Below are 69,924 nucleotides of genomic sequence, written 5' to 3'. Positions count from 1 at the left end.
AAAAAGGAGAGAAAGGAAGAAGCAATCAATTTCACTTTCCATCTTTAATCATTGTAAATGTCTCAGACAAGGCTCCCTCCAACTAGTCATCATTTCTGGCTAAAGAGTCCCGGCAATCTCTCATCATCTGTAAATTCAATGACACTTGTGTCTTCACTGACCTTCTCTGGACCTTTCAATATCTTCTACATTTTTCTTCACCTGACAAACAATGATTTCTGACCTCTCATCGGCTTGATCCTTTCTGTTGTCCTCTGTAAGGAGCCTGTTGCATTATTCAGCCAGTCCCTGACTATTGCTTGCTTTCTGCTTATTTGAAAGCAGGTACTGGAGTCCCTGTTTTCAAAGCAAAGTCCTTCATTTTAGGCAGATTGTCAGTGAAAGAACAAGTTGATAAAATCTTTACACAAACCTCAGAAGAAAGCTTTCAAAGTGAGTTATCCCCTCATTTCTACTCCTAACATACACACATAGCTGAATATTGCTGTTGACAAGCCTGGAGAGAACAACAGAATCAGTTTTTATTGCTATGGCATTGACTGGCTTTGGAAGCTGCTCATAGTTTAGCTCTTTGGGGCTTTTTTGCCCCTAAAATAAGCTGTAGTTTTGGAGTAGGGCTCAAGATGGGTCTTGGAAAACAGAGTGTCTGGTGCTAGCAGAAATTGTGAGTGCATTGGTCTGTGTGCTCTCATGCCTCTTTGTCCCTCTCTATAAAACAGTCAGTGATGCTGGGGACCTGCTTTGCAAGAACATTGATAGCTGCTAATGAAGAGCTCTAGAAAGAGCTGGCTGTTATTCTACATCAGCAATTTCCCTTGGTTTTGGACTGGCCTGTACAAAGGGCCCCTCCTCCAAAACATTCCATCTCCCCATCCTCACAGGACAGGAAAGCAAGGACATGTTCTCCCCCAGCCCTACCCACTGCTGTCTTACAGCCCAAAACTTTGCCCAGGCCACTGGCTTGCCTGAGGAGAGCGCATGAACCTCTGTGAGCCCAGCTTTCTCCTTCTTCTCCCCAGGCTTCTTTGGGCAGCAACAAAACATTCCCTGCTGAAGACCCTGCAAGTGTCAGTGATGGCTGTGAGGAAACAAACCAAAACAAACCAGTGCCATTCATATACCACAGCTGCTCCTGCAGCTCTCTGCAAACTTCTTCAGTGCTGCAACACTAGGCCAGTTCTTGCATTCCAAATTTGCTGCAGAGCCCTGGCAGCCGGGCACTTATTTTTTTTCCATGAAACCTAAGATGCTGAAAAGCAGCTAGTGGCTTCTGCCAATCCTTCCCTTTCATCTCCTTGCTAAGGCTTCCTGCTGCTCACAATACTATTGCACTCATGCTCAAACTACCCCAGCTTAACTGTTTTCTGCTGCCAGCTCTCCAGTGGACAGGATAGTGCAGGGATGGGATGAGAAGAAAAAGTTTATTTTTTATGCTGGGTTTCTTTCCTATGCTTGGTTTCTTTGCTGCTTGGAGAAGTGGCTGAAGTGATGATTATCAGGTGTGTGCTAGCAAAGGCTAGAAATCCTGTGCCATATCCTTTTCATGCTGTGAATCACTGACCTTGAGTAGAAAATAATCTGCTACTGAGCCACATTACAATGGAGTACATACAATGTGGGCAGCTCTGCTGATGTTTGTCAGTCTTTGTTTTACTATTTATATCTGTAATTGTCCTGAAGAGAGAAATTAATTATAGCCTGTCTCCTTATCCAGAGATTTTGTTCATATTACAAACCCCTGAAAGCACAACTCAAGTAGTTTCTGATTACCAGTGAAAGCCTCAAACTGGAATACAAGCTTCTTAATTAATCTCTCCCTCTTTCCCTCTTTTCAAGTAATGACTTCATGATGTTTATGGGGGAAAAAAAAAGGAGAAGAAGAAAGCATGAGTTAGAGATTGAGAGCAGAGAAACCATTTTCTTCCATAGAGAAAATAATTGCAGGGGAGAAGCTGGAGGTAGATTCTGGCTGAAGATTTCAGGCATCATATGTGGCATTTCTCCCTCTCCAGAAAAGTGATGGAAGTTGGACAATAAAAACTGAGCATCCCATTTGCACAGTCCTTCACATCCCTAAGGCTCTCATGGTCTTCCACTTGCTGAAAAATCAGATATTTTCTATAGAAATGGGATTCAAACAATTATGCTTTATGGAGATGAGCTTATGCACATGTGTCTGTCTGTTCAGTTGTCTCCTTTCTTTTCCTCACTCCCCTGAGCTCACTGGGCAATTTCAGCTGATTTTAACTGGAATAACAGGCATAAATTAAAGGTTTCTTAGAAAAAAAGAGGATGTCTGTGTAGAGGACATAGTCTCCATGTCCTAAATAATGGAAAGAGTGCTGGCTGAACTCACAGCTCATTAGACTCAGGACAGTCCATATGGATAGGAAGCCTTTTAAATGCCCCAACCACAGAAAAAGTTTCAGTTGGAGTGGCTTGACCCAGGTCTCATTAGTTCCCCTCATCATCAACTATTCACTCCTTTCCTCCTTTCCTCCCCTGCCTCTTACAGGCTCCCTTACAGCAGGTTTTCAGTACCTTTTGGGCCACCAGCTGTCTCCTCTCCAGGCACTGAATCCCCTCCCTCTTTTTGATTCTTAACGGTGAATAGGGATGGGGAAGGACAGAATTTCCACTTCTGCTCCTCCAACATCCATTTGTCCCTCTGGATGCTTAGGCAGAACAGAGGCTGTTTTCCCTGTTTCTCTTGCAATGATATAAAAGGAAGAAACTATCTTTTGTTCTCACATTCCTCTAAACTGCCCTTGAGTGAGAGGATAAGTATTTTGTTTTATGACTGTTACTTCCCAGGTGATTTCCCTCTTCCTATGTTACTACTAATCTGCTAATCTACAGCCACTCCCAGGGATGAGACCCTGTCAGGGCCCAAGGACAACAGTGGAGGTCATCAAGGGCCATTTATGGATTGCACAGCCAGCAGGGGGCTGGGGAGCACCACTACCAAAACTCAAGCACATGCAGCTGGGGATGCTGGCAAAGGCAGCACTCCTCCAGCCCCACCTGGCCTTCAAGCCTGTGGGTGTGAGGCAGCACAGCAAGGTCAGGGACTCCCTGCGTCAGAGCAGTGCCAACAGCCTGGGGAACCTGGTTAAGGCTGCTGGGGCTGCTAAGCAGGGTAGTTTAAGCTGTATCACTGTCTCTTGCTGGGGAGCTCACCATCTGACTGCTTGCTTTGGAAAGGAAGCCTGTGATGGAATGCCTCCTAAGGGGCTCCTGTACAAAGCCCTGCTCAGCTCTCAGATAAGCAGCTTGTATCTGAAGGCAAGTGTTTATGTCTGAGTTAATTCCTCTCCCTTAGAGATTATGGAGGGATTTGAGCAGTTTATTCTCAGAAAAAGCGAGGGAGAGTCTCTCCCCATGGTGATACCTGTGGGAACCCTGAAAGAAGCTGGGTGCTTCCTGTCATGCACCTGTCTGATCTCCAAGTCAGAGAAAGCTGCACAGCTACAGGTAAGGAAAATTCATCCTCTGATTCTAGAAAGGAAAGTCAAGCTCACTGTTAATTAAAGCAAGAAGTGTAATTGTTTCTGTTAAAATAGTGTAGATAGGACCCCACATGAGATCTTGTCCTTGCTGTAGAGTGGATTAGGAAGAAAACAAACAAGTGTGTTGGGAAAAGCCGAGATTGCTCATTATCAGCATTTCCTAGAAGATTGTCAGAGCAGATCATGAGACCCACAGGCATGTCAGAAGAAACCAGATGTATAAGTATTATAAGTCATCTTAGATGGTGGGAAACTCACTGGATGTGTACTTGTTACCTTGCTTTCCCACAGAAACAAAGTTAATTTAAAAAAAAATCTAATAAAACTATCAGGTTCCAGTCCTTCTCCCTTCCCATGAGTGGCTTCTGAAGAGGCTGATTGTGAGTCCAGCCAGGCTGGACAAAGAGAGCCAGAGACTTTTACATCCCAATAAGTCAATGGACAAAAGCTGTCTAAGTGGTAAATACTTGAATAGCACAGCTGAAAAAAAAATCGTTCAAGAATGAGCTCAACATTCACAGAGATTAGAGGATCCATAAGGAAGACACACCTGAGTACACCCCAACCAAAAGACCTCAAGGTGGAACTTATCACCCCAAAAAGCACAAAAAGGACACTGTGCTGTGTTGGAGCTCACAGCTCACAGCACCTTTCCTCCTGCCTGGTCCCTTCTTCCCCCTGCCTCCTGGAAAGCCCTCTCTTGACAACGTCTCAGCATGTGTCCATCTGTGCCTGCCTGCTGAAACAAGAAGAAAACCTCCACAAAAGGAGGGGAAAGAAAGGAGGAGAGGTAGGAGTCAGGTATCTAGAAGAGCTAAATAAGACCCAGAAGTCAGAAACTACTGGAAAGGAATGAGCATTGCACAGCAGTGAAACTGTGCTCAGCTTTTCTGACAGATGTTTCTGACAGATGTGTTCAATACCCCACGTCTCACTTCATTTGGCTTCCCTCTCATCTGTTAGCCAGGGATGTTGATTCATGCACACACAAGCAGATGTGCATCCTTTGGGGTCTGATGGTGCTTTTTATCCATCCCCAGGAGTCTAAGGCTGGACAGACATTTGAGAACAGACACCAAAAGAAGGAGGCCACACCACAGCTGACCTGTGATCTGCCTTACCTTGAAATGCAACTCAGCCTAAATGATGCTGGGCAGAGAAGGTAAAGCTGGCTTCTGTAAAAAGCAAATACCATGGTGAATGCTCCAGCAGCAGTGCTATCAGATGAGAAAACAAGGGCTGCCCAAATATGGTGGAAAACATGAGATGAAGTCTTTAATGTATCAGTTATCCTCTTTGAGTTGACATGGAAGGACAATCTACCTTTCTTCTCTGAACTCATCTTGAGCTGAGAAACAGAAGGAAAAAGACATATTCCTTGAATAGAAGGAAGGATCCTTCCATTACAATGTGCACTTGCAGGCCAAGAAAGCCAACCCTATCTTGGGCCACATCCAGAGCAGTGTGGCAGCAAGGCAAGGGAGGCGGTTCTGCCCCTCTGTTCTGCAATGGTGAGATCCCACCTGGAGTGTTGCATCCAGCTCTGGGGGCACCCAATGTGAGAAGGAACATGTACCTGTTGGAGCAAGTCCAGAGAAGGCCAAAGGTGATCAGAGGGATGGAGCACTGGTCCTATGAAGACAGGCTGAGAGAGCTGGGGTTGTTCAATCTGGAGAAGAAAAGGCTCTGGGAAGACTTTATCACACTTGTAAGTACTTAGAGGGTGCTACAAGAGAGCTGAAGAGGGACTTTTTACAGGGTCATGTAGAGGTAGGACAAGGGCTAATGTCTTTAAATTGAAGGGGTACAAATAGATTAGATAGTAGGAATAAATTACTGTGAGGGTGGTGAGGCAGTGGAATAGGCTGTTCAGAGAAACAGTGGATGGTCCATCCCTGACCATTCAAGGCCAGGTTGGATAGGGCTTTAAACAACCTGGTCTAGTCGAAGGTGTCCCTGCCCTTGGCAGGGAGGTTGGAATGAGATGAGCTTTAAGGTCTCTTCTAACATAAACCACTATGATTCTATGATCTTCTTTTAACCACTATGATCTGACAAGGATTAGAACAATTGAATAAACACAGAGCCACAAAATTAGCTTTTTAGAGCCTGCTTCTCAGAGCAGTATGGCACACCTCACCTTGCAGAAGGCAAACCTCATGGAGTTCTGCAGACCTGAGAGTGCAGCTATTTGAATGCAATGTGTGATATTTATAATCTGCAGAGTGGCTGAGTAGTGTGGTATGTGTTGCGTTTGGATGCATTGCACTGCTAACCGACTCTTAACTTCTTTCTGATGTGTGGTCAGAAAATGATTTGTAAATGTTTACTATCAAAAATGCTGTCATGAGCTATGCTGTATGTTAAGTAAGTTGGGCTGAAGTGAGCACAAATCATCCCTATGATCAAAGCTTTTAAAGTTCAAATCTTTAATTAACTAGGAAGCTCTTGCTTTCACATTGATAATAAACTGTTATGCTGAGACCTTCAAGGAGCAGCAATCAGGCTTGAAATCATAGGCAATGTTTCTTTTTGTGTTGGTACATCCTGTACAGTGAGAAGATTTCAACTTGACATGTGTGTGGCTTTGCACTTCAACGCTCACTACTTCAGTGTCACTCCTCACCCTCTGTCTAGTTCCCTGTTCCAACAACCAGCCTGGCATCCTGCTTCATATGGCACCATGTCTTAGACCTGTCACCTTTTTCCACACATTGTGACATTTCCCTTCCTTCCCACAATGCTCTTGCACATGCCAGTGTTGTCTGCTTGACTGTATGAATCTGGAGAGACTGTAACAGGTGCTGACGTACGCCAAACTTCAGAAAATTTGTCTGTGCTCTTTTAACCCCATTAGGAGGTTTTCAATGATGTGCAAGATGGCAGATCCTCAAAGTTATTAATCTTCTGACACCTACTGTGGTATTTAAGCAGCTAAAAACCAATAAGGACTAGAAGCATTATCCTTTTGCACTCTTATAAATCTTTTTGTATGCTTACTCATGATATGGGCTTCCAGACTGTCCTAGACTCTCACCTTTTATAAATCAATTCCCTGCTGGTTTGCAGAACTAAAGACCTGAGTCAATGAATCAACAGCTTGTTTTTCTTAACCTAAAATTTCAGTTAGAATGAGGAGTCTACACAGACCCCTGCCTGAGTATTTTGTAAAGCTTTGAAACATTAAATCAAAAGCCATTCTAAATTCAGCACTTCCCTTGGCTCCTCTTTTCCCTTTGAGTGGAGCAGGGACGTATAATAGAGCATAGTCCTGCAGCAGGAAGAGTTTGTGGCTAGCAGCTGGATAAGCCTCCACTAGCCACAAATTAAGGGGTCCAGTGCCTGAAGCAGAGAGAACTATTTTGACTTTTGAACCTAGTCCCGCTTTGTTTTGTCAACAATTATTTGGACAAAGCTCACAACTGAAGCAGCACAGGCATCAACCAAGTAGTTCAACCACTGGTTTGATCCTGAGGCACTGACACAGGAAAAGCAGGAGGTCCCAGCCTGAGAGCTTGGCCTCTCAGAGGGGGCTCCCCTGGGTGCTCTGTGTATGCCAGATGAGTTGCCATGCTGGAGGGAGTCCATGCAAAGGCTGTTTGTGAGGGGACTCTGCCAGTCGTCTCTCAGGCTGATCCTGCACAGCAACACAAACCCCAAAAATTTCCACAGCTGTGGGAGGTGAGGATGTGGTGACAACCTGCAGCTGCTCAGAGGAAAGCACACTGGAGGCCTCCAGATTATGAAAGACATGGAAGGAGGTAGGCTGAGAAACACAAGCTATCATTGAAGTCCTTGCAGTTCTGAAGTGACATCCACATGAGGGCGAACACAACTGTTAATCCTGGAAATGCTGGGGATGCTACTGGGAATGCCACTGAGACAGTAGGATCACTGTGGTGCCAAATGTGATAGGGGCTTCTTTTTTGCTCATGACAATGTCCTGAGATGTGAGATTCTTCTGGACCAGCACTCTCTGGAGACAGAAAGCTGACATTGTGCAAATTCCACATGCCTCTCTCCACCGAGGTCCTTATCAGATGTGCCAGACCTGGCTGTTTCTGTGTTACACTTCTCCTTTTGTGGCTTGGTCCACGCAACTCAGTTCTCAGCCACCTCATCCCCTGTTTTAGTCAAACCTGGTAGTATCTGCACAGCAGTGACAGTACTACTAATTTTGCTCCCATATATTTTAATTCTGAGTACAGATTGCCACAAACTATTGCCAGTCCTATCCTCCCTTTCCTTTTCCCTGCAAAACCAGGTTATGCTGCAACAGAAAAGCATTCTGCCTCAGTTTGAAGATCAACTTCTTGTCATAAAGGGAGTAACTGTGGTGGCAAGGCACCTCCCAAGGCCCCAGTTCAGCAGTTTGTCTCTGATCAGCAAAACATTTAAGCACATGTTTACCTGCAGGCTGATGATTATATCCCTTAGACTTGCCAGAGCCATGCTTTTCTGTCTCTGGTTTATGCACCCCTAGAGACTCATGAACTACTTCTAAGGGGGCCTGAAAGGTACCTAAGAAGAGCAAGCTTCTCACCAAGAGGCTTGTTTGCTACAGAGAAGGCCCAGACTCCTGCTCAGGGAATGAAGAGACCAAGGACCACTGCTTGAGAGCAGGACAGGTCTGAGAGGGTCAGGCCACAAGCTTTAACAAAGGCCTGAAATCCCACCACCTCTAGGTATATCTTCATGGGATCTTGCAAACCAATGTCAGCTTGCTCTGGAGCCAATCTGACAGGATGCCATCAGCTCCAGACCCAACATGGAGCAGTGGTGGTGAGCACAGGGCTAAGTCTGAGCTGAGACACTGAGATGAGGCACAGGCATTAACAAAAGCTTCCAGTCTGGAGCTTGTGTCAGCTTGTTTGGAGCAAAATCAGGGCATACGTGGGTCTGCCTGAAAAATATCTTATAGATACTTCCTTAGATTGAAAGCTGTGGAAAGCTTCTAATCCTCTCCACCATCTGGACAGAAATTACATGAACTGCCCATTTTTTTCTGGGACAAGGCTGTGTCAGATTCTTTTCTCACAAAACTGATCATGAATAGGCACCTGATTTCAGCCCTGGGGGCATTGTGCCCATTCCTGCTCTTGCTTCATCCCCCCATGCAGCCACAGCAAAATAAAGAAGCCTGCAAGTGGTGAATAACCTGGGCCCATCCAATCTTACAAAGTAAATGTCCCATGTCTGCCCTTTATCAATCCATCTGCAAATGTGCATATGAAAGTAGGGAATTCGTGCTGAGATTTACTAAAAATATATCTAACTCACCTTGTGTTTCAACCAGCCATTCAAATTACTTTCAGAAATCTATTATGTGCATTATCATTTTTATTTTCAGCACAAAGGGGATTTTTTTTCCCAGCCAGTCAAGTTACTGTCTACTTTTATACAATAAATTGCTATAAATTAAGTTAGCAGCAGTATAAACAGAAGTAATAGATCCCTGTCTCTGTAGTGGCAGCTGACAGCATTATGGAAATGTAGAATGTCTATTTCTGAGTTTATTCTAATGCTGATGAGTTTGCACTGATGTTCGTCTCTCTCATTTCTCATTTTATCACCTCTAATGCAGTGATTTCCCCCCTGCAAGCTTCTCTTTCCTGAGGCTTGATTTAGTCAAGTAAATCCTAAAGGCTAATTTAAAAATGAGCTGTAGAAAAATGCTTAGAGTTGGCATAGTAGGTACCACTTAGGCTTTTGTTTAAATAACAAAACTTTGCTTCAAAATAATAAAAGTTGCTGCAATTGAATGCATTCAGTCCAATAAAAATACAATCCATTTTTCCCTTGAAATATGCTCATAATAAAACAGAGCAAGTATTTTTGTTTTAAATCCATTTCAAAACTCCAACCCCTGCTGAAGGACAGCATGGAGCAAGTGAAGTAGGAGGGAGAATGAGAAAGTGAAAATTTGTAGCCCAAAATGTGTATTTGGGTGTGCAAACACATAAAATTGTCTCCTTTTCTTTTCTACTTACCTTTCCACAGCTCTGGCTGTGTAAAGACAGCCTCAAAATGCATGGATTAGCACCAGTTTGGAGGATTCTTTCCACCAGCAAATTGTAATAGGAACTTGTGGGAATAAGAATTAAGCCCTTAACCTTGTGAGAGTTTCCAGATGCTGCAACCCCCAGTATCAATTTAAAAAAAATAACTCAGTACTTTCATAAATTATAGAGGAGGTGATCTTGGAAGAATCTCTATCCAGAATTATGTTTGATGACCCTCACTTTTGAAACTCCCATCTGCCTTTTTGCAGAGCACAGCAGCACTTTTTTTATTTTGTGAGAATTTGGCCAAGGTGATCTTAAAATCTGTGACAAGAGCCAAGAGCCATGTCCTCCCCAGTACATTTGCACACAGTTGCCTTGGTCCATTTCCAGACCTAAAACTCCATTGAAAAGAGCTTTTTTTTTTTATGAGGAATAAAAGTGTGGGTTGGTTTTTGGTTGGGGGAGGGGAGTGTGGGGGAGGATCTGTTAAAAAAAAGCAAGCCAGAAGAATCACAATAACCTTTCCTTCTTGCCCCTGCCCCAGAGTTCAGCTTGTCATTGAAGCAGACAGGGAAGGAGCTATTGAACCCACAAAAACCAGATTGTGACCACCGGAGGAAACTTTCTCCTGGTTTTGACACTGACATCTGAAGGGATCCTGGAGACTGCTTAAATTTGGTGAGATTTATTTGAAAAGCAAGCAAAACAACACTGACACCACCAGCCAGGCTGTGCACCCATTCATCACACTGCTGTGGAGCCTCAGGGTCTAATGGTTGTAGCTGGGGAACTCACTGGAATTATTCCTTTTCCCAGGAAATTCCTGAATTGAGAAACTTGAGGATTGTTCAAGACCAAAATGATTCTGATTTTTAATTCTCCAGTGTATTTCTCTCCTCTTAGCACTTTGCTTTTAGCATTTTGTTGAGCAAAGCCAACTGCAACAGCGCAACAACAACAAACAATGCCATTAACAAATTCCTTTTATCCAGTTTCATACCTGAGCCATGGAGTGAACCTCTGCTGGTTCCAGGGATATTCTCTGCTCTCAGCCAAAGCTTAGTTAGTTACCCTGCACTACCTTGGAAGCATATAACATATCATAACAACACAGCCATTAGCACGGGTATATACCAGTGTCTGCAAGCTACAAACTGGGGCCATTTCAGGGAAAAACAAGGAATCTAAAGAAAAAATAGGGAACCACCCATAAAAACCCAGCCTTTGTGAAGGCACCAAATGGAGAACACAAATCTCTTGCTGAGGAAGAGGCAAGTATTTTCTCGGTAAGCATGGCTGCCCTTGCATCCCCTGCAAAGCTGGGAACTGGCTGCAAGGAGCACCCCAGAGCACAAGCTGAGACCAGGAGTTCAGGGCAACAGGAGCCCAGAAATGGCACTGCTGCCATCTAGTGATTTTTATAACTGTTTGAGCTTAAGGGGAGATGCTGTAAATCTTGGCAGGCAGCACTAGCTTAGCAGTGCAGAATAATACAGACATAATCTGTGAATTTACCTGTGGTAAAGAGAGGAACACGGTGAAAAATACAGTGCTGGATGTCTTCAGCACATAATGAACATAAGGTTGTGTAGATCCACGTTCAGCCAAAAAGATAGTGCTGAGACATGACTGCTAGCAATGACCAGAGCAGGAACATTTAAGAAATGATGCATTTGACATTTATGTGATCATTTGTCTCCCATAAGCATTTCTTGACAGGTTCTCAGAATTCAAATTTACCTTCTGTTCTGGAATATGACAGGGCTCTGCTTTCCAGAATGGAAGAGTTTAAATAAAAAGTGTATTTTCAATTACAGTAATTACACTAGAATTAACACAGAAATTTCCAGCCTTATTTAAAATTGTGCTCCTGTACTCCAAGAAACCTGAAAGCAGTGATTTCCACTGCCTCCTTTTGTCATAGCACAAAGCTTCATTTTACCAGTCATTTCCCTCTCCACTAAGCTCTCCTTTCTCCTTGTTTCACAAAAAATGCTCAGTGATTAGTGGTCACATTTTCTGCACTCTACCTTACATGGTGTACATTTTTCATCCCTTCTCCATCTTTTCACTGGTGTTCCAATCTTTGTTTATATGGGAGTTTTTTCATGCATAGTCTCATCCCAGTGGTCTGACTAAAACACATTCTTCTCCTCCTTTAGAGTAGATCTAAATTGAACTGAAAACTCCTGCTAAAGACATAGCACCAATTTGCATAATAGCACTGCAATATCCCACACACCAGACTTGGTGCATTTTGCTTCTCTTTAGCCACTAATTTTGTCCAAGCACATAACTATTCATTTGTCAAATGTGCTGAAAATATGCAAATGCACTTAATAGAAATGGAAGAATGTCTGTTACTTTTCTCCTTGTTAGATCTTAGACACTGTCCTCATCCTCCCACCTATCAGAGCTTGTAATTTACCAGTGCTGTTTCCAGGACAAATGTGTCTAAAGAGTCCTAAATTTTAGCTCAGTAATAGGATTGCTAAATCCAAATATAGAAAATCCGAATAAATATATAGAGGTTTTGGCCCAGCCTCACTTATTTTACTAGAACACTGCTGTGGGGGTGTTTTGAGCTCCTCTAATTTGCAAATTTCTTGGTAATAATCATCTTTTCTTCAGATTCCTTCAACTGGAAACTAATGCATTTCAAGGAGGAAAATGTGAAGAAAACAGCAACAACTGAAATAGACTCAGTGGGGAGGGTTTTCAGATTTGGTTTTTATTTGGTCATTTATTTCTTCAGAAAAAGCAAGCAGGTCAACTAAATAAAAAAAGAAAACTCCTTGCTTATGAAATCTAGCAGACCATAGAATGCTCTTGAGTGATGTGGTAAACGCTTCCATTACCCGAGACATTTAACCGTGAATTGAATCCAGGACTGTCAAACATCCCATTCTTTCCATGCTCCAAGTGCAGCACCAACAGTCAATAGCCTTCCCTGGCTGATACTGTTGAGAAAAGAAATGAGTTATGACTGGGATATACACTGATATAATCTCTCTACTTCTCTCTGTATAAGTACACTGTTACATCCTGTATAGGAACAAACAGGTTTTGTGGGGGTATTTTGTTTTTTTTTTTACATTCCCCCATTCTGAAATCATGATTGAAACCCACCAAACTCTTCCCTAGGTCTCTCACCAAATAAATGAGGGGCACACAGACCCATGTGCCTTATTTAGGACCAGTACTTCTTGGGAGGACAATTTATCCCCCTTGTGTACAAGTGATCAGTACACAGCCCAGGCACCTGACAACGATTTGAGAACCACTGGGAGCCTGATCAAAACTGCTTCTCAGACTGTCACAGCTTCAGCATCCCCAGATAATATGGAAGATCCTCAACTTCCATCTGGAGAGCAATTGATGAAAAAAAAGAAGAAATTTCAAAATGTTGTTGCATGTTGCAGTGAGCAACGAGCTGAAGGAGCTTCCACTCTGATTCATCTTGAAGCACCTTAACTTCTTTTGAAGGTTTCTGATGTGCATTACAAAGACAATGTTCTCATTTCAAGTTTATCCCATGTTTGTACTTACACTTCAGACCAATACTGTCTTCACACCAAAATTTTAAGCTCAGCTTTATGACTCTTCTGTCTGGTTGGTACAAAGCACAGCTAAAATTCCTTTTATAGAGGCCTTTCATTTCTCCATGTTTCCCAGCATGAGCTCAGCCACAGCCTAGACTGCAGAATTGCCCATCAGATAGTTCTCTTGTACCAGGGTGCCATGCCACAGGTCATTATTTTTAGGTTCTCCTGTAACCCAGAAAAGTGAGCTTGACTTAATTTTATTTCAGATTGTGGCACAGTGAGAGGTGAGGCCTCTTTAAGCAAGTTTGCAAACAAAAAATAGTGCAATCACAAAAAACAGTCACAGTATCCCTGACCAGCTATCTTTAACTCCATACCAAGGGCTAACTGCTTTTACATATTTGGGGAAAGAGGGGTTGATGTTTCCATACAGTACAGTTTTTCTTTTCTTTGAGTGACATATTCTATTTGCAAAATGAGAATGAGTGCAGGTACGACAGCTCTCTATAAATACTTCAGAGTAATAATTATATTAGCTAAAATAAGATGTTGGCACAAGAACAAATGAATGCAAACTAACCAGGTATACATTTAAGCCGGTAATCAGGAGATGGTTCCTAACCATCAGACAAGAGACTGTCTCCCAATGAGCATTGCGGAGGAATGAGACTTGATTACTTTAAGGATAAAGATTGATCAGCTTACAATAAGGGATTGAATGACAGTGGGCCTACAATAGCAGAGAACAGCACTTGATGACCCAGATCATGTTGTCTTATCCAGTGACCCTGAAATCATTGAAAATTACCTGTTATGTAAAACTCATAAAATGTCCTGCAACACCCCCAGCTTCTCCCAACACATAGGACTCTGCAATTCATAACTTTTTGTTATTCCTCAGCTCTCATCACACCAGTACATTTCCTTGCCTTTACTGTGACTCCAGCCTCGGTGAGTCTGGAGCCCTTTCCATATGTTGTCTCTTGCCCATATTATTGCAGCAGCTCCACAGACCGTAGCACACTACAGTCACAAGCTTGGCATTACCTCAGCTGGCATCTCAAGAATTTTGCAGGCAACACTGTCCTGTTGCCACCCTCTGCAAACTCCACTGCCACTTTCAAGCTGTTCAGGTAACAGTAAATCTCCTGCTTTTTCCAAAAGTTCTGACCTCCAGCAATGGCTTCTGTAGCCAGAAGCAGAGGCAATATGCAGGCTTGGTCCACAGAAATAGGCATGAGCCATCTACAATTTCTGGAGAGAAATATTAGTAATATGGTAATTTCTGCTACCCAGTACAGGACAGATGTCAACACTCTGGATCTGTCACAAACAGAAAGCTACAGGAAGGAAACACCCCAGAATTGCAGGCTTTTTTTCCTAAAGGTGAAGGATCATGCTACAATGTCTAAAAAGAGAAGAGCAGGTCAGTCTGACCTGTACAGAAGATGACTATAATGAATCAAGGTACGAGAGGAGGAATTTAAATACATTAACAGATTCAAGGGGAAAAAAAAAAAAAAGGCAAACCAAGAATACACATAGAGCTGAATGCCTGCTGTTTTATGGGACCAGGGCTGTGAGCAGACACCAGCAAGGTGTCCAGGGTTCAGGCATGGAGGATAACCAGAGTGCTGAAAGCAATGCAATAGGCCTTGCATGGCTCCATGAAACTCAGATTAAACCAATTCTACCTCCCTGGCAGCTGGTGAGAAGGGAGACAGCAAAGTCAGTGAAAAGAGGCAAATTCAATGCTGACAGATTGCCTGTCTTTAGCCTTTCCTTTCTGTGTATCAGCCCAGTATAGTCCTTTCCCCTTTGCTTAACCACTTCCAGGAACAGGCTCTTCCTCTCCAGACCCCACAAATCCTACTGTAGTTTACCATACTATTTCCCTTCCAGATGGACACTGACCTCCCATCTCACCTTAGCCCTCTCAGCATGAATACAGAGCGTGCAGCACAAGGAGCAGGGGAAGAAGGTGTGTCCCCACTGTGACAGATGCAGTGGCTCCAGGGAACATTCAGGCTGCTGTATTGACATTACAAATGAATGCACACACCTTTGTGGTTTCATTAATGACTGTACTGAAAGATGAAGAGACATGAAAATGAATGCATCCTGCAAAAAAAGCAAAGACAAATAGAAAGTAATTTAAATAAAGCCCCAACACCAAAACAATGCACATAACAAATCTTTTGAAGTTTTGATTCTCTAAGGAAGCAAGTCCTTGTATCCAAAGAGGAGCCACCAGCATTGCTTATACATAAGACTAAGGAAATTATATGGGTGAGGCAATTGGCGAGCAGGCAAACAAGGTTCACTACACCTAAAGTCACTGTGACCTCGTGGTCACTTCCTCCACTTTTCCTGTTTAAGGGCAGCTTGGTAGCTGGTAACAGCCACAACACACAAGTGCTGTAATGTGCACAGAGAAGAGCAACACTGCCCCTGCAAAACAAGCAATAGGACTAACGAGGGCTACAAAAGTAGCACTGCCTGTATGCTGCTTCTCTTCCACAGGTGGAGAGCAGAGGTTTTAAACCAGGTCCCATCCAGTTAATGCCAAATCATCTCAGAATCTAGGGAAAAAATATGAGAAACTGAAAGGAGTGAAGAGAGATTTATGAGTAGCAAAACTATGACAGGTAAAATTGATAATTGTTCACACAGATAAGTGCTGAATTTAATTCAGTACATAACTTGGTTGTAAGCTCATGCTCATTACTCATTCCTCTTACACTCACTGCACTTGACAAACCACAAAACTAAGTACTAAAACCCAATGAAACAAAAGAGATCCAATGAAAAAACTAAATCTAGCAGCTTGGACTGTTTTTCAGTCAGGAGAAAATAAGCAGACAAGGATGCATGGTGGAAATGAAGTGGGGAAAGCAAGGCCAGATTGGGTGGCTTCATGGGCAGTAAGTCCTTAGTACATAGCTAATCTTGCATTAAGCATAGGGAACTATACAAACATCCTAAAATATTCTGCACTGTCAAGAGCATTTTATACAGTAGTTAACTCACAGCCAAGAGGACACCTGAGGGAACATACCATGTACCCTTTTGCTGTTTCTTTCCCAGGGATGTAGGCAAAAGAATGCAAGATGCTCTGAGCAAAAGGAATAAGCAATATTTTTACAACAGTCAGACTTCAGTCTGAGACTGACTGAAGTTGCACTTCAGGTTTTAAAAGCTATAGGGATTGTTTGATTTTCTGATTCCCTTGCTACGAGCTCTTATATTCCAGAGTACAAAGAAACGGTTCTGTCAAGTGTTAAGAATTTGAAGGGGTTGTGACTCTCTTAAATTTGCTATCAGCATTCTGACATTTTCCCCACCTGACCTGTTTAATCTAGGTATGTGCTCTAAAGAAATTGCTGGATTTTCTAGAAAAGCAAAAGGCTAAGCTGTCTGAAAGCACCCAATAAATGCCAATGTTTTGTGCTGGCTGGTTCCCTTTATGAACTCTGAAGAATTGAATGATTGAAATTAATTTTTCTGAGCATTTCTTTGCTGATGAAAAGTGCAGTAGAAGGGACTGTATGTTATTGTTGTTACCATTACAATTCCTATTATTATTACTATTATGTTTGTTCTGTGGGAGGAAAGAAACTTGGATGGATCTCAGCAAGGGAAGTCTGAATGATTGGTACTTCAGTAGCTTTATGTGCAAGTATCCTGCTAGATGTTCATTTTTGCAAATTCACCTGCAAATTCATTCTCTCTCATATACACACAGTCCTGACACAATCTAATACATATGAACCATCCAGCACTAAAAACATTAAACTGCAGGGGAGCTCAAATGCTTTCTCTTTCTAGGGTGCAGAATATTAAGCATACCATCCCCACCCATTTACTAGCTATCATTACCAAATGCTTGCTATCATCAAATACAAGGATAATTTAAGCTCTCAATTTTCAAAGCAATCTGAATCCCTGTTTCTTTGGGCTGCATGTAGCCTCTCCCAATCATGCTCACAGCTTCTTCTGGCTTGCTCCCATTCTGCCTCCACCTGACCCATAGGCCAGGAGCTCCCAGGAGCTGACTGATGATTCTGTTATGTCCATAGATGTTTTTGTACAGCCTGTAGCACAAGCAAGAAAGCTGCAGATTATAAAAACATGGGAACTGTGATTTTGTTGTGCTGTGCACTGTCAAATAGGGTATGAACCCATCACTGGGACCCCTAGAAACATCACCAATAAGCAAAGTAAAGGAGTAGGTCATGTCAGGTTCAGCTCTGGCAAGATCCTGGTCATAAATGTGCAGAGGCACTTGTCCGCCGTGGTGATTCCTCCTTCAGTTATGGTCTGGAGGGCAAGGAGTGATTTTGGTTTTGCCAATAGCACACGTGTACATGCCTGAGAACATCAGCACGGGCTTTCTGCTCAGCCTGGGAGCTGGCCCTGTTGTGTTGCAGCTGCTGCACTTGCAGACACTGAGCTGTGTGTACAGGCTGTACCCCTGACTTTGGATCAAACTACACTTTCACACAGCATAACAGGCATAGGCCTCTCTTCTCTTCAAATTCCTCTAGGCCTTACTGGACTGCAAATAATTACAGTCATCATTCTGTACTGGTTAGGACACAGAAGCATCAGCAGGAGCAGAAGGCGGGTCTGTAGGGGCGGGGAATGGCCTGTCTGCGGTGGGTCAGGGCTGACCCCGGCACTGGGAGCAGCAGTCTGCAGACAGACAGCATGTGACTGTGAGCAGCCTCTGCCAGAGTCACGGGGTGTCTGCCGGCACCTCAATAAAAAGGTACCTCTTGCATCAGTGGAGATGATGAGATTTAAGGTGACGGTGAAATGAGGTTTGTTGAACCTCCCATCAGGTCAGAGTGAAGAAGGGCTAACCGAGTGGGGAAAAGGATTCTTTCCTGACCTGGCTGTTTTCTGAGCTTTTTTTAACCTCTGTCTTGAAGCCTTTGCAATAATGAATGAGCCCTTTAGAAGATGCTGGGGGCAATTTGCCTTTCTCTTGGCTGCCGCCTTTAGGCAATCGATAAGAACGGGTGCAAGGGGTGGGCGATGCCTTCGCGGGCAGTAGTCCCGAGTGGGCTGTGCAGTCGCGCTTATCGCTGCCCCAGCTGTGCACTGCAGCTCCTCGGGGGATCAGTCTGAAGAGAGATGGGCCCGTTCATGTGTGTGTGCGACTAATCTCACGAAGGTGCAGGCTTTTTAATGTTTAATAACAGGATTTCACCCTTTCCCACTGACCCACCGCGGCAGCAACAAGCGGCCAACAGCCAGCCCGGGCTGCGAGCCCAGCCAGCTCAGCCTCCTACGGGCACGGACACGCGAGGGGAAGCTGTGCCGGGACAGCGCAGCGCCCGCACACACCAAGAGGAGGCTGTGCCAAGCTAGGGCGAACGTGGGCACCCCTGCACAGGTGGTGGTGGGGTCGGAGCCGGGCACAGATATCCCCCGTGTGTGTCCCCGTGTGCCCCCCGTGTGTCGCTCGGCCAAGTGGGGACGCGCTGCTCATCGATGAGCTCGGCAAGCCGGCGCCCCGCCCCGCGGGTGCCGCGTTGGAGGCGCTCGGCGCTCGGCTGGCCGGCGCTGGCGCGGGTCCCTTGTCTCCCTGTCCAAGATGGCGGCCGCGGGCGGCGGCGCGGCGGGAAGCGGCGGGGCCGAGTGAGGCGGCCGCGGTTCGTCCCCACCCTGCGGCCGCGGCTTGGCGCCGGCGGGCCTTGTCGCCGCTGGGCGGCCCCGCAGTCGGGGCACGCCCGGGCCTGCTGCAGGGGCGGAGCCGCGGGCTGGCGTGAGGCTGGAGCCCGCTCGGGTGAGGGGACGCGCGGGCGGGAGCGGGGCGGACGAGCCCGCTTTGAACGGAGGCGGCGGTGACGGGGCCCGGGCTCCGGGGGGTGTCGGGGCGCATGCGCAGGACGGGCCGGGCACCGGTCCGTGCCCGCGGAGGGGCCGGTGCCGGGGTTGGCGCCCTCGGCTGCGCGCGGAGCTGCCGGCGGTGCCGCCTGCCCTGACGGCCCCGGCCCGGGGCGCTGGCGGCACAGGGGTGAGGGAGCCGCCTCCACAGCCAGCCGGCACCGGGACCGAGGACCGGGGCTCCGTGCGGAGCCCCGGGGCTGCAGAAGAGCCAGGCTAGGCCTTGAACCCGCAGGCATGTGCGCTAAGGAGCGGGAGACGTGCAGGGAGAGCTTCCCCGCTGAGCCTGTGCCATCGCTGCTGAAACCCGGGAATTTGAAGCAGGGGAACCTAAGTGAGGTTTACAAGATGAGAGTGCTTAAGGGTATGTTTTGTATTTGCCGGATTGGAGGTCTGGGCTGTGAGCACCTTTGGGCAGTATCTACCAAGCTTTGTCCTTGCCAAGCAGATAAGATCTAAAAAGAGACTAAAAGGTATGCATGTAGGCACAAAGAAATCTTAGGCTCTCCATGTCATCCATTCATGAATGAATGTCTTCAGCTTTGTTTTGCAGAGCAGTATCTATATTAGACCCTTTCTGTCTTGAGCACAATACTCTGGTGTTGTGTGTCCTCTCAGTGAAGTCTGTCTGACAAAACAGCACAAAATGTTGAAAACGTCTGGTTTAAGATCACTAGCCCACAAGTGGCAAGATGCTCTTTTTTATTGCTGAGTGCAGTGTTCTCTGCATGTACATAGGCAGTGCTCTTGTGTTTAGGTGGAATCCTTGTGTTTGCTACCAGAAATATATAATGGTCAGAACACTGTCTTGACATTCAGCAGTGGGTATTTTCTCAAAACCCGAAGAAATAGCATGTATTCCTATGAATTTAAACAGAAGCATCTCGTATGTACCCACAAGCCTGATTTAGTTGAGACTTTGTTGCATCAGTTAAGTAACCACTGTAGGATGAATGAGTTGTACATTGTCAGCCTCAGCCAGTTGTTTATAAAATCGAGTTGCATGGGGGATGTACAAGCACCAGTTCCCTGCTCCCAGAGTATTCCCGTGTAGCTTCAGTGTGGCAAGATTACCATGGCAGCTGGGATGAACAGGCTGCACAGTGTTTGTGCCTGGGTGTTTACACATGTGCACGTACACACAAACACACAAAGGCAGCTGGCAGCCATTGGATTAATCCCATAGGAGCAGAATGTCGATCTTGCTAAGCTGGTCAGTGGCTGAGGAACAAAAGCTGTTTGCTCTGGGAGAACCAGAGTGTGGCCATTCCACAGTAGCACTGTCCTGCTGCATGCCCCTAGCTGGCACAGTGGCTCCCTTAGAGGAGGCCTGAAACCTGGGGGGTAGAGGTTGGGTTGCTGCAGGCCTAGCTAAAAGGAGTGCTCATCCCCTCTCCCAGGCTGGCATTCAGAATGGCTGCAGTGGTAGCATTGGGAAGCACATCAGGAGGATACACACCTCTAATACAAAATGTGTGATCCTCTAGTAAAAAAAAAAAACAAAACAAACAAAAAAAAAAAAAAAAAAAACCAAACAAAAAAAAAAAAAAAAAAAAAAAAAAAACCAAAACCAAAAAAACCCACCCACAACAAAAAAAACCCAATAATTATTTTGTAATTTAATTCCTTCTGCCTGGTCCCTTCTTTTCCTTCACTTCATCTGAGACTCAAGGGTTTGAAATCTCTTTAAACATCCCACTCTTTGGCTCCTGACAAAAAATGGCTTTGACACAGGGTGCAGTTTTGTGTATCATGAAAATCAAACTCAGTTGTCTTCTCACCCTCTTTCTATTTTTGTAAATAAATAAGTTCAGTGATTCAGATATTTTATAAGAAAGGGTGGCATTTTCTATATTTAGAATAATACAATATCCATTTTGATTAATACACCCAAATCTATCAAGCCTGAAGAGTGACCACTCATTTCCTTTCCCACTGTCTCCCAGAGAATCCTTATTTGGTTCAGAGAAAGTTTCCCCATTTACATAGTGCTTCTTCTTTGTGGGAGGGTTATTTTCATTCTCTGTTTCTCAGACCTTTTCCTATAGATGGGAACGGGGGAAGGAGCCCAGACGTGGCAGCTCATTCACAGGCTCCTGCAGGACCACCATGGCTTATGATGGCGCCAAGAAGAAAGAAGGTATGACTGCTTCATAATCTCAGAGGGATTTGCAAAAAGAATCAACAAATAATTTTTTTTGAAGGGTGCCCTTTGCAGCCCTTGCCAGGCCATGCAGTCAGAGTGGGAAAGAAGTTAGGTTGCTGTGGAGCCCTTAAATTTAACCTGGCCAAGTTACCGGACAATCCCAAGCCCTTGACTTTCAGGTGTAAAGTACTGGGATTAGAACTTGAGAGAGAAATGGGTGGTATTTCCTACTGCAGACACCCTGATTGGGAACTCTGCCACTGCAGCCTTTCTTCTCCCTGACAAGTCAATGGGACAGGGGATAATGATACATTTAGTCATGGCAACATTTCTAGATCCACTTGTCTTTAGGAAGGAACATACAGGCATTAGAGATTGGATCTGGAATGATTGTGTTAGAGCACCAAGCCCCATCCCTCTGGTCAGACAGTACAGACTGTTTGTTACCTTTCAGGCCTGTGTGCTTTTTGGGTTTTGTGCATCACTCTGTGCCAGTATCCACTGTTAGCTTATTTTATGACTGGTCCACTTGTCTGTCGTTCCTTAATGTGGTATTTCATTTCTTCCTTTTTTCCCATTTCCCATAAATCAGAGTCCCTAGAGAGTCACCGAAGTGTTGACGACGGGCTGGCACCTGGCAGGATACAGCGAGAGAAAAAGCGCTCGTACAAGGATCTTCTGCAAGAGGAGGACGAGACAGCAACTCAGGTAGAAACCCTCAGAGAAAAGGTTCAGGGTGTATGGATATGCATAAAGGTAGTGATGGGATGGGATGGGTCTCTTTCCCTTTTTTTTGATTTGTTTTTTATTTAGAAATGCATGTAGAAGACAACAAGAGCAGCTAATCATGTCCTGTATTGTTCAGTAACTTTCCTGGAGAAAAGGAGGGAATCAATCCCTGATTCCAATTTTTTTGGCCTCAGAAAATGAGGTAGTAGGAGTGTTGTCCCTGTGTTGATGGGACATACCTTGCAAGTAAGAAAATGCTCTTAATAACTTCTTACACCCATTTTTAAAAATATGGTTGTGGAAATAGCCAGCAAAGGATGGACAGAATATTAACTGATGCACTGTTGTCTTCCTGATTCTGCAGACAGCCTGAAACGATAGCTCTTGAGAAGAATGAACTTGCCCTATTTACCTCTTTGGGCCCTTAACTCTTGAAATCACATAGTGGCAACTTAGGTTTCTTCAAAAACTTCTTTCCTCTTTGAGCTACAATTTCTGCTGTTAGCTCAGAGGTGGCTATCTAGTGATTTGGGGTTTTTTTTTTCATCTCAAAAGCAAATTTTTGTTTAAAATTAAAATCTTCTACCTTGTGGTTGGAATTCTTTAGAGGAGCTTCAATTTCTATTTCATAAATTGATCAAACCACAGATAATAATTAGGTGACATGGCATATTAAGGACAAATTTTTGTCCCATCATTCTAGTTGGTCACCTCTTTGTACCTCCTGTTACTTCTTTTTCAGCATAGTAAGCATGAACTGCTCTCCTTTGTTTTCAAGGCTTGATAGTCTATGTATCTGAAGTTATTTCTTAGCTTTATTAAAGGGTAGATGTCAGTCTTTTATCAATTTATCAGCTGATCTTCAAGTGATGGCTTGCATTGCCCATCTCTCAACACTTTGCAAATTTGCTTTTTCTTTTATGTTGCTCCTCTCTCTTGGGGGTCTCCCTGCAGAGGTCTGTCTTTCAGTGTCCTTGGAGCCCTGTTGTGCTGCCGTGCCTACAGAAAGCTCTACGTCAATTAGGTGACCATTGTGCTGAAACCAATCCTGACTAATGATATTTTTGTATTCTCCCACCTATCTGTAACATGTGTTTCATCTTACTTTAAATCTACACTGTGTGCTCTGGGGGACAGAGTAGGTTTTCTTTTAGCATCTAGAAAGATGATACTGGTTCATACCTACAGATCCTTGATGTTACAGCAGTACAAATAACCCTTGATACCTCCTATAAATTTTTATCTGCTAATAGTCCATGTGACTCTGATATTATTTCCCTCCTTTTTGACAGCAATTTTTTTCTTCTTATTCCAGGACAGTGAGTTTTTTCCAGGGACAGAAGCTCACAAAAAGAAGAGAAAGCATTCCTCCGATGAGTTCTGCTACAGAGGTAAGGAAGTAATCAAGCAGGAGAAGGGGCTAACAGATCATGACTTTAAGGAAAGGAAGCTCTTAAATCAGTGTCATCAAGCTTTGTGGTTAGTATTTTATAGAAGGAGAATACATCAACCTGCATTAGAACAGCTAATCAGAAACCTGACACTGATCAGCACCAGACAGCAGAAGATTAGGGAATTACATTTTCAGAGTCTGGCTTAACAAATTGCCATGGTAGGGGGTAGAGATCTTCCATCCCTTTTTCATTGATAAGTTGTAGTTTGCTAACTCATGCCTTCACATTTGACACCAATTGTATTGAAAACTAATTATACTTACAGGTAATATAACTTCCTCTGGATTTAAAAAAATAGAATGTCTGAGATTGAAAAAGAAATGCTTCTCGGTTCAGGTACTCTCACAATAATAAGTTGGCCGGAAAATGACAATTCAGCTCATAGAAGCTTAACACATTTAGGATTTATTATTGGTCCAGTAGAAGGAGAAAGCCAAACTGAAATTTCATCTTTCATCAAAATCTGTCTCCAGAATGAAAAAGCTCATATTTTCAACTCATTGGTTTCACCTTGGCTAAAAATGCCCCAAAAACCGTGCACTTGAGGTGTAATTTCAGTTAGGTGTATTTTCATCAAAATATTTTATTTCATAAGTCACAAATGGAGTTTCACAAAACTTCAAGAACTTCCCTGCAGTCTCTCCCTTCCTTAAATTATTTGACCAGCTCAGATGTCACAGCCTCTGAATTGTGTCAGTAAGGCTGTGCTGAGATGGCTGTGGTTCTTTTTAAGCCAGGATGTAAATCTGTCACCTGTAATTGGAAGGCCCACAGGATTCTCACTTCCCTTCCTTTCCATCTTTAAGGGAATCATCTCAATGTACATTTCTTTTGATCTTTTTCAGGTGTCTCGCCTTTGGATCTACCATCAAAAAAGAAGAAAAAAGCAGCTTCTAGCCCATCCTCAGCTGATACAACCATGGATTTACTTAAGACTATCAACTCACCTTTGGCCACAAGCTCAAAGTCTTCAAAGAGGACCTCTGAAAAATCATCTCATTCTTCCTCTGGCCATTCTGAAAGCAGAAAGGAGCATCCCAAGAAGAAGCTGAGTGGGAGCAGTGGGGAGCACTCAGTGGATGACAGCAGCTCCCACAAATCTAAAAAAATGAAACCTCTTTACGTGAACACGGAGACACTTACACTTCGTGAACCTGACGGCTTGAAGATGAAGCTCATCCTTTCACCAAAAGAAAAAAGTAGTGCAGCAGATGATGATTCTTTATCCTACTCTTCAGCATCAGCAGCTGCAAAGAAATCTTCAAAGAAATCAGCTCGAGATGAGCAAGGCTCATTCCTGCTGGGGCACGACCTGCAGAGCTTCCTGAAGTCATCCCGGAAAAAGCACAAACCACCTCCAGACTCACATCCGCCTTCTGAGAGTTTTGGTGCTGACACCTCCCTTCATTCAGAGGGCCATGGAAGTGAGTACGAGGTTTCAGGTATGGAGGCACCACCAGAATCTGGTTCTTCCTCTGGTGGAGAGTTGGAGGCTGGAGAGCTGGTGATAGATGACTCCTACCGGGAAATCAAGAAGAAGAAGAAGTCCAAAAAAAGTAAGAAAAAAAAGGATAAGGAGAAACACAGAGAGAAGAAGCACTCCAAGTCTAAAAAGAGTTCTGGGCACTCTCCTGTGGCGGTAGCAGAAGTAAGAGTGTCACCACCACCTGCCAGTACCCCCTATGGTGTCCCTCCACCTCCTCCTGCTGTTTTTCACTCAGATGGTCAAGGCGAGAAGAGGAGAAAAAAGGAAGACAGGGAGAAGGACAAGTCTGAGAAATGGGAAAAGGAAAAGGAAAGAGAAAAGGAAAGAGAGAAGGAGAAGGAAAGAGAAAAAGAAAAGGAAAGAGAGAAGGAGAAGGAAAGAGAAAAAGAAAAGGAAAGAGAGAAGGAGAAGGAAAGAGAAAAAGAAAAGGAAAAAGAAAAGGAACGAGAAAAGGAAAAAGAAAGAGAAAAAGAAAAGGAGAGAGAAAAGGAAAGAGAAAGAGACAAAGTAAGGAAAATTTGAATTTCTTTTCAGAAAATAGAAATTGGGTGGTGGGTAATGTTGAATTAGGCACTCCATTACAAAGGCATGTTAAATTGAAACAAAGGATAACTGATACCAATTATCAATGGTTTAAGTGAAGCATATTTGGAAAAATGTGTCAGCCACTGTGATTTCTGTGTGTAGCAGAAGGAATATATGTTCTTCTGGCTTTGTGGTACAGACAGTCTTTAGCCAGTAGAGGTTCTCTGGGAAAGTTATACTTAATTTTGCTTGGTGTGGGTCATGTACCAAGCACATCTGCATCTTTTTCTAATGTGACTGGCTCTAGCTATTCCCAGGCAGACTTTTGGACTAGTGATCAAAGTTCCTGTAAAAAGGAATCAAGCTGTTACTTGAAAATTGAAGATATTTACCCATTTACTCCTGTATTCAAATGAAATTCTAATTCTAATAGACTACCATGTTCCCAGTTTTGTCCTTTCCTAGACATTCAGTTTTCCATGGTTACTGCATAAAGATATGAGTAGCAGAAGTGGTAGCTAGCATGTGAACGAGTTTACAAATGAGATAACTGTAGCTGTGTAAGTAAATGGGGAAAAAGAGTTTGTGCATGTTCAGCTAGAGAAATAATGCTTTGTATGAGGAAATGGACAGACAGAGCCCAAATCTCTTCAGCCATTATCCTATTCTGTTTTGGAATTTTTCCCTGATCATAGCTCAGCAATTGCAATACCTTGCTGTCAGTGTACTGCACAGTCTCTTTGTCTGCCAAATGGAAGTACTTTGTAAGGATGCAAGGAATGGTACAAAACAATATCATGAGAACTTAATCCTTTTGACAGATCTATATAGGTACTGTAGAATAGAATAACAGATACTGGGTTTTATTATAGGTTTTAAAACTGAAATACATTACCAAAGTTGTATGTTGATCCTGAATTTAGAACAGTAGCTTGTTGAGTTTTGCAAGATAAGCCTTGTACTAAGACTGTTTCTGGCTGATTCCTGTGCTTTCATAAAGACTAAATTCAGCCAGGAGATGTAAAGGACTGCTTTTTAAGTTTTCTGACCTAAGTATCATATCTTTCTTTAAGTCTTTAATAAATGCCAAATTCCTACTAAATTGGAGAAGGTCTCATCATAATTAAAAATCTTTGTTTCCTTTCTTCTTCTGACTAGCCAAAGAAGAAAAACATGTCTGCTTATCAAGTGTTCTGTAAGGAATATCGTACAAATATTGTGTCTGAGCATCCTGGAATAGGTAAGGGAATAATCCAGCCTTCTCTTCTCTTGATTTTACACCAGTCAGATTAATTAGCAGAACATATTGTCTCCATTTCAGACCAACTTCTTAATTTTGACATAATGCAAAGAATCTGCCAATGTTATTTAGAATAAGAGATGGCAAAGGGGCTAGGAGTGGATTTCGTGGTTGTATTATAATTTTATTTTAACCAAGTTGTGAATCTAGGTAAAGAACTTGCTAACTTTTTATTTACTTAAAGAATTACCTTCATTGTTGTCACTTTCCCCTGAATACACTGTGACTTCATCTTCCTGCTATCAGCTTTTTTTTTTTTTATTTTAAAGAGTAACAGGAATGCACATTTTTAGTACAGTGTGGAGAGTTGCAGTTGTAGAATGGCTTGCTTCCTAAATGTGTGTGGAGGGGCCGGTAAATTTCCTATGTTCTCTCCAGGATTTTATGATCAAATTTGTTTTAAACATTTTTCTTTTCTTTTCTTTTCTTTTCTTTTCTTTTCTTTTCTTTTCTTTTCTTTTCTTTTCTTTTCTTTTCTTTTCTTTTCTTTTCTTTTCTTTTCTTTTCTTTTCTTTTCTTTTCTTTTCTTTTCTTTTCTTTTCTTTTCTTTTTGTTTCTTTTCGTTTCTTTCTGCCAGATTTTGGAGAGCTAAGTAAAAAACTGGCAGAAGTGTGGAAGCAGCTACCTGAGAAGGATAAGTTGGTGAGTGTTTCTGTCAGATGTTTTTGGAAAATTATTTCTGTGAACTAGGTGCTTAGATGAAGAATGTGGTGGCAGCATTGCCACAATGCCTTGAAATATGTTACCTATATCCTTAAAGCATGTAAAGGTGGAAAGTATGGAAATCTTGCCCTTGCAAACATAAAAGCATTCATTTTGTTCTCATGGGATTGCTTCACCTCCTAACTATGTAACATCATTCTGCCTCCAGGTCCTGGCATCAGGTAACAAAATTACCTAATGTTATGAATCTTTCTTTTCTTACCATGGTAACTACAGACCTGGAAACAGAAAGCTCAGTATCTCCAACACAAGCAGAATAAAGCAGAGGCCACCACCGTGAAGAGAAAGGCATCATCTTCAGATGGTGCTCCAAAAATGAAAGGTAATTGTTGCACTTTATTTGTCTCATCTCTTTTCTTGGACGAGACAAATTTTTTAAGACAAATTCTTTACCTTGGGGAAGGTAGTGTTGCCTGTAGAATAAAAAACAAAGGTCCTTACTTGCTTCACCTCCTTACCTGCTTTCTCACATGACATTTAAATCATGTTTAAAGCATGACATTTAAATCACTAGTCAAATCAATTTTTCTGTGAAAGTGAGAGTGATGCCAGCATTTTTCATAAAGATTTCCTTGTCTGATTCATAGAATGGTATTGGTTTTGGCAGTTTAAGGATTGAAATGTAAAAGAAGAAGAGGCAGAAATGAGGTTCTAGTGGGATTAGTTTGCTGCTAGATAGAAGATGGGTTGTTCTTGGTTTAGCATCTCTGATGCCAAATCTCCCCAGCTGCATTCAGCTGAGGTAGACAGGTTCTGTACATGTTAAAAAAAAATTTCAAGAGTCCAGAGACTATGAGACCAGGGTAACAGAACTATTCAAGCACCTCATGCCTATGAGATTTGAACTTCAGTAACTAAATAGGCTTGTGAGTAAAAGAGTGAAAGCAAGGAATATGGAATTTTAATTAGTATGTTTTCCAGCTTCTCCAACAGGAGTGGTTTCTCCTCACAAAAAATCCCCCACCAGCACCGTGGTGGTGCCTTCCTCACCAGCCAAAGCCCCTGAGACAGATCCCATTGATGTAGCTGCACATTTACAGTTACTGGGTGAATCCCTGAGCCTCATTGGACACAGACTGCAGGAAACAGAGGTGAGCTTGTGACCAGCAATGTCACAGTGATGTCCTGTAATCCACACAATACGTTCAGGGAGATGATTGTTTTATTTTCTTAAAAGTTTAACCAGTGGTTTTCTGTTAGGAAGAGAAACTAGAGGTGGCATGCCCTGTTTCTTTGATGCATCGCTCTTTATTTTCAGTGAAATAAAAGGCCTCAGTAAACAGTAGGCAGCAGTGAAAGACGGGTGCTTTGCAGCTCTAGTCTTTGAGACCAGTTTGTAGTTCAGCAAACTCTTCAGTCTTTTCTTGCTGTAAGTTCACCTTTGATTTGGTACTTCCTTACTATTTAGTCAGTCTGGGGTCAGATTCTGTTACTGTTCTACTTTTTACAGAACTGTGACCCTTTCCCAAGAAGTTTCTTGCATGTCCTCTAGTTTTCTGGTGGTATCCAATTGCCAGTGCTTTGGATAGGGGCTACAATTATTTCAATTTACCTGGTAACATAATGTCACATTTTAATGGCTTCCTGCTATTAAATGACAGTGACTCTGTGAATGCACATTCACAGAGAACTCAGCCCAGCCTCTAAGGAGAAAATATTTTTGTCTCAAATAATGTCACTGAGTTTTATGAGTAGCATGATAATCTCACCCCACTATGCTTGCTTATTTTATCAATGGTGAAATAAATGTTCTTGCATTTTGGTTTTGGTATGACTGATTTGAGATCATGGGAGAAACAACCAGAGCCCAGAAAAGCACACATTGATATACTTTCTTGAAAGTATATCAATGACTAAAGCATTTGTTACAGGCTTAGCATTTCTTTACCTTCAAAAATAAAACAACTATTGTCATGAGGACTCATGTAGTTAACAAAATAGATGGTACAAAATGGCACAGAAAATATATTACAAAAATTTGTGGAATCAGTGTTTTATGCAACTGACAACTTTGTGGTGTTTTCTGTTGATTCCTACCTTTATCCTGCACCAGTTTGTTGACTACTGAAATCTAAAGTTTTTGAGCCAGCAGTCTCTCCAAAGCACAAGACACAGTTTTGTTACTGTGTAAATAGTGAGAGTGGACTGGAGGAGGTGAAGATACAGTATCTACATGAGAGTGGATACAGTTGAGAAAGAAGTGCAATTTCCACTACTCATCCCTATCCAATTTTTTTCTTCCCTCATTACCAGGGAATGGTGGCTGTTTCTGGAAGTTTGTCAGTACTCCTAGACTCAATCATCTGTGCTTTGGGCCCGTTGGCTTGTCTGACCACACAACTGCCTGAGTTGAATGGCTGCCCAAAACATGTTTTGGTGAGTTCTTTGTGGTTATTTTCTTTCTAGCACTGTTAATTTCAGTAGATTACAAATAGAGCTTTTTTGATTAATCAGTGTAATATAACTATAATTCCAATGCAGTAAGAAAATTTGTCTTGGTCATGGGCTTTTATAGAGAAATATTTATTGAAATTCTTACAGATATTACCGTTGTACAACATTGTGCAACCTTTTTTTCTCCCACTGGCAACTGACCTAATATTTGTAGCATGGATTGCAGCGTGGGTAGGTCCTGTTTTAGTCATGATGGAGTCAATCAATCTAAAACAAATAAAAGTAAACCAGTATTTTTGAAAGTTCTAATTTTCCATAAAAATAAAATCACCTTCAAGCTGCTCTTTATCACACAAGCTGTTTTTCCTTCAGTAGCATAAAAACCAATTTGTGATCTCAGGATTCCTAATGTGATGGTGTAGGACCTTTTACAAGTGGCTGAAACCTTCTCTGAGAAAGGAAAAATAGTCTCTCTTAAGGAGCTGCATAACTACAGTTTCTTTTCTGCTTTAAGCTACTCTTAATATTAAGCCCTGATTTAGCAACAGCTTGTGGCATCTGTGTAGCCGGGTGTGGACATAGATTAAGATGGCAGCAGCCATCAGGAGTCATACTTCCTACAGGAGACATGAATAAAGCAGCAAAGGAGAGGAGCAAAAATAAAAAAACTACAGTCTGCAAAACTTAAGAGATTAAAAACAAATCTGGCAGAGGGGGCAACGAAAATGGGATATGAATTGACATGTCATAATAGGGCAGCCCAAACGTTTATTCATTACAAAAGTGGACTGTCAAAACAGGAAAAAAGTTGAAAATTTAGTCTGTGAACACCCACAAACTGGCTCTATGCACAAAAGCTGAGTCAGTGGGGTGTTCCCATCATAAGCCATGGAAAACCTGATGCTTTTTTTCCTTCCTGCTTGCCAAGTTTATTCAGAGCAGTGACACCACATGAGCAGTGGTGCGTTTATTAGAAACTCGATCAACTTATTGTTACAAGGAGCAATGGAGCTTTAGGTGAATTATGGCAGCTATGCTTCACTTCTGGAAAGCCCTGTTCAGAAGCTGATAATAAATCTGTTTTTCACAGTCAGGTACATAACGACAGTGGTGTTCTGAGACCCAGATAAACCCCAGCAGTTGTGTTGCAATTTGTATTTGAGACAGTAGATGGCATTGCTAAATTCTAGAATCACAACTGGTGCAGATCCAGCTCCTCCATCTCTCAGTTAAAGGTGCTGCTCCTAAGGCCTCCTTCAGCTGTACAGCCACGGGCTTGAGCTTACTGAAACACTGCATCTGAAAAACATACAGCTGGGTCTTTTTTTCTGATGGGCGTGAGAAGGATTCCTACTCTCAGAATTCTGTTACGTTTTCCAAGAAAAACTGAAGGACACTTCTTTTTGCCATCTGACACCCTGTTAGAGGTGATCAATGGGCAGCTTTGATTGTCTCATCCTATGATAACTTGTAACCCAAGTAATTGTGCTTAGTACCCTCACCTGTGCCATTTTTCAGAGATGTTGAGTTATTACCTGACACTAAAAACCACCGAATTTCTTTTCCCAGTCAAACACACTAGACAACATTGCCTACATCATGCCTGGACTTTGATGGGAAAGGATCCTGGGATGTACTCAGCCTCTGTGTAACTGACTTGTGTATGTGCACTACGCCAACGTTCCTGAGGGGCTCCATGTGGAGGCTTTTAAAGTTTTATATGTGTATAGTATATACATAGGATTATAACTATTTGAGTTCTATTTTATGAAAAGTTGTGAACTTAAGCTGAGAAAACCCTTTTGTGTCAGTGGTGAAATGTCCTCCAGTGTGAAAGTATTTTGTATGAAGAATTCAGAAAGCTTTTGAGATATTTGCCTTAAATTCAGATTTAGTGGGGGAAGCAAACAGAGAATGAACTTCTCAATATAAACAAGAAAGCTGTCACCATGAGAAGGGTCTTTGAAACAGGTGGCCCGGAGAGGTTCTTGACTCTCCTTCCTTGATGATATTCAAAAACCGAATGAGCAGCCTGCTGTAGTTGGACTTGCTTTAAGCAGGGAGATGGACCCGATGATCTCCTGCTGTCCCTGCCTAAACTAAAATATTCTGATATTCTGTGGGCAGGTAGAGATGATACATTTTGGACCAGGGAATAGAACTGAATTCTTCACCAGCCCTATTTGTAACTATTTCTGTTTAAAACACACTTCTTGAGGGAAAAGCTGGATAGCTTTTCACCTCTTGGTCACTTTATCCAACCCCCACGCCTGTCAGTACTAACTGAAAGTTGTCAGTGTTGGCTGGCTGGTCTGCTAGCTGGTATTTGAAGTGAAGTAGATGACAAGAAGTTTATATTTTCCTTGTGGACTCAAATCATTATTAGCACAATGTATCAACCCATTGCATTGGCTTGAGAGAATGAACCTCCTGCTGATTTTTCCACGGCATGGTCAGCCTGCTTTGATGGAAAGGAGTAGAGAAGCAGATGGGAAAAACTTGGATTGCTTCTGCCCATCTTGCACCTGTTTTGTGAAATTGCTCATCCACCATCTCTCTCACCAGCACTATTGCAGGAGCTGTGGTGCTGCTGCAAGGCAGCGACCAGTGGTCAGTTTGAGGCAGTTATGGCCAAGGAAGGCATATGTGGGTTGATTGGACTGGTTTCCCTTCCTTCCAGCCACATACTTGGAGTTTGGTTTTCTGCTCCTCTGGAAGAGGAGCAGCAGGAGAACACTTGATTCCTGTTTAGGCTTTTGTCTGTGTGTATGTATGTGTATGTGGTGTTCATATCACATGTATTTAACTTTTACCAATATCTGTAACAGATTTTAATTTATCCTGTATATTTCTCTGTGTGTGTGTATATATTTATATATATATACATAATTTAAAAGCAAAAATTCCTCCCTCAGCCAACAGTGTGTGAAAAATGTGAATCAAGTTTGTCTCACTTCCTGCAGGAATCAACTCTATGTATAGTAGTAAGCATGGGCATTGTGTAAAGAAACACCAGGAAGATTCTAAGAGTTTGTAGAAACAGGCTGTCTTGTGAAGGTGGGCAGAACAACTGAAATATCATTTGACTCAGGCCTTATCAGCTCTGTAACAGGAAAGTTTTAAAATTAGAGACGAGGCATTTTTTACTTCCAAGTAAGTCTAGCTTCTGTTTTTTAGGACAGTTGAAAGTGAGCTGTCCTTCATTGTGGCTGAGTCCCAAATCAGAAGTAAATTAAATCCTGGGGTGTGGAGGATTTTTCTCCCCATGCCTCTTTGCCACGTATTCCCCAGATGTGCCTGTACAAGGTAGTCTGTCTCTTACAGAACTTTTCTCAGTGCAGTGAGGGGTTTTCTCAGCAGAGGAGGCACAGAAGGTTCTTAGTCCACCAGGCCAGAACACATGTTTTAACAGCTTAGGACAAATCCCAGTGAGCCTGGAAATAGGAAGGGCCCAGGAGGGAGGCAGTCCAGTCCTGCTTCAGATCCTGGCCCACACTAAAGCATCTGCTGTTGTGAGCAGCACAAAATAACTGGTTCTTTCCAGCCCTTCACAGTTGGAGCATTGTGGTGAAGGGGTAGATCTGCTTTTGAAGAAACAGAAGGGGATCAACCTTAGCTTTGTCCTCTGTACAACTGAAAACTCTTGAAGAGTGAAAAACACATACCCTGGTGTATTGTATTTTTATTAAAATTTGTACACTTTGTATAATCTGTATCTTGTGGTATTTGGTACTATAAGGAAACTTTGTCAAGACTTAGCAGTTTTTATATTTTTGTTATTTCTTTGCTGTTTGGTCCAGATTACATTAAAATTATACACAGACTTTTTTGTACTGTACTTACAATATAATTTTTTTTAAAACTTCTGGAGTATTGTCATTTATTTATGGCATTTGCTGTTCTCTGCAGCTGTTGTTACTACTTGTATTTACTGTTTCTCAGCAAAACACATCCAATCCTAACCCTCCTAAACTCACTCACTTGGCAGGCAAGCTGTACTGTTTCCAGCAACACCAGTCACCCAAATTATCACTCAGGTTCCTGACTGCTTGGGACCCCCAGAAGGGAGATGTAGCATGGAGCACTGCAGGTAACACCAGGGCATTTGTCTTCCCTGCTGCCTCACCTCAGTTCAGCTTCCTGGCGTTCAGGTGACACCAGTCCACGGGACTCAGGTGTGTGATGCAGGAAGTCAGGCGTGGCAGCGTTAGACCAGGATTTGTGCTGGTTATTAACACGTCCCCATTTTCCAGATATGGGTGTTGGTTGATTGCAGCCTCAGCTTGGGCAGGGCAGTTGCTTAGGCCAGGAGCACATCCCAGAACGTGCCAACCACCTGGGTAGAGTCACAGGATGGTTTGGGTTGGAAGGGACCTCAGATCATTTCCAACACCGCTGCCACAGAGACACTTTCCACAAAAAATTTGCTCAAAGCCCCATCCAACCTGGCCTGGAAGACTTCCAAGGATGGACATCCACAACTCGGCAACCTGTCCCAGTGCCTCACCACCCTCACAGTAAAGAATTTCTTCCTAACTCCTACTGGGAGTATCGGGAGTCCTTCCGACTCACACCGGGCTATGGAAAACTAAAAACCCATCGCCACAGGCTCTCCGGGCTTTGGGCATCGCTCAGGCTCGCGGGTGTCCTGCACGAGCTCGGCGTGGTTGCAGAAAGCGGCGGCGGCTCTCGGCGGGAGCCCCTCGGTTCCTGCGCCCGGGGCTGAGGACCAGCGGGACCAGGGACGCGTCGGCTTGCACACGGCCCTACCCCGGCAGCCGCGGCCGCCCCGCGCCTCCCTCAGCCCGTGGCACGGCGGGGCCGGTCCGGGCGGCGGCCGGTGGCGTCACAGCGGGGCCCGGCGGGGCCCGCCCCGGCCGGCGCGCGGTCACGTGAGCGGCGGCGGCGGCAGCGTCAGCTGATCGCGGCGCGGCGGCGGCGGCGATGGACTTTCTGCTGGGGAACCCCTTCAGCTCCCCCGTGGGGCAGCGCATCGGTGAGAGCCGCATCCGCGCCCCCCGACCCTCCCCGCGCCCCCGCTCGCCCGTCCGGCCCCGCGCCCCCGAGGCGTCACCGGACCCTTCCTCGGGGAAACGCCGGCCCCCGCCTCCGCGGCGGGACCAGCAGCGCGCTGGCCAATCAGGAGAGAGTTCTGCTCTGACTGACGGGTGTTGCGGACCAATAGCGAGCGCGCAGCCCGAGGCGGCTCCGTCGGGGGCCCCGCCAGCCAATCCGTGCGCGAGGGGGTCTCGGGGTGGCGAGGTGAAGTTTGCTCATTTAAAGGGGCCGCAGGCCGGTGGTCCGCGCCACGCCCCCTGCATCGCCGAGCCCCGTGATTGGCTTGGGGCCATTCCCGCCCGCGCCTCTTCGGGGGCTTCGGGCAGCTGCTGATTGGCTGGGCTCCAGCCAGGGCAGCCTATCGCGGCCGGGCGGGAACGGGGCGCGTGAGCCGCGGTGGCACGAGGGGCGGCCTCGAGAGCCCGGGGCTGTGGGACGGGGTCAGTGAAGGCTGTGGGGGACAGCGGGGCTGTGGGGACAGCGGGGCTGTGGAACGGGGTCAGTGAAGGCTGTGGGGGCAGCAGGGCTGTGGAACAGGGTCAGTGAAGGCTGTGGGGACAGCGGGGCTGTGGGGACAGCGGGGCTGTGGAACGGGGTCAGTGAAGGCTGTGGGGACAGCAGGGCTGTGGGGACAGCGGGGCTGTGGAACGGGGTCAGTGAAGGCTGTGGGGGCAGCAGGGCTGTGGAACAGGGTCAGTGAAGGCTGTGGGGGAAGCGGGGCTGTGGAACAGGGTCAGTGAAGGCTGTGGGGGAAGCGGGGCTGTGGAACAGGGTCAGTGAAGGCTGTGGGGACAGCGGGGCTGTGGGACGGGGTCAGTGAAGGCTGTGGGGACAGCGGGGCTGTGGGACGGGGTCAGTGAAGGCTGCGGGGACAGCGGGGCTGCCGGGACAGCCGGGCTGTGGGGACAGCAGGGCTGCGGGGACAGCAGGGCTGTGGGACGAGGTCAGTGAGGGCTGTGGGGACAGCGGGGCTGTGGGGACAGCAGGGCTGTGGGGGCAGCGGGGCTGCGGGTACAGTGGGGCTGCGGGTACAGTGGGGCTGCAGGGACAGCAGGGCTGTAGGACGGGGTCAGTGAGGGCTGTGGGCACAGCGGGGCTGTGGGATGGGGTCAGCCAGGGCTGTGGGGACAGCACACTTGTGGGGACAGCAGCCTCAGGCTGGGCTTGCCCAGTGGGACCAGTGTCCCCTACCCGAAGGACTCAAGCGCTGGGCAGCTGGGGGTGTTTGCCTGCCCTGAGCCTCCCCGCACTGAGCTGTGGGACAAGCGGAGCCTGGCAGGGCCATGCCCTGGCTCCTGCAGCACGAGCTCTTCCATCTGGCTGTGGCTCACAGCATGGAGCACCAGCTCCCGCAATGAACACAGCACCCACCCTTTGCCCTGGCAGACCCATGGGCACATGTTGGGTGTCCTGCAGTGCCTGTGCTCAGGGCAGATGGGGAACATGGGAGAAGGATGTGGCCTGAGAAAGTGGAGCAGAGATGCCACAGTTAGAGAGAAGAAGACCGTCAACAGCCGCACTGGTGTCAGAGCAGGGATGCAGTTCTTAAAATGCTTAGAATGAAGACTCTCTGTTCCTGTGTTGTATTGCCTAAGAGCCTTGAAGTTGTGCTTGAAGGCTGATGCCTATTTAAACTCTCCACTTGTGAGTTCATGCACTTGCTCATTCTTGCTGTTCACTGCTTGTCAGACCTTTGTTGTTTGCTGTGAACATCCGGTCCCACATTCAGTCTTTTTGGTGTCCTTGTATGGGTGAATAGGAGGCTGTGCCTGGGGTGGGAACAGAGCAAGCAGCTGCTTTAATTAATGCTTTTATTATAATGATTTTAGAGGCTACCCTAAAACTTTCCCAAAGTGTGTCCAGGGCATTGTGATGTGCCACTCTGGTGTTGGGACAGATAGGTGAGATCCATTACAGCCAGGTGGTGGAAGGATCATCAGGGAAGACTTTGTGTTATCAAAATCCTCCAGATGATCTTCAATATACCCCCAGAACATCACATGTTTAATCACATGTTCTAGGAGAAGCCGTCTCCTGCCCTTTCCTGAATGAATGCTCTTTGTTCCCTCAGTGAGTGTATCAGATATGTCCTTGTGTTTGGGTAGAGGCAATCTGAAAGTTGCCTCGCAGATCTTCTGGTCAGTTTAGTAACCAGATTGTAAGTGGGTTATACCTCTAGGCTTTGTTTCAATTAAATAAGGGATTCCCAAGCAACAAACCAACAGCAAAGAAGAGGAAAAAAGAAAAGATATTTCAAAAGTTTCCGAGAGGAGGTGAGAAGCAGAGGTGTGATTCTAGGGAGTTCTTACTGGCTGGGGGTTTACTGGGGCTATGGAAGTCCAAAGAAGTGGAGGAATTACAGCACATGAGAAAGGAACTCTCTGGAGGACTTGAAAGGGGTGGTGATTGAAAATATGAATATGAACATTGCCTATCAACATTCTGGGGATGTGGATAAATGCTATCTACCCTGCTTAATTTGGGACGCAAACATGACTTCCCCAAACTCGTTTGGTAGGTCTGTGTCAGCTGCATGTCCAACCCCTGAGCCTGATCACCAAACCTGCACAGTGCTGCTGCCCTGGGCTGTCTGCAGAAAGATAATGCTCCGTCCTTGTAAATTATTTGGGCAAAGTCACGTATGCTTGATATAGCTTATAAAGTCTAAAATAGCTTTAGATGAAGGCTAAGGAAAAAAAAAAGTCCTCTGTGGCCACTGCAGCAACGTTCTCAAATTCCTTCATTAATGTTAATCTAGTAAGACCCATTTATTTTGCTGACTAGGAAAGCAATGCTCAGATAATCTCAGTGATCTGTCAGAGAATGAGTCAGTTGCAGAGGAGTAGGTTTTCTAGTTTCTTACTCACAGTTCTGAGATTTAGTCACAAAAGTTGCCTCTCCTGTTTTTGCACTGTGATGTCTCTTCCCAGGAGGAATACAGACTCAGTTGTTTGGGATTTTTTGTATTTGCTTCTGTTGTGTGGTGGGTTTTTTTAAACACCAGTGGGAAAATTTCCAAAGAGTGATAAAGCATCATAGTTCAGACTCCCCTCTGGAAAGGGAAATCCACTATGCCTCCATCTAGGAGCTAAGAGAAGCTTTTTTCCATTTTCAAAATGGAAAATCTAATTCCACGGAGGTGAATTGTCTCTAAGTGAGAGAATGGAGAAGAAACCACCACGTGAGCTCTCTCCTCACCCTGGAAGTCTAAAATAACTAGTAATTATAGCAATACCAAAAGGGACACAGGCAGGTTATTTCAGTGAGTGAGGGCAGCAGGCAAGGGATAGAAGTAACGGTGTAGCACAGAGATGACACAGATGTTTTTTATGGACAGGGGTTATTTTAAGCATGAGGACCAGGAAAAGTCAAGGCTGTAAAGAGGGAGCAAGTAAGTAAGGCTCCTGGGTGAGGAAGAGAGGCAGATGCAAAACAATATACAAGAAGAATCACCACAACCTTTTGGATCCCACCTTGCAGGTGTTGCTGCACCCCTCTGTGGGTCCCTGCAAGGTTGTGCTTCTCAAAAAGTCATTGCCTTGTCTTCTGTGCCTCCTCTGTCTGGAGTAAAAGGGGCAAACACAGCAGTTGAAGAGTCACTTGATCCCTGAGAATTTGAGCTGATTCACAGGAAAGGAGCAGGAGTTCAGAGACACACATACCCCACACCACTGTGTCAGCGCAGTCTGTGTCCATCACCATCCTTGAATTAGGTTTGGAGCCGTATCTCTGGTCGCTCTAGAATGCACGCTGTGCTCTCGGGCTTTGGGGGAAGGATACAGCTAAATGGTGAAGTCCTGACAGAGCTGGTGCTGAAGTTCCCTCAAGGGGAGTAAAAGCATGAGGCTTGTACAGGATGCTGATTTGGGCCTGTGAGTTTGTGAACTGAATGAAGTTGGAAGAAGGGATATCTTGCATTCCTTTCTGCTGAGCCTAAGCTGTCTCATGCCATGAACTGCTGGTGTCCTCAAACGCCTGTTGAAATGGGTGAGAAGGTGCTTGATGCTTTGCTGAGGAACTTAGAGCCAGCAAGAAGCACTGCAGGGAGCATGGTTTGCCCCCCACTTGGAGGAGGGGCAGAGCATATCATAGGCAAAGGATTTCTGAGCAGCAGCTGGCTGGTTATGGGTGCTTCAGGTCTGGGGTGAGGAGCAAAGGGGACAGGAGCCTGCACAATACCTTCTGTCACTGGCTCCTGTACTTCCCCACACTTCTGCAGGGCCGGTGTGCTGCTGCAGGGACAGCTAAGTGGGATCCCCAGCTGCACAGTGTGCTCTCCCCTGCCACCAGGGCAGACATAATAACCTTGAAAAGAAGCAAACTTGTGAAATGTACTCATAGCACAAAGCAGTGTACAGATCCTTTGCACCAGTTATGCCAAGTGTTTGGAGTTCTTCATTATCTGCTGGTTCCAAATAACTTTTATCACCTAGCTGCAGTCAGCAGGAGCACATCCAGTGCCATGCAGGAAAAGAGCCCATGGTCTGGTTCAACCAGTACCACAGTCCTGCACAGTTCTGGGTCCATCTGAGCAATTTGTGAGGCAGCAGACTGGAATCAGACAAACCCCAATGCTGTCACACCCGGGGAGCTGGACTGGCTGCCAAAACGATGTGGCTTTGGAGCAGCCCCATGAAGGGCCTCCTGTACATTCAGCAGACGATGGTTTGGGGCTTGGATGGGGAATGGCATTTGCAGGCTCACGATAACCTCTGCCAGGGGAATTCCCTGCTGCAGGTCAGGCTCAGCTGGTAACACACACAAGTAGATGCTGCCTGATGACCACCAGGCAGAGTGCTGGGTGTGTGACAGTGCCCTGCCTCCTGTGCTTGCTCTTTTTAGGGACTTGTCGCTGTCCCCAGCCATCCCAGGCTCAGATTTCGTGTGGAGCAGACAGCTCATGTGCTAATTACAGCTCATGAAATGGGGCCAGCCACCCTGATCCTTCATGTGACTAATTAAACTTTGTTTCCTTCCCTTCTGCAGGCTTTACAGAAGGGCAAAGTTCAGGATTTTGGAGAAAACTCCATATCTTACTAGGCTTGGACAGCCCCTTACAGCTTGGAAGAGAGCAAGGAGGATTAGAAGGGCATTAGCTCCAGCTTTCCCAATGCCAGCTAGGCCAGGCCTTAATTTGTACTGGGTAAATTCAAGCCTTTTGTCCTTGGAATTGCCTCAGGGTCACATTCCTGTTTTCCATATGCTCTAATACTGCTCTTCCAGCTTTGCATTTTGTGACCCTGTGTTGTGTTTATGGCAGGTTTGGTGCTTTCCTGCAGCTCTCCCTTGATGAGTGTATGAACTGGGGTGATGGCAGCAGGATGGCCACGACATTGTGGGGTAACAGGGGCAGGGTGTGTCACTTCTGAGGAAGCCCAGTTTTCCCCTAAATGGCCAGGCAGGTGAAGGAACACACATGGTTTATTTACATTCCTTTCTGAAAAGCAAACCTGCTGCTTGACCTTGGCAGGATTGGTGCATTTGGAGGGAAAGGGTGGTGGGGAGCAGGTTACAGTGTGCCACCAAACATTGGGAAGTGAGGAAAGGGTGTTTGCAGATTAAATTCATGTTTGTGTACAATGTGATGGAAGGTTGGGGAGATTTGAACAGCAAGGATTGATGGTTAAATGCAGGTTTTATTTTGTCCTTTGTTTTTTCTGTAGCTCAGAGCTTCCAAGCAGGCTCAGCCCTGTTCCCAAGTTGTGGGTTTTTCCTTCCATGTGCAGTGAGAAGAGTGGATGTAGACTTCACTTTCAGCAGAGCAACCCCTGTGTAGTGGATTTCTGTGATTCATTGCCAGTGGCAGCAAACAGTGCAGGGAAACTTCTGACTTGTTCAAACCATGATGTGTCATGAGCAGGGGATCCTGGAGGAGAGTGCAAGTGAGGGGGGCTTTGTGACCACATGATCCAAACCCATCAGACTGACCTTAGCTGCAACCTGCTTGCCAGCACGGCTGCTGTCCCAGGGCAGGAGGAAACCTGGAGCTCTGTACTGTGTCCTGATCCCAAAGGAACCCCAGTGGAAAATATTTTCCCTCATGTGTTACCACAGTTTCCCCCATTGGCTGGTACATGCCCTGGTGCACCAGACATGTCTATTGCCCTGGATGTATTCTCCACCTGATCACCCAGTGCAATCCTTCCTCCTGTGCCTCACTGAGGAAGCTTGGATCTGCCAGAGATAAGGATCCCTATGTAAAGTTAATACTCAAAGTGACAAAAGTTTACCTGAATCAAGGAGCCTTAAGGTTATTCCAGTAATAGCCAGACCTTTGGAAAGGTGGAAGAGCATCAAGAACAGTCTGCCACTCTCCTTCCCTGTCTGCCCTCTTCCATCTGGCTGTGGCCACAATGTCATCACCATAATCACTGTGTAATCAATGCATTCTGTAGCCAACAGAAAAGGTGGTGGCTGGATTGTGATAAGATGCAGATAGCTTCACACTGTGGTGTGCAATCTGTGGGAGGGACACGTGTAAGAGGCTGCATTGCACAGTGCTGTGAATAGCTCTGTGCCTGACCCTAAACAGGACATGATGGATGTGCTTACCCAGGCAGGAGTTAAAAAATCTTCTTCCTGTGTTACGGCCTTATCTCAGTACTGTGTGAATGGGCATTTGATTTCATTCCTAGACAGGGATCATTAGCTGCTGGGTCAAAAGCAGAAAAAGGCAGCTCTGCAGAGGAAGGACCTCTCTAAAGGGGTAGAGGACCCACAGCAGCGAGGGAGAGCCGCAGATTTTGCAGGGACAGCAGTTTTGAAAATGCAGGCATTTCTGTAAGTACCTTGCTGGGACTGAGCTCTCCTGAACAGCACCTGGTAAGTGCTGAACAGGTCTGGCCAGTTTTAATTCTCTTGCCCCAGTGCTAAGTCAAGAGTTTTGTAGGATGAGAGAGCTGGAAAGGATGGTTCTTGTCATCTGCTTGCCATTAGCTGTGTCTGTGTTTCCCTGTGGTCTTGGGAGTGCCTGGGTCCTTCTGGCCCCACTGGCCATTCTCTACTGGTGGTGTTCCTGAAGGCATCAGTCAATGGCATAGCTAGGACTGAGACATGGATGATTACAGGGTGGAGGCACTGGTGCTCCCAGTAATAGCTGCTCATTTCCCAAATCTCTGCCTTGAATAAATAACATCAAGGCTGACTGAGGAATTCCTAATTAAAGGGGACACAATCAAAGCTGGAACAATATTGCTTCGACTTCAGCCTGCAGTTTGCTTCTGCCCACACTCCCTAGAGGCCAGAAGTTCAGGGGAAAGGTGTAAATATTAAACAAGAGAAGCCCTGCTTTGGTTTTCTATGTTTGCTTGTTTGTTTTTATAGAGCTGGTGTACAAAAAAAAGGGGACTGATTCTTTTGTCTCCTTAAGTGGTACAAACCAAGAATTGGAGCTATTGGCATTAGATCTGTATCAGGGTGAGTGGGCTGAACTCAACAGTTTCTGGCCTTGCAGGAACAAAGCAAATAAGCCCCCTTTTCCTTAGCTGTGGAGCTGAAGTTATGCTGAGCCCCTTCCCTTCATGTGCAGGGCACCAGAGGTCACACAGAGTCTGTTTGTAGTGTCAGTAGCATTGGTGGCATGGGCAAAGCTGGGCACCCACCATCCCAGCAGTGTGCTCTGCCATGGTGACACCTAGTGGGGAGCACTTGGTGACCCAGAATTTGCACATGAATTTGCCTCCTTATATTTTGTAGTGGCAGCAAGGGAGAAGCAGGCTGGGGTCTGGGGTCTTGTGGGAGCTTAAGAGTGCCAGGGCTACTCTTCACCTTGATTTCTGTTTTCCAGAGAGAGCTACCGATGGGTCCCTGCGGAGTGAGGATTGGGCTCTCAACATGGAGATCTGTGACATCATTAACGAGACTGAAGAAGGGTAAGGGAGCTGGCAAGGGCCCATATTCAGTGGCAGGTCCCTGAATTCCCTATAACACCACATCCCTAGGCTGCAGTAGTAGCATGCACTGCTGGAGGTAATAAGCTAGGCTTCCCAACAATCCCTGAGACAAGACTCTGCTAGGAGACCTAGAGACGTAGAAAAGCTGTCAGAGCATTTATTAGATGCTTTTCTATAATCTTGGTGTGCCAAGAGCCATTCAAACAGGCCTTCAGGGTCCCCAGACAGCCCTCTGTTCAAGCCAGGCTGCCTCCCACCTCCAGAAGGCATATTTGCATTTCTTCCACTTTGATTTATTCCCCCTTCATACCCTTCTCTTTCTCTCCTCTGGGAATGTAAAAATCTAAAGGCTGGTGACTGAGAGAAGAGGGGGAAATCTCAGGCTGCTATTCAGTCCTTTTACTGTGCCAGTCTTTCTTGGGCTTCTTCTCAGGTATTTTCATGTACAGTCACTCAAAAACACACGAAGTAGGTGGGGGAGCTCTTTTCTCCCTCTCCCTACAGGGAGATGTTCATCCATCTGCCAGACTTGTTAACTCAGGAGCTGGGGATTTGCCACTGAATTCAAGGGAGAATGCTCCTTCTCACAGTGGAGATGTCAGGAGCAGCATGTAAAAAAGAAGGTGCTACATGGAATAAAACATGTAGGTTTTACTCCTGCTGTCCTACCCCACAGTGATGTTGACAGAGGATTAGCAAGCCCAGTTTTCAGCTTCACATGTATGGAAACAAAGTCAAACACCTCTACTTACAGATCTGTCACCACTCCTTTTCCACTATCCCCACGGTGCAAATACATCTGTCTCTGTCCACAGTTCTCAGGCCTGAGCTGTGGCTGCTTTCAGGTCTGGGCACCTGATAACACAGCTGGACAGGCTCTCCCATTGTCCTGCTAAGGCCCATCCACTGACACCAGGCTGCCCCACAGGCCAATACACTTCTGCCCTCCTCACTGAGTCAGTGTCTTCACCCCACTTTTCTCCTCCAGCACTGCTGCTCTTCCAGCTCAGCTTCTCTTCCTGTGCTCTGAATCTGGTTCATTTGTGCCCTCTTAAGACCACAGTGGACTGAGACCATGGTGTTTCTCCCCTCTGAGGATGGTTAATGAGGGCCTGCTATACTGTTGCTCTCTTACCCACCTGCCCCATACAAGCAAGATTTTGCCAGTGTGTCTCTCCTGCAGCTTTTGAGCATCCTTCTCTCTGGGGAAATGTTAAATAGCTCCTCTTTGAGTAACACAGGAATTGCTGCAGATTCGTCTCTCCTTCCTGTTTGTAACCCATGCCAAGCTTTTCTGTGATCTCCTCCTCTTCAGTCTCTCTGCCATGGGATTTTGCTCTACCCCCCAGGAGTGTGTTTCTAGCATTGGTTTTAGTCTGTTCTCTCTTGTGTCCTGAACACCTTGACCCGTTGCAGACATCAGCACAGAGGCCTCTAATTTCAGTAATAGCACTCAGGGACATGGCTTAATGGTGGACTTTGCAGTGTTAGGTCTATGGTTGGACTCGATGACCCTAAAAGGTCTTTTCCAACCTAAATGATTCTATGATCAGCCAAACTCACTCCTCTTGCAGAACCACAAGCAAAAGCTGCTTTACCAATCACTGCTTCAAGCCATGCTGAAAACATGGTGAAGAGGGACACCTGCTGAGTATGAGGCATCCAGAATCTGTGGCTGTTCTGCTTTGCCTCAACCTTTTGATGATCTTTCTTCATCTCATTTTTCTCCTTCAGGCCCAAAGATGCATTCCGAGCCATTAAGAAGAGAATTGTAGGGAATAAGAACTTCCATGAAGTTATGCTGGCTTTGACGGTGAGCAGTCAGGGCTCTTTCTCTTCTCTGTGATACCCTGCTGTAAAGCTGAGTGCTGAACACAGGTTTTAGCACACATGCTGAACAGACTCATGTACCTAAAGCCAATAAGGCTAACACATGAGGACAGAGAAGGCTACAGCTAATGCTTTATTGCCTTCGAAGGTCCTGGAGACCTGCGTCAAGAACTGCGGCCATCGTTTCCACGTCCTTGTGTCCAGCCAGGACTTTGTAGAAGGTGTCCTAGTGAGAACAATCCTGCCAAAGAACAATCCACCTGCCATAGTGCATGACAAGGTGCTGACCCTCATCCAGGTGAGCCAAGAAGTGTGAGCATCTGCACCATGCAGACAGTATGTGTCTTTAGGTGTTTGTACAGAAGGCTGTTGTACGTGCTGATGGGCTGTACTGTCTCTTTCTCCCCAGTCCTGGGCAGATGCCTTCCGCAGCTCTCCAGACTTGACTGGTGTCGTTGCTGTCTATGAAGACCTGAGACGGAAGGGTTTGGAGTTCCCTATGACTGATCTGGACATGCTGTCACCTATTCACACACCACAGAGGGTATGGGAGCACTGCTGAAGAGAAGAATGTTGGGCAGCTGCCATTCTGGAGCAATGAGGGGATTTCAGGAACTCTGTCTTGAATTTAGAGGATTTTTGGGTGTGAAATGTGAGAAGCTCCAGGACAGCCAAGAGCTGTTGGGACCAGCTGGGGAGCTGCCATCAATATTTCTCCTCTAGTTGCACTGTCCTGCCAAGTGTGTGTGTCTAACATTTCCTTCTCTCTGTCACTTTCCCCACCTTTGTAGACTGTGTATAGCTCCAACTCTCAATCTGGACAGACCTCACCTGCAGTCAACTCCCCTCAGCAGATGGAGTCCATCCTCCACCCTGTCACCCTGCCCCCCGGGAGAGGCACATCCAGCGACGCGCCTATCACACCCACACCAGAGCAGGTGAGTTGGCACAAGTCCCAGAATATTGCTGACTCTTCCTGTGTTTGAAGCTATTTCACAGATGCTGTTCTGGGACTGTAGTACTGGTCCTGCCCCAGCCTCTGTCTTCACAGAGCTGTTCCTCTAAAGTACAGTCTTTTGAGAGCTCCCCAGAGCTCCATTGTGGTCACAGTGATGAACTGGGATACTGCAACCAACATTTCCCTAAGACAGGGCTGCTTGCAGGTAGAGGGAAGTGGGGTGCTGAGACATGATGCCTCCTTATCATCTTTGTTTATCTTGCCTCACTGCTTACTTTATATGAATCAACCCTATCTGGCTATGTGGTTTCCAAAGGCTTGGGCTTCCTCACTTGTTTCCCCATCCTCTTTTCTTCTTCCTCACCCTGACTTCATACGACACCATGTTCAGCACCAAACCCCTAGCTATCAGTATTTTGCATTCCCTTGCAGAACAGAGGGTAGAAACTGTTCTAAAGAGGTTCAGCAGCAGCTTGTAAACCAGAGGACTAAAGCTTCAACTGCACACTTAGCTGAGGCTCTCCTGTTGAATAGGAATTAATTGTTTTCCCCTGTCTTACACCACTTTGGAAATTAAACCATTTAAATGGCTACCACATGGGAGCTGTTAGCTGAGGAGAGATTTGAATCATACCAGCAGCATGTGCTGGCTATTAAAAATCAAGGCTAGACTGGCGGCCAAGATCCCAGGTGAGGGCCTGGCATCTGCTACCAGCAAATGAATTTGATGTTAAGTCATGGAGGGGTTGCCTGCTGGGAGCTCCTGAGAGCTAAAATGAGTGGTGACAAATGAACTCCCCAGTGGCTGTGAACAGGTATGCACACACACCATTCCCTGCCTTCAGAGCTACCTCAGCCATGTCCCCAGCCTCCCCTGGCAGAGCTGTCACGCCACTTCGTTTTTGCAGATCGGGAAGCTGCGCAGTGAGCTGGAAGTGGTGAATGGGAACACAAAGGTGATGTCGGAGATGTTAACAGAGCTGGTGCCATCCCAGGCCGAGCCTTCTGACCTGGAGCTGCTGCAAGTAAGGAACACTGGGCAGGGTGGAGGGCTGGCACATGCAGCACAATTTAGCAGTGACTTGATGGACTGAGGCCCAATGCATGCCAGGTGTGGGGAACAACTGGACAGTTTAGTGTGGGGCTTATCAGGGAATGAAAGGATAAGGGAAACACAAGGACAGTAGAGTTTCAATGGTGGATGAAAATTGCATTGCCAAGGCTGGAATTATTTCACAAGGGAGTTTGTAGTCCACAAGGGCCTTTCTTTCTGGGTGATGTGTAATACAAAAAGCATACAATTATTCCATGTAAAGCTTAGACTCAATTTACCTCTCACACCAAATATTTGTTGCCCATCAGCAGTTCCTGATAGATTCCAGTAGCCTCTGGAATCTGTGTTCCAGTCAGAATTCCAAATTTGTGAGTGCTCAGCCGTACTGTGACCTTTGTGGGTGGTGACTTGCCCTGCTTTGAACAGGAGCTGAATCGGACATGCAGAGCCATGCAGCAGCGAGTCCTGGAGCTGATTCCCCGTGTCCTCCATGAGCAACTCACTGAGGAGCTGCTCCTCATCAATGACAACCTCAATAATGTGTTTCTGCGCCATGAAAGGTACCTCTCTCCTCCCCTCTCTTCCCTGCTCTCCCACAAGACTTTACTGCCCTTGAAGGCTGCCTATCCCACCCTTTTGATCTGCTCAAGAGTATAATACTCGAGACGTATCAGTCTGTATCATCCATCTTTGAGAACAAAGCCAAATGTTCTCAATTTTTGCTGACTGAGTCCTGCCCCTTCAAAGCTGCTGTGTAAGTTCCTGATGGGGTATAAAGATGTCCCTGTGGCATAACCCAAAAGAAGGAGGCAACTGCGTGGAAAGAGCTGGTTTTCTAGCTCTGAGAGAGATGAAGACAGAAAGGAATTGCCCAGATGGGATCAGCACTGCTTTTTTTTTCTTCCATTTCAACAAACACATCTTTGCTAGTTCATCCCCAGATGAACTGTAAAGGAGAGCTGTTAGTTACAAGTAACTGTGGAAGGTGCTAAGAAGCTTTCTCACACCACCTCTCAGGAGACATCAATTCTATGGGTCTTACTGTGGTATCTTGAGGGGAAATTGGGCACTGAGCCATAGTTCCCCTTTCCTAGTGGGTAGGAAAGGGCAGACTGTGTCAAGTCTTACAAAAAATCTCTTGGGCTGTGGGTGAATGAGCCCACACTACTGAAATGCATGCTGTCACCTTTCCTGCAGGTTCGAGCGACTTCGGACAGGACAGCCTGTTAAGGTAACTCAGAGCAACTGCCCCTCTCTGCAGCTTGGTTTGCATCCTGCAGGTCTAGCAATGCCCTGCTGACTTGCAGGGAGGTTCAGTCTGCCCCATTTAGAAATGGTGGGCTTTGCTTTCCCAACCAAGCTGCACCAGAGCACCTGGTACATGGAACACTCCATTTCCACTGCAAACCTCATCTTCCCTGCCCAAAGAGCAAGAGCAAAGCAGCAGCAGTTATAGTTATTCAATAATGAGATTCCAATTCCCATATGAGCCTACTCTGAGCACTACCCTGTCCTCTGAACCAGCATTCACCCTACTTACTGAAATCCAGCAGAGCTAGGAGGCTGGCTACCCAGGCATATGCTGCCCTGGGACACTATTCCTAGCCAGTTCTCTGATCACTGTCCCTCTTCTCCCTCTTCACAGCTGATATCTTTCAATGGGTGCAGAAGGGCTTTCCTCTCCAGTATCAATGAGCTAGGATTGTAGGGTCAGGGTATCCAAGCTTCAGAAACTCTCTACCATCTTCTTTTTTCTTCTTCCAAAGGCACCAAATGAGGCAGAGAACAGCTTGATTGACCTGGGACCCAATACTCCTTCAGCACCGAAACAGCCTGAAGTCACCAGCAACCTTTCCTCTCAGCTGGCTGGAATGAGTGTGTTGCTATGTGGTTTTCCCCTCAGTCGTTCTCCTGTGCTGCTTTGAAAATCCTTTCCTGCCCTTGAAGCATCTCCCAAAATTAATAAGTCAGATTCCTAGTGTAACCTAGAGAAATGCCATGTGTTTTCAGCTAACAAATTCATGAAGAAACTTGTATATGCCCCAAGGCACTCAAGCATATGTCTTGGCATCCTCACCTCACATAGTGCAGGAGGTGGCCATGACTTAAGAAGGATCTCAGCATTAGTCTGTGGCTAAGGACCTGGCCTTTGGCAAGACTGGGGATAAAGTTGCTCCTTCTGCAATGCCTGGCAGCATTGCTTACTTGCCTCTCTTGCTGTGTGGTGTCAGGTTCACCACTGAGGTCTGAAAGAAGTAGAGCAGTTGAAGCTATGCTGCAAAGGCAGCCATGAGCATATTGGGCCCAGGACCCAGGATTTGACAGGTCGTTTACTCAAAAAACCTGAGGGGTCCTGGGAGTTCTTCAAGACATACCAACAGCCTACGTAGCACTGCCTAGATGCAGTTGCAGAAAATTGGCACCAGACTGTTTTTACAGACAAGCCAGCTGAGATATTTTTCAAGTCAAGTGTTTTTTGGATGATGTCTGAGTCACGAAAATCCACTCATCTGTCTCAGAGGTGCTTGCCCAGAAGCACAGGTTATTTTCTTCCAGAAGTTATGGAGCAATTCCCTCCAGAGTTTTCTAAGATGGTCAGGAACATCTAGCCTCCAGCATCAGTAAATTCATGCTGCTGCTTCTGTCTGAAACTGAGCCAAAAATATCGACTGAGTGGGCAAAGAAATGCCTTCTGTTACTTTCCCCACAACTGCACACATGCATAGACTGTGCTGCAGCTGAGGAGCAGGATGGAGGAGTGGGCCTAGAGTAGTTTAGCCTGTTCTGATGACAGTTTTCCATCCAGCACTCTCCAAGCCCACAGTCCTCCCTTTACTGTTCTGTGCTGCCTGCTCACCCTGCTCTCTCTCCCACAGACCTGGGCTCAAGCAGTGTGAGTGCAGGGCTGCACTCCCTCGACACTTCTGGCAAGCTGGAGGAAGACTTTGACATGTTTGCCCTGACCCGTGGCAGCTCGCTGGCTGAGCAGCGCAAAGGGTGAGTGGAACAGCTTGCTCTGTCCTTTCTGCCTTCTTGCAAAGGACAAGGGCTCAGGGAAAATGGGGCTACACCCCGACCAGCAGCAGTTCCTGGAAGACAGCAGGATGAAACAGAAATGCACTCTTCACACACACAGTGTTTGTAGCATGACCTCTGTGCTCCCAGTCCTTTTTCCTGCTTCCATCATCTCCCCTTCATGGTGTCCTCTGGGCATGGGGAGAAGGAATTGGTCTCCCACATGTTCTGGGAGATTCAGTGTCTGGGAATGAAGGTGCGAAGTGGGACTAGCTCAGTTTTCTTGTTTGCCTCTGAAGTCATCTGTCCTGACTGGGGTGATGTTGAATTTGGGAATTGCTGAGTACTGATTCAGCCTAACAGAGTATTGAGCTGGAGTGCAGGAAGAGTGCAGTCAGTTGTGGCTTGCAAGAGGGCACTGTTCTGTGCTTCAGCTTCCCTGTTGGCAAGTGGGACCGATGTTTCTTCTTCCATGGTGCATTTGTAAAGCACTAAGAGCTGGGTCTCCATAGTGCTGGCTGAACTAAAGAGACCTTCTCCACTGCAGAGTGGATTCCTGAATCCTTGTTCTGGAGGAGCTGGCAAGAGCTGTGCTGACCAGATCCCCTGGGTTTATAGACTGTGGCTGATCTCACGCTGCTTTGCCTGGCAGAGCCATTCACTGCTCTCCATAGAGTACCAAGCAGTAGAGCCCACGGGCCCATCACTGCCTCCAGCCCTCCAAGGCCTGTGCTCCTGCACTCCTGCAGCCACTGGAGTGCCTTGTTCTGCAGCTGGCCATTAGCAAGTTAAGGTCTCTTAAACGTGTCAAGTTAAGGTCTCCTAATGATGTCTCCTTCCATTCCTCTGCCTCAGACTGCTTCTGGTAAATGTGATGGGGAAACCCATGGCCTACACATGACTTCATGTGTTTTGTCCCTGGGTTTCCCCACTGCTTTTACTGTGGGTTGTGCTGCCTGAGGACAGAGGCAGTCCAGCACAAAAACAGTTGTATCAACAGCACCCAGTCTGGGGCTGAAACCAGAGCCACTGGTATGTGTTCAGTGCTGGAGTTCTGGACAGAAGTGGAATTGTATCCTCTCTGCTGTAGCACAGTCCTTAACAGGCCGAGGCTTATGATCTCTGCACAAGTAACAAGACATCTTCTATTTATTCCTGCCTGCACTTGTACTCCTGCCAGGTAACCTCTAGTGGCTCAGGCTTCACATTTCACTGAGAGCCTCTGCTCTCAGTGTCTCCCTCCACTTGAACAGACCTATTGCTCTACAGCTCCCGAACAGGACGTGCTGGCAGAGCCTCTGGGGTTTGTTCTTGACACCCCATGCTTCATGTGTGTCTCAGTGAGGGAGTGCTTAAGGCACTTCAAGCCTTTCCTGCCATTCTTCCTCATCAGTGGCATGATAGCAGCGCTGTACTTCATCCTGGATGCCATTGTCCACAGCGGCCCCTTCACTGATGAGCACTTCTTTGAGAAGTTTGAGCGGCGGTGGCCCAAGCCCCTGGCCCCCAACAAAAACAGCTCCACTTGATGGTCTGCTGGATCTGTGGGATTGGGCCTGGGAGCAGCTGGAGAGGAAACTTGTGGAGAGTTTCTGTGAAAGGCTTCATTTTCCTAGCATGGAGAGTTTTCCCCACTCGGCATGGATCAAACGGTGATGTGTGGCATTGTCATGTGCAGTAACAGCCTAGAGGGGACACAGGATTGGGATGAGGGAAATTATGGGTGAGACATGTCTGTGTGTGAAAAGAGGTTGCTGTAATGGTGCATTTGGAGACTTGGAAGCAACACTAAGCTCTTCTGATCATCCAGTCTCACCTATGGCCAGCATAGCCAGTGAACCTCTGCCACCATCACTTCTCACGTGGTATTAGTTAAAGAGCTGGTTTTGAGCTGTTTGTGTGTGTGAAGATAGATGAGTATGTAGGTGAGGGCCTGTCGCTCAAGTCCTTTCTGAAATATCTGTAATATTCTGTTCAGTCTGTGTTAGTTTTTTCTCTTTATAGTCCACCCCAAAGAAGGTGAAGGTTGTGGTTAATGCACCTAGCTCTGTAAGTCTGTGTCTTGGTTTTCATGTAAGTCCTTGTCATCCTTCTGTCACTGTGCCAGGGCTGTCCTGTTGTATCCCACAATGTTCCAGTGAGTAGATTGGTCTGTTTTGTGGTGGGCTACACCTATAACAAGGGCTTTGCATACTTTTCTAGAAGCTCTTGGTAGCAGAATGACAAGGCATGAAAAGTTGTGCAGTCATTTAGGAGTTCCTGCTCTTCACTCTCAGGCATCTCATCAGCCTGTTGTCTCCCTCTCTGATTCCAGGGTAAAGTATGAAGACCCCCAAGCCACCAAAGGCCTTGCTGGTGCCCTGGATGCCCGGCAGCAGAACACGGGAGCGGTAAGTGGCCACAGCTTTTACTGCATCACCAGGAATGGTAGTAACCTCCTGGCTCACAAAGGAAGTAAGGGTGCTGTCTGTTGGGAAAAAGTAAAGTGATGATAACTCCCAGTCTCCGCCAACCTGCATTTCCTAGCTGGGCTGCATTCTTTAAAGCCCTGAGGTGAGGAACTGTGAAAAGTCTGGGGTTGCCTCAGACAGTTGAAGGATGTCCCTCCCCAGGGAAACTTCCACCTGGAAACATATGTTTTATTCCTCTTCAGTAGATTTCCATGTCCAGTCACCTTCTCTCCACAATCAGAGAAGTAGGCCACCAGTATCAGTATATTCTTTCCCCCACCTTAACCCCACTGCCTCCCCTCTCCCTCACACTGCAATGCAGACTCTCTGTCATCCAGGGGGAGTCTGGTGCCTCTAGTGATGGAGCCCAGCTGACAAAGTGGATGATGCGTCAAGGAATGGTGAGATCTGAGGTGGTGGAGGGCCAGCAGGGAGGGAGGAGGCTGGGGCTGCTGAAACAGAAGCATCACTGGCACAGCACATGAGGATGTACAGCAGACATCAGCAGATACTGCTAACTGAAATGGAGCAACCCTGGGCTGGGCCAGTAGTGGAGACTAGGCTGGGAAGGAAGCAGGCAGTGTGCCAGTCCTTCCTCAAGTAAACATATGTGTAGGAAAAATCCTAGGAGCTCTGAGGCCAAGAGAGCATGTGCCACTCTGAGCTAGAGGATGGCCTGTTTTGGGGTGGGTGTCTGAGGCAGAGGCAATAGCTGGTGGCATCATCAGGGTGGCTGCTGCCATTCATTCTCCTTGCAGCCTCTCCTTCTTAACACAAGGTGCCTTGTTTGAAGGAAAACACATTCTGACTTTAACCCTGTTGAAGGCCTCCTCCTGTAACTAATGATTGAGCTTTCAGGCATTTGAATTTGGTCTTTTGGCAGCAGGAATTCCTGCAATTACATTCCCTCAGGCACACAGAGGCTTTGACACTCCTGGGTCTGACGCTTGTTAGCCTGTCTTCCTATAATGGGCACAGCCCAAGCTGATGTCTGCTCTAGGAAGTTTCCCCACATGCTGTACAGTTGGCTTGAATGCACTTCTACCCCAAAGAGATCCTCTCTGGGCAGCCAGTTTGCTTTGAAACTTCCCTAATCTCACACATCCTCTTCCATTCCCATTTGTCCATCTGCCAGCTGTGATAACTATCTGTGCTTGCTCCCTGGTTTGAGGAAATCTGTCTTTGGTACAAAGGTGTTGCTCTTTTTCTTGGTCTTGGTGTTTCCTGAGGGCAAGGGAGCTATATATATTAGAAAACTAATAAATAAATTCCCACAAATACTCTCTCATTCTTCTGCTTGGGGAGCCTCTAGCAAGGACTGCTTCTTGCTCAGCTTTGTTCAGGAGCTCATGACTGGAGAAAAGGATCTGGGGTTTTGAATCAGACTTTGTTTCTTTCAAGGTTACCTCTGTCCACTAGGAATATGTCTCTTTGCTGTTTAAATTGACCAGGGCTATGAATTCTTCTGAGCTAGCCTCATCCCTACTGGAAGTAAAATTTAATTGTAGATGACTTCCTGTTTGATGGGTCCGTTTTAGTAGTTTGGTGTGATATCAAATCCTGCTGTGCTCCATGATCATACCAGGGAATCAGTTCTTGGAAGGTGTCTTTCCCCCTTTGTGTGCTGTCAGACCTGGCACCTCCAATATCTTCAGCATTGCAGACTTTGACATCAGACTGTCACTGGTTTGTAGAGGGAGAAGGTGTAGAGAAATGCATGTCTCTTGTTCTCTGGCTGCCTACACAAGCAGACAACTTCCACCTAGTGGGTCCTCACCAAAAAGCAAAGTCTGGTCCAGTCCTAAAATCCCAAAGCCAACCACCAAACCACAGATGCTTTTAATGGCATGTATCCTAGAAACTGCGTGTCTGGGCATGGATGGGACAGAGGAAGCAGGTAAGCAATGGCACAGATATCTGGGGAGAGCTTTGTAGTGGCACCAGCTGGATTTGGATGGGCCTGAGCTGACTGAACAATGGAGTGAGAGGCTGAGCTTCTGAGTTGGGCTTTCTTTTTGCATTGCAAATCCATTCCAGTGGATTTACTGGAACATCCTCTATTTTCTTGGCCTCACTGCCCTTTTTCTTTCTGTCCCAGGTACCAGTTCCTCAAGCCAATTTCATGGAAGACATAGAAAAGTGGCTCTCCACTGATGTGGTAAGTGAGGGGCTGCCTTCTTGGAGCCAGCAGTCCTGCTGGAGTTTCCTGTGGGGCTGGACTTCACGCAGTGTATAACAGCACTGTCATCGCTGAATGTGTGGCACAGACTGCTGGGAGGGACCAGGGAAAGAAAAGCCAGGGACACGGGCTTTGGGATACCACAACAGCATCATCAGCCTTCTGGGAGCCATAGCTAATGAACTGAGGGCCCCTCCAACATGTCTGTACTGTGGAAGTGGGGGAAACACTGTCCTGTCTCTCTGTGTGCAAAGAATCACACCTATGAGATGCCTTTACCTACCCTCTTTCTAACCATGCCCTTCTCCTTCTCTGCTAGGGAGAATCAGAGGATCCAAAAGGTGTTACCAGTGAAGGTGAGATGTGCCAGCCAGCCCTTGTCTTTAACTGTTCCTAGCAGCGCCTTGGCTCTTCCACAGACCTCCCTCTTTGCTAATGCTCTGCTCTTCTCTTGCCCTCAGAGTTTGACAAATTTCTGGAAGAGCGAGCAAAAGTTGCAGACCGCCTCCCCACTTTGTCCAGCTCCTCAGCAGGGACGTCCCTCTCCCCTCCTGCTGCCAGCCAACATCGGAAGCAAGCAAAGGAAGATGATGCTATGTTTGCCTTGTGAATGCTATGGACTGGTGTGCTGTGGAGCAAGAGGCTGTGTGTGCTGTTTTGCTTGCCTCCAACCAGGGGCCAGCAGAGGAAGGACTCTGTCCCCTTCCTCCATTCTCTTCCTGTTTTACCTTTGAGTTGTTTTTATTTTTAAGCTACTTTCAGACTTCAGATAATCTTTGTTGTGTTTAGGGATATCATACAGTAGACTTGTAAAGGGGGTTTCAAAGCTGCTAGAGAATGTGGTAGTTGTGGGCTTTTCTTTTTATGGTACAGAGTGGGCAAAGCAGAAGAAGCTCTGGAAGAAGCTCCCCCATCCTACTCTCCAGTGAGGTAGGTTAGAGATCTTGCCCAAGAAACAGGAGAGGCTGCAGTCTGCTGCTGAAATCATTCCTGCCTGCCTCTTTCCTCACCCCTCCCCTAGAATGTATCTCCAGCCCCCCTGCCTGCCAGTGTTAGACTGGAAAGCAAGGGGATGTGAAGCATTACTGGTGGCCGAGGAGGAACACTAATAATGGTAGAGGGACCCTGTTGCTCTAACCTCTCTTGCACAAGTGCTTGTGGTATGCAACACCTTCCCACTCACAACCCCTTCTCTTCCTCGCCTCCCTTTCCCCATCAGTTTATTCAGAATCCTGCCCACAGCCCAGATGTTTCCATTGCACGGCAGCCAGTCGTCCAAGCCCTTGGCAGCTCACAGGACTGCAAGCGGTACCCCAGGCTGAAGGGGCTCTCTCCCATAGGGCAGGATGTGCCTTCAGCAAACTATTTGCAGTTAATTTAATTCTCCATTATCCTACTTTTATCCCAGTGCAATCCTACCTCCCTCTCTCCCTTCCACTGATGCCTTCCACCACATTGTGCTGTGGTGTGGGGAGTCCCTCTGAGCCAGGCCAATGCTACAGACTCCCTTGGGATGGCTGTGTGTGCCAGGGTCACAGAGCTGCGTCCCCCTAAAGCAGGAGGCCCTTCCATCAGCATTGTTACACCAGTGGGAACATGCTGTTGCTGCAGAAGCTTGTTCAGCTAGTGAGCACAGAGGGGAAGTGATACATCAGTCATCTCATGTCAGTAGAACAGCCCTGCAGCAGCCAGAAGTTCATCTGCACATGGGGAGAAAAACCCTTCAGAGCAAACTGCACTTGCTGCCCACTTGTAAATGAAAGGCAGGGAGGAGGGTGCCAAGCTCAGGGCTCCTGCTCATGGGATTTCTTGTTGAGTGTGGGAGAGTTGTCTTTTTTTACTGCACATTAAAGGAGCAAAGACTTGAGCCTCCCTTGAAGGCATGGTGTGTACTGTCAGTGCTGGGGTGGGGAGGGGAGGATGCTGTGGGGAGAAGAGGGATGAAACCATGCAGCCACATTTGCTTTCCATGAAAAGGCAAGGGCACTGGTGCTGAGAGGAGAACAGCATGGGGGCTGAGGGTGCTCCCTGCTTTTTACTACAGTCTTGTGGGGAGGTGATTACAGGCCATCTCAAAATAGCAAGAGGGTGAGCTACCTCCTCTCCTTTCCCTCTGTGTCTTGTGACCACATCTGAATACCCACCTTGCAGCCCATAAGTCACTTATAAAGACATGCAAGAAATACATTTGCTACTAAAGGGCCTTCTGGTATCCACAGGACATCCTCAGTTGTCCCTATACCATCTCTCCAGTGTCATCCTCGGTTGTTCCTATACCACCTCTCCAGTGTCCAGCTGAGTGGGAGCTGTGGGAGGGATCCTTTAAAGGAAGCTGAGTGGATTTGAGAATGTCATCTGAAAAAAGGCAAAAGGGCTGAGCTTCCCCTGCTGGAGCACGTGCAGGAGAGGAAGCAAGAGCAGGGTCATGATGGAACACAGGCTGGTTCTGTAACTGTGGGGCCAGAAAGGCCTCCAGAAGAAGCAAGGCCAAGCCCATTGGCCAGTTCCTGGCCTTGGGCTGCCTGCCTCAGCTGGGAAGGAAGGACTCCTGGTGCCCCGTCAGCATTTGTGCACCGTACCAGCCTGTTCACACTGGTGATGCTTTAACACTGGTTCATGCCTCTCAGTGCCTCCAGCTCCCTCAGAGCTGCAAATTCCCTGAAAGGAGAATTCCTGCAAATTCCCTGAAAGGAGAAACAAAGACATCCTGAGTGAATGAATATCTTGAGTATGGGGAGTTCAAACTCCTTCTTACTGCCTCTGGGATGCCCTGAGCCCACGTCAGGACAAAGACCCCATCTTCACCCTCACCTTGTTTTTAATTCCCCAAGCAGCCAGCACAGGACCCGGCAAAGGCAAGAGGGAGCCGTCCCCAAGGAAGACTTGAGTGCAGTAGAGAGGGGTTGCTGTTATTTTTGTCAAGGGACAAACAGATGGAAAGCATTTTTGGTGTCTGCCAAGCGAGGTCAGTTAGAATCGATGGCCAACAGGTGAAAATTGAGAGTGCTGCTTGTGGCTCCTGGGGTGAGCCTGTCCCCTCTCAACTGTGCAGCCAGCCATGGTCACAGTGCTTTCCACTGAGATTTATCCAACAGTGACAATGTAGCTCTTTTTCAAGGATGAAGGCATGGAAAGATTCCAAATTAGTACTGTCATACTTGTTGTAGATTATACCAGTAATAGCTTGAATAATTTTGCAAGGTTTCTTTTGAGAAGGAACTTTGGAAAAAAACCAAAAACCTGCTAGTTCTGCAAGGGGTCATTTTAATGAGTGGCTGGGCACTTCACATTGGCAAAAACTGCTTCATGATGCAAAAAAGAAAAAAAAATGACAGCACTGTAAGGAATTCTTTTAAATGCCTTTCCCTTTTTAAGTTTTCTGAGGTTGTTTTAGAAAGAACGGCGCTGCTCGCTCTGACCACCAGATGGCTGTGGTCCCTCGCACACCCAGCCCGGGCTTCCCGATTACAGAGAATAGCCCCTCTCTCCCTTGGCAGTGACCTGCTTAAGGCTCTGCCACCTCCGGGGACAGAAACAAAACAAAGTTTTTCCGTAATATTCTAATTTCCGTAATAGTCTAATATTATGCTGCAACCATCAGCCCTGTGCGCCCCGCACAGCGACCACTCCAGAACATGGATTCATCCACACGTTGTGACTGCACTGAGGATGGGAAGGGGTGCTCATGCTCTGCCTAGGCATCCATTAATAACCACTCTGGGAACAGGATCCTGACCTGGACAGATATTTTGCATGACCCAGAACAGCTGTTGCTATGCCAGATGAAGAAAGACATAACTTCCTTGTACTGGGTCAGAGTTGCTTGACATCTCTAAAAACTAAATATACACTAAAAGTTAATGAGAATTTCCATGATGTTTGGGTAGCGTGATATTGGGCATGTCAGCATCACATTCATACAGGCAAAAAATTACATGTTTCTCTTTTACCAACCACTAACCTCCAAATAGTATGTGAATTTTTTTTAAAGGGTGATAACAAAAATATGTCCTGATTTCCCACAGCATTGTCTCGCAAAGTCAGCACAGAAGTGTCCCAAGTCAGTTCACTGGGAAGGCTGTTCTCCATTCCACAGGACTTTCGTGTTGCTTTGCCGTGTCAAAACTTCCTCAAAGCTTATTCTGAATAACAAAATTCTCCCTCCCTTCACAAAATGAGAATAAAGCCACTTCCCCTTTCCCTTAGATTACTGTTGGTGCTGCTAAGGGTGGATGAAGACAATACAAACAAATGAGAGGAAACGTAGGTGCTGCAGTGCTCAGGAGCAAGGGAAGAGAGATGGCCACTGCCAGGATCATTCCCCATGAGTCCAAGTGTGCTGCAGTGCTGTCTCCAGCAGCCTTCCTGCAAGGCTGGACATTGGCTCTAGCCAGGCAGTCTTGGATGGGGGTGCAGGGGTTGCTACACTGTGCCAACAGAGAGGCTGAGGGCTCAGCCCTGCCAGGGAGAGTCCTGGGGGCTCTGCAGCAGGGATTTTCTTGGGGGGATCAGGAATTCCCTTGCAGCAGAGAAAAGCTGCATGTGCCTGTATCCAGGCACTTGTTTCCCTGGCCAGTCTAGGCAGAAAAGTGTGGATCAGGCACGAAGCAAATCTGACAGCAGGGTGAGGCAAGGACACAGCTTTCCTGTGGCTTATGGGGAGTTTCTTTCACCAGCACAGAGTGGTAGGAAAATCTGTGTTTAGAAAGGTTGCCGTGAGGCACTTCACTGGTATTTTTAGCTGCTTTAAAAAAAATAATAAAAAAAAAAAAAGCTTAAATGCCAGATCAGTCTCAGTGAGAAGGAGGTGGCAATTTCTCTGAGCTCTTTAGCAGTCTTAGTCCAAAAAAGAAGAAAAAAAAAAGGAAATTTAAAAAGTCAAGGTGTGGGTGATCTGCCAGCAGTGCCCTGCTGCCCTTGGGCAGGGACACGGTTTGTGCTGGCATGCACACCATGAACCACCAGCTCCAGCTGGGCAATCAGGGGGTGGCTCACCCCACACCAGGCAATTTCAATCTCACCACTTGCCGAGTACCTTTGGTCCCTCTCGGCCTCTGCCAGACCACACCCAGCAATCGAACAGTTCAATTCAAATCCCACGTCGCCTTGGTAATGATTATTTAGCTAAAGAGCTGCCGCCACCGCCCCGAGGTCCTGCTGTGCCCAGCACTGCTCAGGGGAAGGGCTGAGCCCAAAGCCCTGGTTCCTCGGTGCCTGGGATGCCGGGGAATGCATCCCCCCAAAAAGGCGGTGTCTGGCTCTTTTGCTGTACCAGCTGCAGTCCGTAAGCTCCATAGCGCACAGGGCTCTCCAATGCTGAGCCCAGTCTGCCCTAAACTAAGGTCTTTGAAGTAATATCTGCCCTTTCAAACCCTTCTTTGAGTTATTTCTCTTCGTCAGCATGTATCTGTTACCCTCCCAAGACAGAGAGCAGCTCGGTGGAGTAAATAAGGTCCTGCCTGCCTGCCCTGGAGTGATCTTTGGTAATAAGTGAAGGAGGCAGCACAGTCTGTGCCACAGACACTCTGTGTGTGTCTTGAGTCACTTAAATTTGGCACATCCCGAATGCCAGTCTCTAAAATGGATTAATTCCCATACATTGTTCCTGGGTTTGCTGTTTTGCACCAGCACAGGTGAAAGCCAGTGCCCATCCGGCACCCCGGAGTTCCTATGCCTTGATTCCCCCGTACAGAGCGGAGACTGTCCAGGTCCCGCAGCAGACGGACACGGCAATCCTCCGTGTCCCCGGGTCAGAGAGGGCTGCAGCTTTCCCAGCCTGGAACACCAGCTTTTCCAACCCTACTGCCTGACCCGGGGCGGCTCTGGGAAGGACAGCAGAAAGGGGAACACTCGGTGGCTGCAAGTGATGCCGCACGTTCCGCCAGGGCATGAGCCCCCAAACCCGCAGCGGGCTCCCGCTGGTGCTGAGTCACCTTTTCCCAGCTGGGCGTGCTGCTGAGTCAGGGTCAGGCCGGGCCGATGCTGAGTCAGCTGTGCGAGGGGCTCTGCTGAGTCACGGAGCGCTGCACCTCGGGCTGTTCGTGCAGGGCGGTGACTCCGCTGCGCTGAGATTGCAGCTGCTGCTCCTGGCCCCGCTCCCTGTGCTCCGGAACACTGGAGAAATCTCCAGAAACAGCCCCTTCCTGCGGCCCAGCACTTCTCCTGTACCCTGGACTAGGGAACCACGCACAGGTGATTTGGAAACCTTGCGGGGAGGGGGGACTTGGGTCTCACTTTCTGTGCGAAACTTGGCTTCCCGTTCCTCCTCCTGAGAAAAGGGTGTGAGCAGTGTGGTACAAGGTCCTCTTTGTTGCATATGTGTGATTTTTCAAATCCAAAGTTTCACGGTTTGTTCTGTCTCACAGTCAGGGCACAGTTTTGTTTTCCATGGTTGTGGCACTGAAACAAAGGAGGCAGCAGCACCGACTGAAACAGTTGCACAAATGGAATTTTTATTTGCAAACTCTGCCCCATTCCCTTCCACACCTCCCTTTGGCTGCCAAAGCAGCTCCTAGCTGGACGCAGGATTGATTCCCATGACCACCAAGACTCTAGGAAGCATGGCGGGCTCTATGCACCCTCTCCCAAAATTTCAGCCCAGTGTACCCATTACCTGCTGTGTGCTTAAGGTCACTGCCTGACTCTGGTCAGGCGCATGCCTTGCAGGGCACTTGCTCTCTTCTCCCTCCTTCTCCCTGCTCTGTTTCCAGACAGCCCAGGCTCTCTCCTTGCTCACAGCCATGTGCTGGAGACACCAATGTGCTGCAGCACACATATACCCATACCTCTATGAAAATATTTATTGTAATCTGCATTTCCTATTTTTGTCATGCTGGTTCATTTATCCTGGGAAATTTGCCTGTGCCTCCATCTCCTACCACACTGTTTTCCAGGGTTCCTGTGTGGGGGGTTGCCTAGCACAGCCATGCCTGTCTATACAACCCTCCAAAGATACCAGCAGTGCCAGCCCCATGGACAGCTGCAGTGCCTGGGCTCTCCATAGGGATTTCCAGTGCACTGAACTCTCGACCTCCTTTTTCTCCACCTGTATCTTTGATCTAGACTGGGATTTTTAGATGCTGAGAGAGCAGGGAGCACAGTCAGTTCTGCCAAGGTGGGGCTGGGAGAGGTAATCTCCCTTTGGTAAACACAAATTAACACACAGGATGTCCCTGTACACTCCAGCACAGACTCCCTTCTCCAGCAAGTCATTTTAAGCAGTTACTGTAACTCCTTTTTCCCCTAGCATTACACAGCAAATCCTGGTCCTGAGTGATGATTCAGCTGCCTGGTTTGCACTCAGCATTCCGAGGCAGCTGCATTTTGCTGTGTCACGGTCTGAGAGAGCCCATGAGCCCCTCTGAGCTGGCCAAGGCCGGTTTTCCCCACGGAAGCCGAGCTGAGCCGCTGGAGCTGCCTGCCAGAGCCCAGCGCGGAACAGCACTGCCCACAAGGGACTCAGAGAGCTGACTTGGCATCCCGTGACTGCCTGTGTAACTAGACATTTCTGGCCATAAATCTACTGGCAAAACAGGCTGTTAATGTACAAAAAGGAGAAAATTCCTCACTTCCCTGTTCCACATGGAAACACTGACCCCTCAATAACTTTCTGTTGTTTTTAACCATTCATCTCCCATCTCGTGACTAAGCATTTTCTCAGGGGCTGGGATGTACAGACAGGCTTTTAAGCCCAGCAAGAATTTTTACAAATACCTTGCCCGAGGCTACTTTATTCATCTTTGCTAGAAATCCCCTGGGCAGTTTTGCTGGTCTCCTCACAGTGAGTAGCTCTGGCAGCACCCAGCCACAGCTCCTGGAAGGGCAGGAGACAGCAGGGCTTCTGGCAGGGACAGTGGAGACCACAGCTCTGAGACTTTAGTGATATTCAAGCAGAATTTCCTAGTGACCTGGATGTGGGCTGGCCTCTGATTTCCCATGGCCCTCTGTGCTCTGGGAGCAGTTTGCTCTTTCCACTAAAGCACTCACCTCCCTCCCCATTCATTGCTCTCAAGTGCCAACTCCCAGAGTTTTCTTTGAGGAAGAGATGGTCCCTCAGAAATCCCTGCTGGCACATTGGCTCCCTCAGTGGCACTGACCTCCCACCCATCATAAAGCAACAGCACAGCAGAAGCAATCCAAGCCCCTGCTGCACAACGCGGCGGGGGCCAGAAAGCTCCAGGCCAGCAACTGCAAAGTTGATGACACCCCACTTTCAGTTCTCCTTCCATCTTGCTGCAGGGCATTTGGGCCTTTCCAGAGAGCTAGGCTGTCTCACAACTGCTCCATGCCAAGAAACCCAAATCAGAGAGAAATCAGACAGCATAAATCACTTATGGGGCATGGCTTGCTTGTCTCACCTTTGCAAATCTCCTGGCAGAGGTGAACTGCATCTCTTGTGACTTGCCCAGGGGAAGGTAAAGCCCCAAGAGCCAGAGGAGGTACTGCTCCATGTCCTGGGACAGTATGGTTACAAGCCAGAAAACCTACCTGGAATGGTAGCAACATGACTAGAGACCCTCTCTTTCTTCCCCCAGTCTGACTCAGACCTACCATAAAGGGAAAAGAACTTTGGGATATATCTTCTATAGGGCCTCCAAGCATGCAGCTTCTTGGAAGAAGGCAGGTGGGCACTCTGGGGACAAAATCATTGGCTTGAAAGCACCCATAAAGTCCTTGGGAAGAACTGGGTGCATTGCCAGGGCTGCAGGTGAAAGGAGGGGCAGGGCTGGAGGATTGGATTTTTTTCATGGTATTTCACAAAATGAATAATACACTCTCATAATATAATTCTTATTCTCATGTAATTTCCATATATTCCCTACTTCACTAGAACTAGAGGTTCAATTTGTGCTCCAGCTTCCCCTGTCAGAATAGGACTCACTGATAAATGACAGAAAACAAGAGTTATAAGGAGTTATGCCAGAGGGAAGCATTCATTTTAGGGCTGTTCCTGTGGCAAACTGTAGTTTCAATGTTTTCAGGAGGGACTGGCCCTGGGGCTGTCTGCTCTACACATGGACTCTGCATTCTCAGGAGATGTTTGGGGCTTTGTCACACTTGCTTTGAAGGTTCAAGACATCCTGATAAATTTATTTTACCTTCCAGAAAAGCAAGCAAGTTGTCTGCAGTGGCATGGGGGTAAGAATGGAACATCAGCTTTTGTCAGCATGCACTGTTGCTTTAAAAGACAAAAGCAAGACAGGAAAAGTCTGGCTGAGTCAGGATGGAAATGCTGAGTAATCCTTCCTGAACACTGCATGCCAGATGTCTGCTGGAGTAAAAAAAATAAGTGTGGAAGGATACTCTTTCCAGAAGAACCTTTTAACTTACAGCCCCCAGGCCTGCTGGGGCCGGTGTGGGTGCAGTGACAGGGAGACAGGCGAGGTGCTGGCTTTGGATGGCAGCACCCACAGAGAGGGCAGCTGCAGAGGGACAGCAGATGCCACAGCCCTTCTCCTTCCACCCAGGCTCTGCCTCCCCACCACCCCCTGCACCACCGTACCAGGGAGGTTCTCACACCCACAGAAGCAGGGGAATGGTGGCTCTAGGTGCCCTGCTTTTTTGGGCTGAGCACAAATGTGTGCTTTTCCAAAGTACACCCAGCCAGTGCATCACCTCCCCCTGCTAGCCCAGCTTCCAGCATAGTTACAGGTGGGAAAGAAGGGCCCAGCATCATCTGCTGGCTGTTTCACTGACCACTTTAAAAAAAGAAAAAAAAACAAACCAACAAAAAAAACCCAGCAGAGAAACACCTACTGGGAGAAGCACCATATCCAACTCCTTTCCCAAATCAGAGGAATTATTTGCCTTTGAAAGTCCCTGCAGATTTCCTCAGTGTCCCTCAAGTCCTGTATGATATCTTTTCAGCTACCCCAGCCTCCTGGGAATCTAGGAGATGGGTGTGCTATTTTCCTGAATTGCCCTGCATGCTGATGTGGTGACGACAGGAGCCAGCTGTCAAACGCATCCAATGCCATTGTTTCCATGAGCAGGAGAGCATGGAAGGGCTTTTGCTGTGCATGGGTGCTGGCACACCTGTGCTGGCTCTGTGCAAAGTGACAGGGCAAGGGGGAGCTGCACAAGAGCAGGTCTGGCACCAGCAGGCCAGAGCTGGTGGTGCCTGAGCACAGCCACGGGAGATGGGATGGTTATACCTGAGCTGTGCCCGAGCAGGTGAGGGTCAGGGCTGGATTAGCTCTCCAGGAAGAGTGCAAGGCACACAGACTGGGGTGCAGGGCGAGGAGGCTGCCCTCTGTGCCCCAGGCATCAGCTCTGTAAATCCACCCTCCTTGTCCAACCCTGCCGTGCGCAGGACAAGGAGCACCTCTGGCAATACCCGGGCTCTGTCTGCCACGGGCAAGGCACTGAAAGGGTTACAGAGCCAAGCACCCTCAAAAGAGAAGTTTCTGGACGTCCTCTGGTTTTTGCTTAGTAATCAGGATGCATCTGGTGACTTCCTCCTGGTTCCTGGGGGCTGGGGCCAGGAGGGGTGTCAGCGGGCTGGGAGGGAAGTGCTGCTGTGTTGTAAGAAGTTTGTGCTGCTCTGAGGTCAGCGCTCCTGCTCACGTGGCCTGGCACTATAAAGCTGGATTGGGACAGGCTGCCCAGCTCAGAGCCTCACTGTCCTGGGAGCTGGAAGGAAGGAGCAAAGCACCAGCAACAGCAGGGAAGCAGAGGAGTGGAGAAACATGGAAACTTCCCAGTCACACAACTCCGAGAGGTGAGAGCGGGACGGGAGTGAGAGGGAAGTTTTCTCAGAGGAGTGTTGTGTTTCTTGCCTTGCTTTTAGGAATGCTGTTCCTGTTCCTGCTCTGCAGGGAAAGGCATGCTGCTGCCTCCACCTCTGGATGGAGTCTGTCAGTCTTCCTTGCTCGGGACACTGTTTGGAAAGCTGGTGCTCTCTGGGTCTCATCCACATCTCTCGGGAACGCTCTGCTCCTTTTTCTGCCACCCCAGGCTCCCCCTTTTGTCCTAGAGAGCAAAGATCTGTTTTGTCAGAGGAGACAGCACTAATACCTGTTTCACTGTTCTTCCCCAGGATGTCCACAGACCTGTCAGAACTGCTGAAGGAAGCTACCAAGGAGGTGCACGAGCAGGCAGAGAACACACCGTTCATGAGGAACTTCCAGAAGGGGCAGGTGTCACTCCAGGAGTTTAAGGTACTTCAGCAGCATTGCTTGGGGATGGGAATTCCTCACCAGATAGATCAGATGGAGACTGAGAGGGGACTAAAGGGGGCAGGATGGGGTCAGTACAGGTGAGGAGGATGGGGACATGATGTATCAGCATCTCCTATGAAAAACATTAAACTTCTGCACCCTGAGGTGTTACTGGCTCCCCCTGCAGAAGGTGGCAAAGGACTCTGCATATCACAATGGGCAGCCAAGCTGAAACAGGAGAAAAAAGACAGAGGTTGATGGGACTAATGCTATTGCTTTTCTCTTGCTTCATAAATCCCTGCATGTTATTATTGCCACTCATAGTTAATGGAGATAGAACTATGTTCAGATACTTGAGCAGCTGAAATGCCCAAAAGAGGGAGAATTCTGTATTTACAACACTCTAAGCAGCTGCAACTAGAAATAATGATGGGATGGTGAGAAAGTGAGGATGTGGGATCATTGCTGGCACTGAACTTTGCATTGTCACTTGAGTTATACCACAGCTGAGATCATGAACAATAACTCAAAACCAGACTGAGTTTGAGCAATCTGTGTCTGCTGCTAACAAGTAGGAGCCTGTTGCTTTTTTCAAGATAAAAGAGAAACATTTCCACATATTAACCTAACCTGGCTAGATACAATTCCTGGGATCTGAGCCACACAACAAAACAAAGAGCAAAACCAAAACAAACACCTGGGCTAGAAATTCCTGAGAGGCTATAGGAAGTGACACATGGACTTGCAAACAACAGCTACCAATTCAACCTGTGGCTTAATTACTTTGTTGTTGGATTGTTCCTTGGCAAATAAATCCACAGAATTAGGAAAAAAGACTGCTTATTTCTGACAGGTGGTATTCAGAATACTTAGCCAAGCATAAATTCAATCTCAGGTGCTGACTTCCTGCTGTAAGAAATATGGCATTGGTTAGGCAGTGATCTTTGACACAGGCAAGCTGTAAAAAGACCTTCAGGAATAAAACTTTGTTTCTTAGATGATTTTTACATGCTGACAGTTGAATGAGATGGGACATGGATTTTAAAATTTAACAAGTGTCTAAAAGCCATGTTTCTCATTAAACCACTACCTGCCTCTGAAAACAAGCAGCTGAGCTACATTTTTGCTTAATTTGGAAGGCAATGTTCCCATGTTTTGTTTCTTTTCCGGTAAGCTGGGTAACAGGTTACTGTTTAATAAACTGTTTTTGTTTACTCTCTTGGCAGACCTGTATATCTGGCCTGCTACGTGACCCCCCAGATGGTGGATATTTGTTTCCACAACCAGTCACTGCCCATGTGCTTATCAAAGTCCTATTTTCTGGCACAATGGGGCAAGGTTGAAACAGGAACTCTCTCATTGCAGAACTGACTGCTTTGTGAGAAAGTAAACAGCTTTCTCTCCTGTGAGCAACATAATCCCCCTAACCCAAACCTGACTCAGCTCTACTGCAACACCTTCATCTTTTACCATTTGCTGCTCACAAGGGGTCCCAGGGTAAGGAAGGGGTTGTGTAGGTGTAACAGCCTCTGAAAACAGAATGCCTGGGGAAGGAAAGAACACAGCTATATTGTCTCAGATCACATGGAAAAGTTGGCAGATAGAAGAAAGTATCACATAAGCTGGGAAAAACAACAATAACAATGGTTTCAAAATAGAGGGGAGAACACAGCCTCTCAGCACTCCTTCACAAAGACATCTTTCAGAGGCAGGCTGGGCTTCCAGATCCCTTTTATCTTGTCTCCCTGGGGCAACTGAGGAGGCAACCCCACTTGCACGCCTAAGTGAGCAGAGTGGTGGTGCCTCAGTTCCCAGGACGGTGGGATGCTGACAGGATGAATATGTTGAACAATAACCAGGGTGTGTCATCATCTCACAAGGCCCCACAAAGGGAAGCCACATTTTGGAGCATTCAAATTTGAACAATGTACCAGAAAGGATACCTTTGGGAATACCCTTTCTATTGACTGAGGGAACGGGAAGAGACCAGGAATGCTTAAACAGGGCTCCAGTTCACATCACACCAAGCTGCCAGACTTTAACTTGAAGGCGAGGCAGTGACTTCAGAGCAAGTAAGACCAATACCTGCTGGAAAGGGCTCACCTGATTGCTATCTCAAGCAGAAGGGAAGGGCTAAACAGTGTCTCCCTGTACCTTGCACTGTTTTCCACGTGGGAAATCTGCAACATCACAGATGTTTGTGACTCATAGTGGGTGTGCCCACGAGTACCTTTATTGTTAGTACAATTTGTCTCACAGACTTGAAAATGACAAAGAGATGCACCTATAGCTCACCCTCTTTCTTCTCTTTTAGCTGGTTACAGCATCCCTGTACTTCATCTACTCTGCTCTGGAGGAAGAGATTGAACGTAACAAGAACAATCCCGTTTATGCCCCTCTGTATTTTCCGGCCGAGCTGCACCGCAAAGCTGCCCTGGAGGAAGACTTGAAGTATTTCTACGGCCGAAACTGGAGGGAAGAGATCCCCTGTCCTGAGGCTACTCAGAAGTACGTCGAGAGGCTCCACTACATAGGCAAGAACGAGCCAGAGCTCCTGGTGGCCCATGCCTACACTCGCTATTTGGGAGACCTGTCAGGGGGGCAGGTGCTGAAGAAAATTGCCCAGAAGGCTCTCCAGCTGCCCAGCACTGGGGAAGGGCTGGCTTTCTTCACCTTTGATGGGGTCTCCAATGCCACCAAGTTCAAGCAGCTCTATCGCTCCCGCATGAATGCTCTCGAGATGGACCTTGCCACGAAGAAAAGAGTCACGGAGGAGGCCAAGAAAGCATTCCTGTTAAATATACGGGTGAGTAACAACCAGCCAGCCCTGCCAGCCCACATCCTCTCTCAAACAAGAAAATAGCTACGGGGGAAATACAAGGCCAGTGTTTGCACTGGGCAGCTTATGAGAAGTTGCGGATCAGGGTGAGCAGGTCAGAGTTGGATGGCCATGTTCTCCAACCTGGCAGCCAAATAAAACAATGGTCTCTGAAAAGCTCTTCTCCCTCCCTTAGTGTTTGAATCCAGTCTCTTCTATGTGTCACTATTCAGATATGAATGAGGGTTAATACTGGGAGTGGGGATTACTACATAGTATCCTATGCCTCTGTGGTGATGTTACACAGATCCACTGTGCACTCTGACTAGGTGAGAGGCACCTTGCTTTCCTTCCCATCAGAAGGTGGGCAATAGCCTTCTCCTTAGCTGAAAGCTTCAGGGAGAACCTGCAAAGAGAACAAGGAGTTTGAAAGACATCCTCTTGACCTCACAGACAACTTTTGCTCCATGCAAAATGTGCCAGGAGACTTAGACTGAAACCTCGTGTCTTCCTCTAGTTCCTAAAGTGCCTGGGGAAGGGGCAGGGGGTCCAGGGAAAGAACAAGAGGACGCCACATAATGAGACAGTGTTTCTTGTCCTCAGGTGTTCGAGGCACTGCAGGAGCTGGTGTCCAAGGGCCAGGAGAATGGTCACCCTGTGCAGCCACAGGCAGAGCTGCTTCGCACGAGGAATGTCAACAAATCACACCAGCACGGTAAGACACTTCCAAGGGCAGGTGCTTCACAGTGCTCCTTCCTTCCCTCCTCCTCCCCTCCTCTGTCCTTGTTTGTAAAAGCCATTGGGAAACAAGCATGAGGTGCTTGCCCCATCTCTTCTCCAGCCATCAGCAGGCAGTGCAAGGAGAGGCACTGCTGTATGCAGAACTTCTTCTAGACATGGCAGAGCAAGGATAATACATGTGGGCTCTTCAAAAAGTGTGTCAGGGAGGAAGCTTTACAAAAAGAGACTCCTCTCTCCACCTCTAGGGCTTTAACAAATGTAAGGTTCCTTCACCACAGAGAAAACTGACCTTGAGTTCACAGAAGCAAGGGCATCAATTTTGGGTGCTGCAGATCAGCCGTGGTGCTGTGATGCTGACAGAAGGTTCTTCTGGACACAGTCCTATCCAGCAGCCTGTCCTTTTCGACTGTATCTCCCTCTGATCATTTTCCTGCCTCCCAGAAGTATTGCTGAAAACACTGCAGAGAGTGTGCTGGGTTTACAGTGAGCACTGCTCTGGATGGTGGAATGTAATCAGGCCTGTACCTGAGTGAGGAGTAAGCTCAGATGTTTACAGAGCAGAGTAGTTTCCATGAGGACACACAATTCAAATAAAAAATGGCCTACCCATTCTGAAACTAAAATGGAGATTTGTTTTCAGTGCATCCTGGATTGAACTACAGTTTTTCCATGGCAAAGATGAAAAGCAAACATTACCTTAAGCATCTCTGGATAGTGAAGCTTAAAGCAGCTTCTGTGGGAAAGGCATTAAAAGTTGTCTGTGAAACATTGCCATTCCTTTCCCAATACATGCATACAAGTAAGATTTTCAGAAAAATTTGGTGTTGGAAGAGGAATCCCATCCCGAAGTCGTACTGCAGAAATTGCTTGGAGTGCTGAAGACTGTTCAAGGTCTTTAGATGCTGAACTAATTAAATCAGTGAGAAGTAGGACAGAAAATTCCTTTTAAAATCCTAGCTTCAGTATTTGTCTGTCTTCTGCATATATCAGGGGTTCGATGGAGCTGGGCAGTGCACGTGTAAGCCTGTAAGGAGACAAGGGAAGAGGGTGGTGGTCACC

At 46.7% G+C, this 69,924-nt stretch overlaps 3 protein-coding genes across 5 annotated transcripts in view; all 3 read left to right on the top strand.

The window, feature by feature from the left end:
- Nucleotides 1-18,703: 18,703 nt before the first annotated feature.
- On the top strand, nt 18,704-33,576 carry HMGXB4 (HMG-box containing 4). 2 transcript variants are annotated; one of them, XM_054514882.1, is made up of 11 exons: nt 18,772-18,853; nt 20,989-21,094; nt 21,693-21,808; nt 23,145-23,220; nt 24,129-25,276; nt 26,453-26,534; nt 27,172-27,236; nt 27,534-27,639; nt 28,239-28,408; nt 29,571-29,693; nt 31,281-33,576. In XM_054514882.1, the coding sequence occupies exons 2-11, from the start codon at nt 21,064-21,066 to the stop codon at nt 31,323-31,325; spliced, it is 1,962 nt and encodes a 653-aa protein (XP_054370857.1). In that variant the 5' UTR covers nt 18,772-18,853; nt 20,989-21,063; the 3' UTR covers nt 31,326-33,576. The 2 variants fall into 2 exon arrangements, with proteins under 2 accessions (XP_054370858.1, XP_054370857.1); XM_054514883.1 differs by lacking the exon at nt 20,989-21,094 and having other exon boundaries at nt 18,704-18,853.
- Nucleotides 33,577-34,618: 1,042 nt separating this feature from the next.
- TOM1 (target of myb1 membrane trafficking protein) lies at nt 34,619-56,014 on the top strand. Its single transcript, XM_036401312.2, has 15 exons — nt 34,619-34,707; nt 42,556-42,640; nt 44,396-44,474; nt 44,640-44,789; nt 44,901-45,035; nt 45,283-45,429; nt 46,358-46,474; nt 46,930-47,063; nt 47,701-47,734; nt 48,270-48,378; nt 49,380-49,500; nt 51,833-51,908; nt 54,067-54,126; nt 54,467-54,503; nt 54,609-56,014. Exons 1-15 carry the CDS (start codon nt 34,656-34,658, stop codon nt 54,755-54,757), a joined length of 1,485 nt encoding a protein of 494 aa, XP_036257205.1. The 5' UTR covers nt 34,619-34,655; the 3' UTR covers nt 54,758-56,014.
- An 8,746-nt stretch (nt 56,015-64,760) lies between these two features.
- The window catches only part of HMOX1 (heme oxygenase 1), a 6,137-nt gene continuing 973 nt past the window's right edge, over nt 64,761-69,924 (top strand). The window contains exons 1-4 of one of the 2 annotated variants that reach the window (XM_036401654.2): nt 64,761-64,867; nt 65,186-65,306; nt 67,621-68,112; nt 68,728-68,839. In XM_036401654.2, coding sequence (XP_036257547.1) covers nt 64,836-64,867; nt 65,186-65,306; nt 67,621-68,112; nt 68,728-68,839 — 757 coding nt within the window. In that variant the 5' untranslated portion in view covers nt 64,761-64,835. Of the gene's footprint in view, nt 64,868-64,994; nt 65,307-67,620; nt 68,113-68,727; nt 68,840-69,924 lie in introns of those variants that run through there. The other variant, XM_036401653.2, reaches the window with a different exon arrangement.

This window comes from Molothrus ater, chromosome 5 (genome assembly GCF_012460135.2).
Source record: "Molothrus ater isolate BHLD 08-10-18 breed brown headed cowbird chromosome 5, BPBGC_Mater_1.1, whole genome shotgun sequence".
In the NCBI taxonomy this organism is placed as follows: Eukaryota; Metazoa; Chordata; class Aves; order Passeriformes; family Icteridae; genus Molothrus; species Molothrus ater.
This window is presented reverse-complemented; position numbering and strand designations above follow the sequence as displayed.

Coding starts and splice junctions, on each gene's coding strand:
- HMGXB4 (XM_054514882.1), top strand. CDS start 21,064: ATGGCTTATGATGGCGCCAAGAAGAAAGAAG. Junction 21,809..23,144: donor AGGACGAGACAGCAACTCAG/GTAGAAACCCTC, acceptor TTCTTATTCCAG/GACAGTGAGTTTTTTCCAGG. Junction 28,409..29,570: donor ACAGACTGCAGGAAACAGAG/GTGAGCTTGTGA, acceptor CCTCATTACCAG/GGAATGGTGGCTGTTTCTGG.
- TOM1 (XM_036401312.2), top strand. CDS start 34,656: ATGGACTTTCTGCTGGGGAACCCCTTCAGCTCCCCCGTGGGGCAGCGC. Junction 46,475..46,929: donor CTGACCTGGAGCTGCTGCAA/GTAAGGAACACT, acceptor TGCTTTGAACAG/GAGCTGAATCGGACATGCAG. Junction 54,127..54,466: donor AGTGGCTCTCCACTGATGTG/GTAAGTGAGGGG, acceptor CTTCTCTGCTAG/GGAGAATCAGAGGATCCAAA.